The sequence below is a fragment of the Saccostrea cucullata genome, unplaced genomic scaffold (genome assembly GCF_032062105.1).
Source record: "Saccostrea cucullata isolate Sc308-1 unplaced genomic scaffold, CSIRO_AGI_Scuc_v1 ctg7613, whole genome shotgun sequence".
Classification (NCBI taxonomy): Eukaryota; Metazoa; Mollusca; class Bivalvia; order Ostreida; family Ostreidae; genus Saccostrea; species Saccostrea cuccullata.
The window spans coordinates 1-72,089 of NW_026941222.1; the positions used below are offsets into that span (position 1 = coordinate 1).

At 31.7% G+C, this 72,089-nt stretch overlaps 3 protein-coding genes and 1 long non-coding RNA gene across 5 annotated transcripts; all 4 read left to right on the forward strand.

Annotated features, from left to right (window-relative positions):
• The first annotated feature begins 543 nt into the window (after positions 1–543).
• Positions 544–6,542, forward strand: LOC134257456 (uncharacterized). The gene is made up of 3 exons (XM_062740073.1): positions 544–786; positions 4,033–4,135; positions 4,936–6,542. The coding sequence occupies exons 1-3, from the start codon at positions 776–778 to the stop codon at positions 5,251–5,253; spliced, it is 432 nt and encodes a 143-aa protein (XP_062596057.1). The 5' UTR covers positions 544–775; the 3' UTR covers positions 5,254–6,542.
• A 14,985-nt stretch (positions 6,543–21,527) lies between these two features.
• On the forward strand, positions 21,528–29,004 carry LOC134257458 (uncharacterized). The gene is made up of 3 exons (XR_009989919.1): positions 21,528–21,714; positions 23,082–23,210; positions 28,878–29,004. It is a non-coding gene; the product is annotated as an uncharacterized LOC134257458 (long non-coding RNA).
• Positions 29,005–30,089: 1,085 nt separating this feature from the next.
• Positions 30,090–33,804, forward strand: LOC134257460 (uncharacterized). Its single transcript, XM_062740075.1, has 4 exons — positions 30,090–30,229; positions 30,341–30,472; positions 30,658–30,708; positions 33,644–33,804. The coding sequence occupies exons 1-4, from the start codon at positions 30,103–30,105 to the stop codon at positions 33,802–33,804; spliced, it is 471 nt and encodes a 156-aa protein (XP_062596059.1). The 5' UTR covers positions 30,090–30,102.
• Positions 33,805–57,287: 23,483 nt separating this feature from the next.
• LOC134257457 (prion-like-(Q/N-rich) domain-bearing protein 25) lies at positions 57,288–63,939 on the forward strand. Of its 2 annotated transcripts, XR_009989918.1 has the most exons (6): positions 57,288–57,433; positions 57,720–57,848; positions 60,558–60,689; positions 63,274–63,417; positions 63,530–63,661; positions 63,827–63,939. XR_009989918.1 is itself a non-coding variant. In XM_062740074.1 (5 exons), exons 1-5 carry the CDS (start codon positions 57,403–57,405, stop codon positions 63,904–63,906), a joined length of 504 nt encoding a protein of 167 aa, XP_062596058.1. In that variant the 5' UTR covers positions 57,288–57,402; the 3' UTR covers positions 63,907–63,939. The 2 variants fall into 2 exon arrangements, 1 of the variants encoding a protein (XP_062596058.1); XM_062740074.1 differs by lacking the exon at positions 63,274–63,417.
• The last annotated feature ends 8,150 nt before the right edge of the window (positions 63,940–72,089 follow it).

Consider the following 72,089-nt stretch of genomic DNA (forward strand, 5'->3'; position numbering starts at 1 on the left):
TATCTATATCTATATCTATATATATATATATATATATATATATATATATATATATATATATATATAAAAGATGATTTAGATCCTTTCTGCTTTCCAACTTTGATCAACAGCTTAATTTAAACGAACATTAATGGTTCAAGGTAATGAATGACTCAGATCAATTTTCAAACACTACATATTTACAGTGTTGCAACTAATAACGTTTTGCTGTTTAATTAGTTGTAGTGCTAAAATTTATTTTGCAGTTGTAATTTTAATTTCTTAAAGTCTTTCACTTGTGTGTATGTAGGTACGGGGATATGATCCGAAAAATCCAGAATTTGACAATTCCAACTTATCGTAATTTTAGTTAATTAATTATGGTGCTTATATAGATATCAATTGTTAACCTTATAGGAGAACCGACTAAGAGTACATTGACACATCAGACTTTTTTTCAAAGCGGTCCAGAATTCTCTCTTAAAACTGATTATAAACTTCAAACTGAACATTTAAAATTCTAAATACGTAGTGTTTGGAAATTTAACAGAAGTTCTTGTTGTTTTTGTTTTGTTTTGTTTGTTTTTCTGTTTCCTCTGTTTTTAAGACTTCTTCACATTCTTTTCTTTGTCTCGAGGAAGGGATAGTGCTTCTCGAAAATTTGACAGTTTATATTTTCAAATTCGTAGCAAATGGTTTAGGAGCTACAATAGGAGCTATTTTTGGAAGCTTCTTTCTAGGGGTAGTATTAAGTGCCCTCATTGCATACTTAATATCCAAAAGATATATCTCCAACATGCAAAAACGGTAAGTCTGCTCCTTTTTTACATTAAGTTATAATGATCATTTATATTGGCTATTTTAGATGACGCATACGCAGGCGATAAAATATATTTTGATAATTCACATCGACATCTAAAATTGTAGAGTTTTTATTTAATTTTAAATAACAAAGACAATGCATGCATGCTTATGGCCCCTGAGCATTTGTTGGATTATACCATAACAATTTTTACATTTAACTTATATTTTTTATTATCAAGGTATACAATGTGAGATAAATTTTTGAATAAAGAAATTTTATATAATGGAATAGTTTCCCTGAATATTAATAAACAATATAAGTTTGAATCATAAACGTTTTAATAATTCCAGTCCTAATTTCCTCTGCTAATTCTCCATTGTTTTGTGTTAACGGGGAAGAAGGAATGTTGGCGGGTCTAACAAAGTAGTGGCGCTAATGGGCTGTAATGAAACGTAAAGAGTAAAGATGCCGTATTCCTTATAGTCTTCCAAAATAAATTCAAAGAATTGGTAAATCAGGTTTCCTTATTTATTAAAGACGATGGAGAATAACAAACATGAATTTTAACAATATCTCACAAAACATAATCGAGTTGGATATGGCCGGTAGAGCGTCGGGTCTCCAAACTGACGAGATTATAATGGACATAGATATTTGTAAGATTAAGATAAAACAATAATTGACTTTTGACACTAGTTGCGTTAATTGATGGACTGGTGTGTTTCTTTAATTAAATGGTCATGAAAGAGGTTAATATAAAGAAATTGTACAAATAAAGTTATTGGTAAAGGATTAACGAATCCCGAGGCATTAACACCTAACGAGCAACAGTTATTTTGACAGAGTCACGGAGTGTCAACTGGAATGTCTTAATCCTATTCAAATGGAATGAGATAAATAAGACACAATTTACTACAAATAAGCACATATTAATAACAGATAAAGAATTTAACAGATAAACGTCCGAATTTGGTATAAAATATTAAAAAGTTATATTAATGCAATGTTAATTTTGCTCGGTGATAATTCTTCAATTCTTATCCATTTTAATCCTCGTTTTATAAAAATATGAATAATTATTTATAACCTCATTTTTCTTTTGTAACCCTGATTTTGCTGATATTTAAATCTTATTTGGTCAGTAATCAAATTTTATAGACAGGTTGTTCGCAATGGATTTTGTTCATATTTTCAAAATTCTTCATTGCGAATTCAACCAAATTATTTGAAGTAATACATCGGTTTTGGCCTTTATCTTAATAATATTTGCAATATGTTGTTAAAAGTCACATAAAATCATAACGTTACGAACAAAATTGCAATAAAACGATTTTGTAAAAGAAAAATGATTATAATTTTAGAATTTCCCGTCCTTAATTATAAATTTATTTCTGTTCTTCTTCCATATTGAGCTACTTCATAGAGCATGCTCTACGTATGAACAATTTCTTAAACGAGGTAAATTATTGACAAGCAAGTTAATGAAACAAGAATATCCCTAACAAAAAAATACTATAGTTAACTATAGTTTACTATAGTTATAACTTTGACACTTTGAAAACTTTGATTTACTATAGTGATAACTTTGACACTTTGAAAAACTTTATCGAAAACTTTGACACTTTGATAAACTTTGACGAAAACTTTGACACTTTGAAAAACTTTGGCGAAAACTTTGACACTTTAAAAAAACTTTGACAAAAACTTTGACAAAAACTTTGACACTTTAAAAAACTTTGGCGAAAACTTTGACACTCTGAAAAACATTGGCGTAAACTTTGACACTTTGAAAAAGTTTATCGAAAATTTTTGACACTTTGAAAAACTTTGGCGAAAACTTTGACACTTTGAAAAACTTTGGCGAAAACTTTGATACTTTGAAAAACTTTGGCAAAAACTTTGACACTTTGAAAAACTTTGGCGAAAACTTTGACACTTTGAAAAACTTTGGCAAAAACTTTGACACTTTGAAAAACTTTGGCGAAAACTTTGACACTTTGAAAAACTTTGACGAAAACTTTGACACTTTGATTTACTATAGTTAACTATAGTCAACTATTGTTAACTATAGTAAACTTTAGTTAACTATAGTAGTTTTTTGTTAGGGATCAATAGTCTCGTTTAAAGTCATCATTTCGTAAATTCTATGGTCGATACAATGACCTTGTCAGCAAATACAATATATCATTGAGTCAAATGCTGACTGACGTTTTTCATACCAATTGTTAGTCCATTATTTATACACTGAATTGACGACGGATTTTTTCCGTTATTTCCTGATCATGATAGCGAGGAAACGGCGGGTGTGACCAGTCGGCAGGGATGCTCACTCCTCCATGGCACCTGATCCCACTTCTGATGTTTTGGAGGTCCGTTTTTGCTCTGCTCTTATTTTGTATATTGTTTAATGGACGTTGAGTTTGGATACTGTTCGTTATTTCCATATCCTTCCTTCAATTAGGAAAACATTACATATGATCATTTCTGGCATTTCGACGAATATTTTATGCGAGGCTTTGTATTTACTTTGAACCAAACTTTACGATCAATACTAAAAAAGGGAGAAACTGCGTTGTGTATAAATAAAAATATGGAAAGTATAATCCAGTTAATGCAGAATAGAAATTTGAGACATCAATAACCTTCACAAGCAACACTGTTCCGTTCGATTTGTAAGGCAACATTTGTATTAAAAGTGGTCCTCAAATGCACACTAAGTATTTAAATATCTTTAAGGCCATTCAAAGTGTTTTCTATGTTTAGCGTCCACCCATCTTTCAAAAACCTACCTACCTATTTGCAAAAAACAAACAGACCATAAAAGAAAACACATACTTTATATTCATAAAAGAAAGTCTTTCAAAGGCTTTGATTTCAAAAGATATTTTTTCTCTTTTCTAGATCTATACTTTAGCAAAATCCATGTACTACAAAAAAAAGTACTCAAAATATACCAAATATGTTAAATTGTAGAAAAATAATAACAGGACATAATATAATTCAAAGATTTCGACCAGAATAATCAATAACAGGTCTTCTTTTTTGGTTTTTTTTTCTGATATTGGGTGTCAAAAACCAAGGCGCACGTGGACGCTAAACACAGAAAAAAAACTTGGAATGGCCTAAATCATACAGTTGAAAACAGTGTTAAATAAATTTTTTATTCTATTATTAAAATAATTTTTTTTATTTATTATTAAAATAATAATTTTTACTTATTAATTTTTTTTAATTGTTATACCAAACAGTGACGAGATAAGTATAAAATTTGACAGACGAAGTACCCACATTGCACCAATATCTGAAAACAACCAGAGTCAATCAGCAAATATTACGGAACAGAATTATCAGGTATGTATTTATATTGAATTTCATAGGGAATTGTAATTTACATGAACAATTCTGTTATTTTAGGATTACTTGCAAGGGGAAAACATGAGCACATGAAAATCGTATAACTTATTTAAAATGTGAAATTTATCGTATTATATGAAACACATTTTGATGATTCTACATGTGATGTTATAGTTTGTGATCAATAAAAATAAAGTTTTTGACGATCCATTTAATCAAAATATTAAAATAAACTGTTAATGTCTCTTAGGACTGGAAAGTCCAAAAACCTTGGTCATTTTGTTTTTCTTATTCGTGTTCTTAACATGACGAGAGTTTTATTTTAGTATTTATCCCTTTCATTTGCATGCTTCTATTCATAAACTATCAAAGCTTGTGTTAACAAATTTAAGGTCAGCTTTTGAAAAATAAAGAAACATATATTTTGAAAGTCCTGACTTGCAAAATTGTGCTTTAGACGATATCGTGGTTTGCTGAACTTTTTCCTGCTGTTGGAGTTGTTAAAAAAATATTGTACACTTTAATTGAAATAACGTTTGAAAATTTGATTCGTTTGCTTTTCTTCTTTACAATTCATCATAAGTCGTCTAGTGGCTTCATAGAAGTATTTTTTATTGAACGTCACAAGATTAGGCATTCACATTTGAATTTTCCTTGAAGTGACTACATGATGTCAATTTGACAAAAGAAATTTGAAACAGTGATAATCATTTTAAATGCAAGTTTATTGCCAGTTTCTAAACATATAAATACATGTCCTCATAATGATGCATGCCAAGAAAACATTTATTTTGTAGCGAAAAGTCGTTAATGTTCCACCCTACTCTCCGTCAATGGAATCTCCAACGTACAGTAACGTTAAAGAGGCTAAAACGGCACAGATGGAAAAAGATGATGTCTACAACCATCTCCACGAAAAAGAGGACGAGGAAACGGAGAACGTATACAACCATGCTTCTTGTTCCTCTGGTCAGACTACGGAGGACGATTACAGCCATTTAAACGCAGGACGAAGTAATGAAGGAGTTGTCTTACCTGAGGACGATGTGTATGCTCAGACGGAAGAGGCGAATAATGACAACTACTTCATTCTTGAAAGTCAAAGTGAAATCTGAAGCAAAGATATGTATTTTTCTAATTTTCTTTGAGAATTAAAATGTTTCTTTTGACTTTGTAATGATTTAAAGCAGATTTCATGGATGTTTTGTACTACCTTAAAGAAATGTTTATTACACTTAAACATTTCTCAAGAAAATATAAGATCATATTATGAAGACTATTTCTATAAATTTAAATATAAATTTCATTTTGTTCAATTTATTTTTAAGAGAAATATATAGTTTTAGTGACTTAATATTTGTATTGCTTTAAGACCTATTTTTTAATTTATTAATTTTATTGAATAGTGTTATTATTTTCAGTAGTTTTCCTTAAATATTTATACTTTATTCAAATTTCTGTTCATATTGTACATCAATTTTGTCAGTTGTATCTGTTTGTATATAAAAGCCGTTTCAATTTATTCGAAATAAGCTATTTAAAGACATGTTTAGGTTTTTGAATCACTGCTTTCCATCTTTTCCGTTATAACAATAAAAAAAACACTCAAATCAGAGGTACTTAAACGAAAATAGAAACGAAAATTTTGACAATTGAAGTTTTGCAAAAGGAACACAAAGTAAAAAAAAATTACTAAATTTCTGAAAGTATACACATGTATGTTGATACAAAAATTAAAAAAAAAAACCCTTGCATCTATTATCTTTAACACGTCAATGTCTTCAAAATTTGTATACATCCGGCTTTTAAAGTGGGAGGGTACATAGTGATCGGGGTGTCTGTCCGTCCTTCTCTCTGTCTCTATGTTCATCTGTTTGTTACGCTCTTATCCGCAACTCCTGTACCACTGAATGAAAATTACTGAAACTTTCAAAATATGTTCGTTACAAAGTGCAACTGTGCACCTCCTTTTTGGATGGGACACATATTTTGGGTTTCAAAAAGCGAAACATTGACCTGCCATTTTTTCTATAATAATGAAGGGTACCAATCTCTTATCTGGAAGTCCTGAATAACTCTGGAATATCTCTGAATAAAATTCAATGGTACTTTCGCAATTTTTTTGTCACATAATGCCAATTTGTACCTCTTTTTACAGTTTGATATGAACCTTATTTCAGATTTTTCAGAGCAAAACATAGACTTTGCCATTATAAAGGTATGGGAGGCAGGGTATCATTTAGTGAGCTCAGTGCTTACAGTAGCTCAATTTTTATTTTGATACTAATTGTCAATAATATTCATTAGCACAATTTGAATTTAAAAATAAGTCATAATTACATGCATGTAAGTAAATGTATTTTGTTAGTTTATATTTTTTTATTAAAGACCATTGACATTAAAATTGCTTGTTTTGTTTTTATGTGTTTTATAAGAAATGTATAAAAATAGATTACGTATGTGTTTCGTACTGCAAAGTATCAAATGAATATGTCATTTAATTTTTTTTTCATTAAATTGCAAGGTTTCTAACAATAATAAATACTTTTGTTTTGATTTTATAAAGTATGTGGAGATAACGAACAGTATTCGAGCTGTAACGTCCATAAACATAACATAATAGGGATGTACTGTAGAAAACAAGGACCACGAAAACATCAGATGTGGGATCAGGTGCCAATGAGAAGCAAGGATCCCTATCAGTCACAATAAGAACTCATTAGTGTTTAAGTACGGGTTGATATTCTTTATGCAATCCCATCGACGTAATTTATTATGCCTCGTCTTTACAAATGCATCTTTATTCTTTTACTTGTTTGCTAAATTTTACCCACAGCTTCCTTTACAAAGAAAAAATACTTAAGGGGAGACAGGGAACATGTCACATGACTATAAAGACATATTACGTCATAATCGGTGATGATATACATATTAACGTCGTTAAAATCAACAGTTCTTGTGTAATTTTATTCTAAATTATTAAATTGTTTTTAAACATTTAATTTTAGAAATTATACTTAATAATTTTTTTAAAGATCTTGCCATCATTTGGATAAAGTGAAGTTGCCCAATCCACGTATTTGTTTCTCTTTACCTGCAGTCTGACGTCAGTGACGTCATAGACGTAGTGTTTGAATTCTTAGTGCAGCGAGATCAAGTACACACACCAGTCATGATCAGTTTTATTTCATAATAAACAGGTCACAGTAAATGTATTGTGATAAATTTCTAAAGCAGATTTTTTTTAATGAATACTTTTTCGTGTTTAGTAGCAGAGATTCTCTCTATTTAGATAATTTTGAATGTTTATGTTTTTGTGTGACGTCACAATTGATTTCTCGCACTCGGAAAATACAAACGTGAAGCGTTTTTATCATGCTTACGTCTAATTCAATGATGTCCCGTGCTATATTGAGGTAAGCTTCACCCTATGATATTTATGCAGTAAATAATTATTATGAAGGACTGACATTTAATTATAAATTTAGAAATATTTATTGACAGAATTTTTTTCCAAATGAGATTTTTGTCGTTGAAGCTGCCTTGAAAAATGCAGAAATTATCCCACCCAAATACTATATAGAATTGAAACAATTGCTTTCAGATAATTTAAACACTATGAATATACTGAAATATTTGAGTATATAGTGTTATCTATTATATTTATCGTTTGTGCGTAAAAATTCGCATTATCGACTCTCTCATGGGCCCGTAAACATGAAGTATCTAAACGCCATACAAACTCTAAACAGGGCGGTATTTGTGGGTCGATATCTTTTAAATAAGTCAAGAAATCCCACGACAGGACCGTTTTAAAATGTTTAGTACATATCAAATTAGTAAATATAAAAAATACGAAAAAAAAAATCATTGACAGGAATTTTTTCAGCGAAAGGTCCTGTCCCTCCTTAAAAATCATGTTACAGTTTCAAATACTTACATGTAACATTCACTACACTAAAATTTCTTTTTGAATTACATACCTCTTCTGGATTTCTAAACAACTACTTAAAAAAGAAAAAAAAATTGTAAATTTACTTTTCTTTTAATTGTGGTCAATTGCAACATTGAAAAAAAACAAAAACAAAACGAAAATTCTGATTGTAATTCCAAGTATGCTGAAGGTGTTATTAAAAAGATGCAAATGCTAGAGAACAGTCCATGTACTTTTCGGAGACAAGGCCCTGGTATTATGAAACGGATTTAAACTTAAGTCGGATTTTCAATCAGTTGTCAAATGCTTATTTATTATTTATTATTGATCAGTCTCAAATTTTAAGTTAAGCACTTGCTTGCAATATTGAAAAATGTTTTAATTTGTGTTTACCTGACTTCGACAACATTTTAATACAATATAAATATTTTGACTTAACCTTAAGATGTAGCATCATCCCTGCACACCTAACTTCAGTCGCAAAGTCTACGTTAACGTCTACGTCAAAATTTACGTCCTTCATTAAAACTTAAAACTGGTCTTGAAACAATCTGTCGGAATACTCAGGGATAATGAATTCTTCCGTAATTATTATTAACATATAAATTAAATGAGCAGATCTATTTTGTACGAAGGGTTTTTAAGGACTTCTGTCCTGTTACATTTAAAATTATTGCCTAACCTACTAAATAAATTATTATGAGACTTTTTGAACTGTTTCACGATTCATTTTATGTTTTTGCTTAATTATGAAATATCGAACTTTTGACCGGGCCACATAATGAACTGTGGCCTGTTTAAAGCGTGGTCGTGATATTGAAGCGACATTTTTACTTTCGGTATGGCAACTCAGGCAAGGTTTAGTGATGTAAGTGAAGACAATTTGCTTGAAGTTGTAGAAAAAAAAAGACTCTGTATGTACAAAGAATGTAATAAAAGGAGCGCTGAAGGTATTGAAAGACTGTTTTACTGAACAATTTAGATCTGGCGGTTACATGTGCAACAAACAACGATTTGAATGATTTGCTACGAATATTTTATGTAGCAGTCAGAACCCAGAAAGGGGAGCTCTATTCCAAAAAGTCCTACCTGTCCATTTGTAATGGTCTGCAAAACATTTTGAGAAAAAACTTGGAGTCGATATTGCTAATTCTCCGGATTTGAAAGCAGCAAACAATTTTTTTTCAGCAATGTTAGCCAAACTAAAGCGAGAGGGAAAGTCGGCGGTGATGCATAAAGACCCATTGTTAAAAGAGAACTTAGAAAAACTCTACACATCTTTCGATTCGGATACACCTACCGGGCTTCGAAATAAAGTGTTTTTAGACTTCGTGATGTACCCGAGATATTTACAGAAATCAGACTTTTCTATAAATTAAAATGGTAAAAACATTGAAATGCGTGACATGGCAACAAAGAATCATAAAGGTGATGAACAAATTATATACAAACTGTACCTGAAGTTGATTCATTAAGCTGTACAGTCATCTCCTGGAGGTAAATTCCACTCCAAGAAATGCTTGGCCCTGCATATTTGTCATTTCCTGGATTTGATATGAAATGAGTGTAGGTTTGAACTTGACTTATAATTTTTTTAACAAAATAACAAGTGAAGTAAATTTTCAGATAAATCTAGTAGCTTTATTTCATATTTATACTATACATTAATTTCAGTTTTAATTAATTCAAATTTTATTTAAATTTACCTTACAATGCTCCAGCAATTGTTCCATTCAGTCTCATAGACTGCATTTTCTTCTCCTTATAATTGTGATTAATGCCATCCATTTGATTATCACCTGTTTATAGTACAATCACTAAAAATAAGTGTAGATTTTCAACTCTTCTTCCACTTTACATGTACAAAATTACACATATTAATCTATGAGTTCTCAGATTTTAGTAGTAATATTTCAGACTTTTATTTTTTAAACAAGAAATGTCAATAATTAAAACAAAATATTAACTTGATAATGCTCCAGCAATTGTCCGAGCCATCTTTTCTCTCTGTTCATTTCATTGAATGATATACAAAATCTTCTGCCCATCATCACAATTAATCTCACTACAAATTCTGATCTTAGAGAAAATCTGAACAGTTAAAATAAAATTAGTTCATTTAGTATTCATTTAAATTATTTAATATTAATTAAATCTTTATACTCTGTTTTCAACCAATTAATAGACTAGTTTATGAATAAACAGTCGTTTACTGTTACATGTGCTTTAATGAATTTTGTATATAAACAAAGCACAGTCTATTCATTTTCATTTTATTTTTTTTTAATGTTCAAGCCCCAGGATCATAAAACAAACTTAAACTTAAGTCAAATTTTAATTGTGCAAGATATTTATTATTTATTGAATTGATCTCTAATTTTGCAGATAGCACCACTTTTGTAGAGTAGTATTGAAAAATAATTTGATTTTGGCCTGTTTGACTTCTACAACATATTTGCACAACAGAAGGATTTTGACCTAAGCTTAAGATGCTTCATGATCCCGGGTTGAGCAACCTCTTATGAAGCAGATTCTTCCTATCTAAGTGTAACAGAGAAAAATCCTGTTAATTTAGGAATGTGATTAACACAAATAGATCCCTTCTCAATATGATATGCATTAAAGCAGCTGTTAATGCCATTGAAGGTCGTATGAACTGGCTGAATTAGGTCCTTACCTAACTCCAACGAATCTCATTAAAATACATGTATGAGACACATGTAGATGGGGATGACGTTAAAAAACAACGACAATGTCGAACGACATAAAACTATTCAATGTCAGCACCGGTCTATCATATAATTTTTTTTTTATTTTAAAATTATCTTGCAAACCACCAACGTATCAAAATAATACTTAAATTCAGCATTTCTGAAAATTTGTTGTTTTGTGATCTTCATCAATTTTGTTTTAAAAAATACGACACATTATTAATGACATCTCATCAGTCAACGAATTTTCGGTAACCCCTCGCATTCGTCTAACAACAAAGTTTTTTGATAAACTTACTCTTTCTTCGTCAATTTTCCTTACTTATGTAGCAATATACCCTTATTACCTGCATTTTGTGGTTTCAAGTCTCTATTTTGACTGAATACAATGTACATAAGATAAATTATTCCACGTACGAAACATTTTGAAAAAAGAGACAAGATATGACAAACAATTAATGAAACAAAAATACTAAAAAATGTCTCGTCAGAAGTCTTTGGTCTATACATATACAATGATTGATTGATTGTATATTGTTTAACGTCCCTCTCGAGATTTTTCCACTCATATGGAGACGTCACCGTATGCCGGTGAAGGGCTTCAAATTTTGACCTTTACTCGGCACTCAGGGCCATTGAGCAGTGAGGGATCTTTATCGTGCCAACGCCTGTCGCTGACACGGGGCCTCGGTTTTTAAGGTCTTATCCGAAGGACCCGCAACTTTCACTTCAATGTGCCGAGCGCATGGCGAAGGAACAGTTGCTACCCATTTTATCGACTGGGTCAGTCGCGGCCGAGATACGAACTCACGACCTCCCGATCACGGAGTGAGGGCTCTTCCGACTGAGCTACCGTAAACGGTACATGTACAATGACATTGTAAGTAAATGATCATAGGAATTGTTGGGCCATATTGTCATCGGATTTCTCTGAGTTATTGGAAAGGCGCATATGGCGGTTTAGTCAGGTCGGCACGGAATTCTCCATGGAACAAGAGTGCGAGTGCATTAAATTCAATTTAGTTCATTCGAGTAAAATATGTAGATTTATGGTAATAACCAGTTTTCAATGTTTGTAAACTGGTTAACATTTAAGCACAATCTACAAGGTATAACCAGTAGTAAACGAGAGAGGTGAACTCTTTTACAAGTCATTACAGAGAAAGGCTCTTAATTAATGCTAACCATATTTTTGTTCAACTATTGCAAGTTTTGAATGCTTCTTACTGATTACATTAAAAAATCTAGTACAAAACTATTTTCATATAACTATAACAGGTACATGCCAGATCAGGAGGACCATCATCCACACTGAAAAAGAAAACTTAGGTTTAAAAGTCACCAAGAAGAGTAAATTTACTGTCCATACAATTACTATCTTCAATGTAGATTTTACTAGGTATTGAGTACATTTACTAGACAACATTAAAGTAAATCTAGAAGTTTTAAGGAATTTTCACTTGGTGCACTATATCTAATTATACGACCCACGCTTCATGCGGTGAACACCTACTTTTCACTATCTAAGTCGATAAACAGAATGATTACCAATGGCATATAATCACGACAAAAGCTTTACGAGGCAAACTAGTTGTCTTAACTAGTAATTTTTTAGTGCAAGTTTATTTGAAAAATTATAATATGTTACTCTTGCAAAGACTCACTGTAAGGCCCGTTGCCAAAACCCCCTTTCCTCTTTCTCTCACCATGTTTTGCATTATAGTCATATCCTTCCAAAAATTAAATATGTTTTTAAAAACAAAATTCAGTTCATCCTTCCAATCCACAAATAGTTTGGACTCTGGTCAAAGATTATTCACTAGACAAGTAATTTTTTCTAACTACCCATCATGTAGCTTAAAAAAGAGTTCTGCATGCTTGTTATAGGGTAAATTCACAATTTAGTATCCGCTTGCATTTGTTTAGCTGTTGCCATATACATTCTAATATAGTGCTGTAAGCTTCCTTGGCACCCTATCAAATGCCAGTCAGCTTACAGTGTTTCCATCCTGTGTTAATTCAGTGACCTAATTTATATCAGGACTACACCACTGTACTCATAGCAACCTTCCAGTACAAATAAAAAAGGGGGGAGGACGCGGAGTCGCGAAAGAGAACCGAACCCGGGCCTCGATCTCGATCACGAAGCGAACGCTCTACTACTAGCTATATAGGTAACCGTCGTCAATATATCTAAATTTCGAGTTGAAGGACACATCAAGTGTTTCTTTTTTATTTTCACGTGTAAGATTTTGAACATATTCTGTTTCATATGAATTCGAAAAATACTGTACATGTACATTATTTAGCTTCTTCAAAATTTAGCTCAATCAATAGTTATGGAGTTGTTTGCGTAATCATGAATTAGAGCTACACATGTTTGTGTCGTATATACTACTTATAAATTATTTCTTCGCGGTATTCATGAATCTGCGCATCATTAATTATTGCTGCGCCAAAGCTGCTAAAATATGAAGCCCGCTATTTTAAGCACACATACAGTACGTATGCTAATAATAGGGCGCAACTTGTACGAGACACTGGAATAAAGATGAGCAAATTTTGGAAGGCGCACATAATCAAGTCAAGCGAGATTTGATGGATAATCATATAGTTTATTGTAAATACATGACCATGGTAGACAATTTTCCTAGGTTTTTTTATATATAATTTGCAGTTACAAAACTCAACAGAAAATAAAGTTTATCATTTATAGTCCAATGCTGACAGAGATTTTTCATATAAATTCTTAAGCCAACATTTACACACTGAATTGTCGACTAATTTTCCCAATTATTTCCCATTCATGACAAGGAGCACGCGATGGGTGTAACCGTTTGGCGGGGGACACTCACTCCTTATGGCACCTGATCCAAGCTTTGATGTTTAAAAGCTCCATCTTTGCTCTTTTGTAATGTATAATGAACTCTTGAGCTTAAATGCAGTTCATTATGCAATGTATATATGCCGAATACTGTTCTATATGTAAATTATCAGACTGTTTGAGGCCCGTTAGGGCTGAAAACTGTCTGATAATTTCACATATAGAATGATGTGAGACATATGTCTTACTTAAAACAGTACCAATTAAATGTCAAAAAGTTACCTGGAAGACCAATAATAACACAATGGGAGTTCAGGCATAGATTGTTTTTTTACCCGTCTAATAAGGAGACAAAAGAAATGAGACAGTAAAATCAATGAGTGAACTCTTGTTTCATTTCCTTCATTCAATGGCAGTCGTTTAACTAAGCAGGACAGTAGTCCAGTGGTGAAGGATTTTCTTTTTATTTTGGAACATTTTTGTCTATTTTGTGCATAAATTGAAATTGATACAGATTTCATTTTTTTATGATATTACCATCAACATGGAAAGTGAAAATGGGGATTTCATCCTGGAGTTTTACATTGTAATTTACATAATGGAAATGCTCAGGTTTTAAAAGTGCATCCACCTGGAAACAATCCTTTTAAAATTAATAGATTTGCCGATTATTTTTCAGAAATGGATTAAATTCGCTTACTCAAAGTGTTGTATCAAAAACACTTTTAAAAGGTGGGAAGTATTAATATTGAGGAAGGTTTAAACTCGATTTGTTCATGGATTTGTTATTTTGTAGAAACTTGATTTCTTTGTTTTTTCATATCATTTTTTATGTTGGTTTTGGAGATATTGAACCTTTATTCCACTCTTCTTTTTTTCCAATACCGTCTGATTTTGTTATCATTGCCGTTCGAAATATATATTATCAGAATGGTAATTATTATTATCGGACGGCTACAGGTAAATTTTTAGATTGCAAGAACAAAGGCGCATGACGTCACAGCAATGTTTTAATTCAACATATTTCATTGATATCTATCATTTAGAATAGTTAAGTTTGAATAAAACATATCATCAATCTCATAGGTAGTTTTTGGACATTTTCAACTGTAAATTCAAAAACAAATATAAATGTCAAAGCAATAGGTAATAGATATCTACATTTCAAATATCTTTGTTAGAGATAAAATTAGAAATTGTAAATGTTCTTTATTTCCCCCATCAATGTAGTGGCGCAGTTCCAAAAAAAATCCCGTGCAGGGCGGAACAATCAGCTAGATAGAAGCAGGGCTTTGAGCACTTGGATTGGCGGAATCAAAGCATCTAAATATAAGAAATAAGTGTCAGATTTTTCAATTTGATGACGATGATCAATCGATTGGCTTGCATGATAAGTTTATGCATAAACGCCTTCGGCGTTTATGCAAATTATCACGAAACCCAATCGATTGATCACATTATGAAATCGAAAAATGAGACAGTTATTCCTTAAATAAATTCTTCACTCCAATTTTCCTTCCTTCATTCCTGATATTCATAAATGGATGCATGTTGACATCCATAAAATTTTAAACGGTACAAATAGCTTAATACACATCAACACTAGCTGTTTAAAAATGTATAAATATTCTAAAATAAATGCTGTAGATAAACGCACAGGAACAGGGAAGAAAATAATGATAAACGAGATAAGGTAACAGGAAGTAAAAGTAGGTGTCAAAATATTAAAATAACACCGTCCCTTTTGTTTGCTTGTTTTCCTGCATAGTATACGAACTATAGCTGGAGAGGTTTACCCATTTATGATATATTGCTGCTATATATACATACATGAGGAAACATATAAAACATGGAAGTACTTAATAGAAAAAATTAGGTAAAACAAACTAGATAAAAACATGGATATTTTCAAATGGCGTGAGTCTCTCTCTCTCTCTCTCTCTCTCTCTCTCTCTCTCTCTCTCTCTCTCTCTCTCTCTCTCCTGTAATCATACCAAACATTATTTTTTTTATCCCATCACATGTCTTAGTAAAGTGCCTTAGTGCCAGGATTGGGGCCCTGGGTTCACTAAGCTTACAATATTACAAAACAAATATACTGCTTATCATATGAAAGAGCATATTTTAAAACACATTCACTAAACATAACACGCATTTGTTTATATCAGAAGCTAATAAAAGATATGTTAATATGAACATCATTGAAAAATACACATCTAAAACTGCAATTCTTTTGTAAATAGCATTTATATAACTTAATATACATACATATTTTTCGTATTAAAACTTTTTTTGTTTATACATATAGATTAGTTATACCATAAAAGACATAAAACAAACATTTCATTTTCAATACTTAACCTCAAATCTAACAATTTTGAAAAAAAACGTCTTCCCAAAAATAATTTTTTGCATCTTTTTTGAGTTTATCCACATATTCGTTTTTAAAAAATGTATTCAACTGCTACTCGATGTTTCATATTCTTTTTATATTTCAAGTGTGCTTTGTCCATTTCACCCTACATTACGTACGATCAGATAGCATACAAAGTTTTGTAAATATTCTAACTGTATTTTAACGTCTTTAATGATGCATGTTCTATATATGAAATTTATTAACAAATTGTGGATCACTTTGAACGTTATACATGTATTTTAAAATGATTTATCTTTTAAAGGGAACATAGGGCGGTATATTTCTGCTCCCTAAATTCGAGATAAATAATATTAATATGCAATAAAAGAATGTCAATATGCAAGACAATTATATGTATAGTGGTGCCCCGCTAGTCCGGATGCCAACGAAATCGTCTGGATTAATGTAATGAATCGTCCAGAAAATAGAATATCCCTCTCAAATAATGCTTACATGCAGAAATTGGTTATCAAATGAGACGGAAATGAAAAAATCCTGTGTTTAAGTTACCTTGATTTATCTATTTCATATCATCTTTATTGTTTTAAAAGAAATAATTTTAAACATTCAAAGTAGGAAAATTAATTGAAATGTAATTATTATGATGTAAAAATTGACAGGGAATTTTATGCTGAGATTTCATTTTTAACACAGGAACTTTGCCTTATATTTGACTTGTTGTAATATGGGCTGACAAAATTTTAACCAGGAACACCATCATGATCAAAATCAGATTCTCTGTAAAGATTGGGTACTTACATGTAGGCATAATTATCTTGAATGTAGGCATAATTGGGTCGATATAAAAAAAAACAACAGCTAAACGTGTCACTTCTTTGTAAAATCCTATTTCTCATTTTTTTCTCAATTTTGGACTGTTGCATTTCAATCTATGAATCTTTACTTTCTATTTACCAATAGAAATTATTAATTTCATTAAAGTCAATGGATGATTTTTATCACACCAATTAGCCAAATTCATGCTGTCAATGGAATTATTCTCTTCAAATAAGGATAAATACGCCAAAAATTATATGTAATTTTGTCTGAAAAATCATGTATGCATAAAATAACAATTAAAAAGAATATATCTTTTTGAAAAAAAATATGAGCCCCATCTTCCATTTAACTGATACAGCGTTTAATATGACTATACAAGAAAGTTTTGTCATTGGTGTTACTATTTTTGTTTTTGCTACAAAAAAGTTATCATTCCTGATAAGAGAATATAAACAGTCCTAAGTCATATTACATCACTTCTCACCAAAAACATCAGAAACTGATCCTTGATGTTCATGATCAGAACATATTGATGGACTTCAGAAGTAAAGAAAGTACACTACTACAAACTTTTTTGTCAGTGGTGTTTCAATCGTAATTTCATAACGATTTTAGATTTTCATTGAACTCTTTTACGAAAGATGTTCTTTAGGTGAACTAATAGCAATGTGGACAAAACTTTTACTTTATCCAGGGTAAATTAGAGATACCAGATCATTTTATGACTTATACGTCATTGGTGTTACTGTCATTGGCATTACTTCCTTCACTTTAACACCAATGACAGGAATGGTTACACCATTGACAAAACAAGTACTTTTGGAGGCCAAATCTATTCTTTTTATATAGAAAAATTATTTATTTGTATTCTACCTTGAAAACCTTATTTATGGTTTATGAAATTAATTTGATTTATTTTCCAAGAAATGTATTTTTTTCCACTTACAGACGTTTTAAATATATGGTAATGCCAATGACAACTTCAGATCATATACATGTAACACCAATGACAAAATATTTTATGCTCATAAAATATATATTCCCTTCTGAAAAATTCACAGGCCATGCATGAATGTCAGAGTTTATCACCTAAGTAAAGTAAAATTAGTCAAGTTTAACTTAATTTGTTTAAATCTCTCTACGAAAAGTTACCTTTTATGGTAACACCAATGACTAGTGAAGTAACACCAGTGACAAGAAAATTTGATTAATACATTTTATCTTCTAGTTCTTTGATGAAGAATGTGGAATTCAAAACATTATATCCTTCACAATTGAGACCCTTTTACCCTACCTACATAATTCGTTTTTAAACCACTGTATTTCTTTCAGCTTTTACCATGCATTTGTATACAGTATACGTGTAGGGCTTAATTGGAGAAAAGTATCAGAAAAAAATAATGTTTGCAATAGGGGGTTTTCTCCTTTATATTCTTTAAAGTTATCTACCTATCTACATAAATCATTTATTCTTTAAATGATTAAATGACAATACATCTCATGTAGCTCTGCATTATTCTATGGTCATAATGGGATAAGTCTCTGTCACTGGTGTTACCAGATTTCTTTTTGTTATAAGATCATTTTAAGTATGAAATCCCAGAAACTTATTTCATTTTTGTATGTTAGCCATGCAGTGTATTCTGTCTTTCACATGAATTTTAAAGTTATTTTATGTTTAATTGCTAATTTTTAAGTGCTAAGTCATTGGTATCACTAATTTCGATCATTGGTGTTACAGTTGAGTCAGTGGAGTAACCAACCAAAAACTTGTAATTTTTTGCTTCTAATAAGTTTAAATGTAAGAAATAACTTTATATTACCTAATTTCACTCCTTGAAAAAAATCATAAACTACGTTATTTTGATTTATACACACATGGTACCATATTTACAGCATAGATTAGCGTTTGTCTATTAAATTTTTGTCTCATGTCAATGTCCAAATGTGATTGAAAACTTAATTTTCATCACTGGACAATGATACTTTTGGACTTATCAGTAAACTTAAATAATCCTAGTAAATGTTTATCATAGATTGCATTCATAAGTTTTTCACTTGGTTCTATCCAACAAAATTTTATAAGGTAACACCAATGACAAAAAAAAAAAACAACACAGTTTGATAAATTTACGAGAACATTCTGAAAAATAGCTTCCCTACTGTTTGCTAAATGTTGTTTTCCCAAAATATTGTGCAGCTTTATCAATTTAGATACAAAAAAAAAGAAACGGAAATATTGAATTCTATCTCCAATTTTCATAAGTATCATTTAGCTGCTTTTTTCATATCGACCCAATTATGTTCCATATTGAATTTTATTGAATATCAGGTGTCAGAAATAAATATGCAACCGAAGGGATAAAAAAAAAATACGTGAGGTAAAGTTTTTGAACCAGATAACAGTCATCAGTATTTTTGTAACGCCTGCAGAGCAGAGCGACACATTGATCACTTTCCCGGCGTCTATCTGTCCGTCCGTCTGTCACTCCTAGACTGTCTAGAACTGTAAGGGTTATGTATTTTATATTTTCACAAATATCACCTGACACCATGACATTTGTAAATAAGTATAGTTACTGAAAGCGTGACCCTTGAACTTGACCTTTTACCTACTTTTCAAAATAGTTCATAGTGCCTATATACAGGATATTTTTCAGATATTTTCTGAAACGTACTTGCATTATAAATCAATTGACTTTGACCTTTGACCTACTTTGCAAAATATATTTCCGGGAAGTTAAAATTAACTAATTGACTGCAGAAGTTTAAGAGGTAAGATTTTGATAATTAGCATAATATTTATATACATGTTTATGAGATCTTGCTTCTGCACTTTGAAACTGTAAAATATACAGTTACCACACAAACTTATATTTATGTTCTTTGAAAGTACATCATAACTATTGTTATACAATGCATTGTATAAAATTTCAATTGCAGTAAAAAAGGCTGACTTTTAGCTCTTCAGAAGGATTATTGCTAGAAACACATTTAGCTTTATATATAATAATACAGTACTTAAAATGTATCATATTCGATTACTATAAAAAGTTATATTTTAATACTTTGAAAATACAACGGGAACGACATTCAAGAATAGATGAAAGTTGACTGACAACTCGGGGCTTCTCCCACACTGTTTGAATATGGAGCGTTGCGGATTCAGCCGAGGATTGCGCATTGTTGAGTGAAAGAAAAACTGACTGTAGAGGTCTCTTTGAAGGATTGTCGGAAACACGTTTGAATAAATAATAGTAGATATTTCTAATGATTTAATTTTAATTGATATGTTTTACGGTATGATCATTTAGGTGTACCATCAAAAACACAATTGAAACATTGATCAGCCACCTCAAGTTATACGAGACATCTAGACTAGTTGTGACGTCACACGACGTAAGGGGACTGTTCAGGGTTTACGGAGACAGCTGAGCGTCTGGTTGAAACTAAAGACAGTGCAATTTTTAACAAAAGATATTGTTGAGTATTTTCTGGTTGCTTTTAAGATTTCTGCAAACCAAAACCATTTTATGTTGTTTGTTTATCCACCATTATCGCATGGAATCCTTGTACATTAATTGTAGCAAACGAAATCTGGGAAGGTTTCAAGCAAAAATTTGTATGACGTATGTACATATTTCAATCTGAATATCCTCTGTTCTTATAAACGTTAGTCTATTGAGCTCGCTGTGTTCGCTATTATTATTTGAGACCCATACATTCTTTGTTAAAAAGATTCTATCGTAGTGTCGTACTATGTATGGGTGCTAGATTTCTTTGCAGGCTAAACTGGTCCATAATCCCAATCTGATGTACTAGACTGGTCCGATTTTTCTCTACTCCTGATTTGAATTGTTTAAATAGACTTGTGAGAATGTAATACTGTTTGTCATCTCTATAAATTTTAGTCCACAAATTTTTTGAATTTCAATCTAGATCACAATCTGTGCATAAAGAGTTTGAATTTTAAGTTATAAATAGACAATGAATGCATGTTAATTATTAACAATTAAGTGACACATTTCAAATAATATCCTTACATCTTTTTATTTCTCTATCTTATTAAATATGAATTTAAGATATATTTAGGTAAGATAAGGGGGTTGTTCATTTTTCTTCACAATTTCATGTATTTTATAAATTGTTGGAATAATTGATTACATTGTAATTAATAAAATTAAATCTATTCCTTTTTAAAGAAACTATTATAGTACTTTTGTATCTTACATGTAGTTACTTAAACTGAACATGTTTGTGTATGTACGTGTGTGCATTTGTGAGAGGGTGTGGTTCTTTAAGTACTAGTGTGTGTGCAAGTGGGTAGGTAGGTAGGTAGGTGTAAAGAAATTTGTGTATTAAACAGTGTATTTCGCATTTTTATATTCGTGAACTCAATGACTTGTCATACTAGGCGTGTCATTTATTTTAGGAGACTCTGCATGGACATTCCGATGAAGTTTATAGCGTCGAAAAGTAGCTGCAGTTTTTCTTTAGACGAAGCAAATATTACCCTTCAAGACGGCAGGTATTCGACCATATGTTGATAAAAAAAAAACTAGAAATCTACTTTATTTTATAACTTTCATGACTTTTTATCCATAATCTTTATCTTTTCATTATCATATATTGTTTTATCTTGATTAATCATTGGAAATGCACATGTATGAAAACAATGTATTGTTTTGTATCTAAATGTATGATCATATGTTTAAAGGTACTGCCTTAATCCATGTAATGTATCCATTCCTAACATATGGAAAGGGCTTCGGTATGGATTAGCTGGTCTAGTATTGAACTACGGGACCCAAAAGACATATTTACCTTTGACAGATTTCTGTTCAGATACATATGATGTCGACAATATACATTCTAGGGATACGTATGTAGAATGTAAAGATTGGAAATATGGTAAGTAGATACAGATCTAAAACACAGCGTTTAAAGATTATCAAATTTTATGTCAATTCAATACAAAGTCATCGTTGTGTGAAGGTTTTCGTATTTCCTTACTGACTATTTCAACTAACAAAATGCACATATACGAGGGGTGTTAGAAAAGTTCGCGGACAAGTTCTATTGTGAGCGCGCTATTTTCAAGAAACCAGTCAAACTTTTCAGATAAAATCTTAACTTATTTTCCAATAAATATACAAAACTTTGGTGCTTTCCGGTGCTCATTGAAAAATATACAACTGTTTTATTTTGATAAATCTTGCTTCACGGAGCATGCTACATTTTGGCACGTTTACATCACATAGATTCTTTATCAAAATTAAAAATTGCACAATTGTAGTGCAAAGAGATTTGTTATATTTTACCTGTCGCACAGGTATCCATGAAACATCACTGGGAGAAATTATGGATCAAATTGGAGGGTATATGACTGTTTTATAGCCATTTATAAATGATCAACACATAAAAACACAGCAAAAAATCGGAACGTTATTGAGCGTCATGGAGCACTGCGCTACGTAAAATTTATGTATGCAGACAGGAAAATGTCTAAAAAGAGATTAAAATGTGCAAGATGCTGCCGGATATTTCCTACACATACAAAGGACAAAAGTTTTCAAATGGTTGTAGCTTTATAAGAATGTAAGGATTAACATTTTGAATGATTAACCCCATCGATATTTCAATACCCCTTTATTGCATGGACATTATGCCTTTATGGTTTTGCATAGCTTCCATACCTAATCGATTTACTGCATAGACTTTTTTCCCAAACATCTCAATAATATCCGAGTCAGTACAAAAGACATTATAGTAGAAAAGTAACATGTCTTGATATAGATATTCAAATTTACAGTAGAAAAAAGATAAGAAAATATTTAAAAAATGAAAGATTTAATGAACTGCGACAAAGCTTAACGGGTTGATATCTGGCTGTCTCGTCGCCTTACGTCAAGTGATTGCTCCGTGAATCCCATGACCTCATAGTAAAAATCGTTGTAAATTTTCAAGATTGTAGTAAATGGACCTGATTTCTTACATACAAATAAACAAAATGTAGGAATTTATTCAGACATAGGTCATGCTTCACAGTACACAATAGATTTTCCGTAATTCAATGTGTCCGCGAACTTTTCTAACAACCCTCGTATGTTCATCATATCTTAATTCTTTAATAACATGAATGTCAAGATTTATTTAAGCTAATCATATAAGACGTCATATATATTTAACCCATCTTTCTTTTGAAATATGATTCAGATTGGAGTAATTTTACGCTACAAATTAAAAGCAACCAATTATACAATTTCCACATTTTGTAGCTTATTCTAGAGTTCTCTGCAAATATGAAGGTGACTGTGGGGAGAATGCTGAATGTATCTCACAAGGGGCAATAGGTATCTGTTACTGCAAGTCATCCCATATCAGAATCAATGGTTATTGCTACAGGGGTATGTAATTTTTTTCTGAGTAAGGAACAATATACATGCATATTATTTGTCTTGTTTTAAATCTTTTTCAGTGGCTAAATTTCTTAAGGGCATTGGTAAGGTTTCTGGCATTAGTGTAGAAATTTTCAAGAACTTTTGAACAGGTTTTGTGGTACCAAATATGTTTAATTCTGGTTTTTTTAACCCACCAAGCCCGCCTTCCTTTTGTCGAATCAATGTTTTTACAATTCTCAATGCATTTCCTATGTAAAATGTTGATAAAAAGGACCTACACTATTTTTAACCATACGAATTCTCTCAAATCTATTTATTTCCTAAACGTTTTAAGTTAAATAAATTACTGTATCCGTATTTTCGATGACAGGAATATATTTTGGCTGAAATGCAAATATAGAAACAAGACACAGAAATTCCAGCACTGTTCTTTTATTTTGAGTTACATGTACTTACCTTATTCATTATGATCAAGAGTTTTATTATGTAATTTACAGCGTTATTGGAAACAAATTCTCATAAATATATGTGCATGGATTTATTATAACTTATATTCATTTTACTAAACAGTACATCTTTCACATGACCCAAACTATAGAACAATTCTTCTCATCCGGTTTCCTAGCTTCACCACGTTCAGCATGTCACATCTTTGCCTTTCCCAGCATCACTATGGTAAATTACAACCTGTTGACTGTCTGCCGCTTTAGATTACACAATGTACAACAAAACCATCACTGCTTTTCTTTCTTGCTGTATAGTTTATTCTGTCAGTTTAAAAAACATATGGTTTTCTTCACTACTGTAATATACGTTTTATTTATTTCCACCGCTGAATTCCAAACGGGGGATCACTCTCAATGACTGTCTTTTTTAAGTAGAAAAAAAACATATGTATTAATTTTTTTATCTCCGGAAACCTTGCCTTGCCAATGACCTTAAGAGAGACTTTTAAAGTTTTAGACAATGTTATATTAATCAGCGGATAATGTTATTAGAATAGGATATTGAACTGAAGATTTATAATACCTCTAAGATAACATGGTCAAAAGTATACTGTATGTATAGTTTAATGCTAATTGGAAAGTGAACACAGAGAAAGAAGGTTATTCTGTGTATTTTCATCGCTTGTAGAGGTATTATAGTAATAATTTATCAGGTCATGACCTTGATCACATGTTTTTTGGCCAGTGATTCCACCTCAGAATATTTTTTTGATATTACCAAAATGTGAACGCAAATCGTCTCCTACTATAGCTGAGAAGCTTTTCTTAAACTAGAATTCCAAATATATTTAACAAATGAATTGTTTCTAATTGTGAGCATATAGAAAATACAATAAAAAAATAAAGATTGCCGATTATTATGCAATGATTGGAAAAAATTCTTTGTGCCTAATAAGTTGTGGAATTTTTTTCCAATAGAAAATTTGTGTAGAATCCGTAGTAATGCAAAATGCAATTCTCATATTCATTCAGTTGATCTGTCAGTTGAAGCCATGTTGTTACCTCATTTGATAATCCGACCAAGTAAATATGGGTCCTATGCAAGTATTTAAAAAGATATTTGTTAATACATACCTGCAGAAAATAATGTCAGAAAGGATACTTTTTAAAATGTGAATGAGTTCAAATGAGATTGAGGTGCATTTCTTAGATATTATAGGGTGGTGAAAAATGAAACGCAACGGAACTTTTTTGTTTAACGTGTCTCCAAGTGCTAGTCGCTTCCTAGCCACATTTCCTTGAATAATTTATCCTTTCTCACTGTAGTCTCACCAAATCTCGCCAGAACTACTGCTAGAGAAATCATTTTAAGTTCACCGTAATGATGACTTAAAAAAGGTGCTTGGTACATTACTTAGATGTAACATTACAGCACATAAAACTATATTGCCTCCACCAACCTTCGATGACGCTACCTTTTATCATAGAATGTATTGGACCGACTTTGCTTTTTGTTCATAATTTGTTTCAGAGCTTAACAACAACTAAAATACAAGGTCATTTAAATAATTTCTTGGCCTTAAGTTTGCTAGAGAAATTCATTAAAATATATACACGTCGAAACAGAGGGTTCTATCTTTTGTTTCAAGAAGAAGAAAATAGAGATAATGTAAACCAAACTTTATTCGCGTGCGAGAAATATTCGCTAAGTTCGCGATATCCTCGTCATCGCGAATATTTCTCGCCGCGAACCGGTGCTTAAAGTGTATGTGTTTATTAATAACAGATTTAAAAATACAAAATAAGAGCAGAGCAAACACTGACCTCCGAACCATCAGAGTTGGGATCAGGTGCCATGGAGGATGAGCATCCCCTGCTGACCGGTCACACCCGCCGTGTGCTTATTGTCGTGATTGTGAAATAACGGAAAAATCCGTCGTCAATTCAGTTTATGAATAATGGAATAACAATTGGTATGAATAACGTCAGTCAGCATTTGACCCAATGATAAATTTTATTTGCTGACAAGGTCATTGTATCGATCATTGAACTTACGAAATGATGACTTTAAACTATACGTAGAACATGCTCTTGCGTAAAACATTACCATTTACTATTAAAAATGCTCGACTAGTCGTTAAAGGGCCAGCTGAACATCTTAATCTATCCCCTCTGTAGCAAATTCGTCCAAAAATGCTTGTTATTAGTGTATGTCAAATTGCTACAAGAATATTGTAACATTTTAAGTTACTAACAAAAGATTTATGAATGAATTTTTAAGCACCATCAACTTGTATCTTACAGAAACGCTTGGCAGGGTACCTCAATTTCCGTGGGTAAACATGTTAGTGTAACAATAATTATTAATTCAATTATATAAACTAAGAAAAAAATATATCGTGTTTATTAGCAAGGTATCTTCTATTCCTAAACTGAAGAAAATTAGGTTTATGCCAATGAATGTATAATGTAATTTTTTTCTAAAGCAGTGTTGAATTTAATTTTACATCTTTAGCTTATGTTCCTATTGGTGGTGTATGTGTATCAGATATTCAGTGTAGAGACACAAACTACTCTGGTGTTTGCTTGGATTCGAAATGTACCTGTAGAGTGGGATATACTGCAAGACAAAACCGTTGTTACATGTATGCAGGTAACTGATTGTAAAAGAATTTTTGCGATTAATTTTTTTTTTGCTTTAAAATATTTTCGAAACGCTTAATTTTGCAATTTTTTCTAAGAATATATGGATGATATTGAAAACAACTTGTGATTTATTTCCTATTTATTATTTTATACCCAGAACAAGTTTGAGAACATACTGTTTTCACTTTTGATTTCTTTTCAACTGGACAAATAAAATGAAATCTAAACTAAAGATAGATGTAATGAGAGATGAGCTCTTGCTTTCTAATAATATGAAAAATTATTGCTAGCTAGAGCGTGTTTTTATGTTGAAATCGATTTAGTTTATTATTTTTATGCTTAATTATATACTCATTTATCATTCAATAAAATGCTGCGAAAATATAGAATGAATTTTTTAAAAGAAACGTATAACGGTTCCCTTTACAATTAAAACTAGTTAAAACACGAAGTGCTTTCAGTTTTGTTTTTATTTATTATTATTATTATTATTATTATTTTTTTTTTTTTTGCAAAGACTTGCAGTATTGAAGCAACATTTTTCAAAAAATAAGAATGACGTGCTAAAAATGATCTTGAAAATTATAGGAAAAATACAGAACAAAGTAAGTCTTTTGAAGAACAAACCAAAATATTCGTACTACTGTGCAGTTGTATAGAATCAAAGAAAGTTCTATATATATTTTTCATTGATTTGTGGAAATTTAACGAAAAATCCCGACACCTGTTTAACGTTTTTAATTCAAACTTCTTTTGCTTAAAGCAATACGAGCTGTATTTTTGATTTTTTCCTATTAAACGGTGTTTTATAATATATTTGTATGTAACGTATCCTTTGTGACCAACTAGACTTAAATAAAACAGAGAAAAGGGTTACTTCCATGTTCTACTTCACAACATTGATTTTTCTTTCTTTCTTTTTATATACATCTTCTTTGATTTCTCTTTGCCTCTGACTTTTCTTAACACAGTGCAACAGGCAGTGATGTTTTAGTTACATGTAAGCGATTGAAACATCATCTCTTTGCATATTTTGAGATTATTTATATCATTTGATTTGACATTATTATATACATTTTAAGAATTTATAGCTGATTTTGGAAGAATAAACCGTTAAAAGATTTAGTTACTGTCTCTGCCCTATTGCAGACCAGAAACTTTTTAATTGCTTATTATAATATCCTTTCAAACTGTAACAGAATATCGAATTGATCCAATAAATTAACCACAATTTTTCAATGCTATAAATGTTTTAAATGCATACTATGCCTAGTAATTATATTGTTGTAGACCAAACTTTTTCATAAGGTAATAATACCTTTTATGCAAGAATTTGATTTGCCTGATTTCTTTCAATCACAGACTTTAAACACATTTCGGTTTCCAAATGAGAACTGAAAAAAAAATATGCCAAATTGTGTTCAATATTTTGTTGATTGATTGTATGGTAATTTACGTCCTGTTGAAGAGTTTTTCTCTTATATAGAGACTTCACCTTACATAACTAAAGGACTTCAAATTTAGACCTTTACTTGGCACGCAAGGCCATTGAGTATTCAGAGGTTTTTTGTCATGCCAACGCCTACAGTACTAGTACCTCAGGGCCTAGTTTTTATGAAAATCTGACCCAAAAGACAAGCAACTTTCACTTCAAAATGTTAAGTGCTCTGGCGACTTGGCAATGAAACAGTTGTTACATTTTTATTGACTTTGGTCAGTCGCGGCTGTGAGTCGAACAAATGACCTTCCGATCATGGAGTGAGGGTTTTGCCAACTGACTTGTGTAATATGTATAATTTATAGGGATGGCAATCGAATACAGAATTGCTAATCGGTTAACCGCAAGACGTTCCGACCGATTAACCGGTTAACCGTATCAAAATACGCATTTTCTTTTTCCTAAGTTAATCTATTCATATATACAAGAAGACTGATAAAGTCTACATGTTAAATCATTGTATTTGTCTTGATTCTTGCTCTAAAAAAGCAAGCTTACATATATTCTATTTTAGTTTCTATATAGACTGGGACAAGTTAAGAAAACCACGAATCATGTCTGAGAAATTTTTCCAATGCAGATTAAACTTAAGTTCATTCTATTAAAACTAAGTCTGAAATACATTACTTAATTAACAAAGTTTGTGTAGTACAATTTATCGATAGATAACTGTAAAAAATAAAGATACTAATTCGCAGTTCTCAATGGTGATTTAATTGTCATTAAAGAAATACAGGACTGTCAGGGTGACGACGTGGTGTTTTAAAAGTAATTAACACTTCAAACACAAAATGACAAATTACCCTATAATCTCAATCCGGAGAACCAAAATTACACACAAGTCAGCTTGGATATGTGAAAACGCTGAATAATCAATGTTTATGCAAAGGTGTTTTTTTAAATCTATTTATAACAAAAAATTGGTTCAATTTATATAAATTTTATTTTTCCGGCTAACCGATTACAGATTTTATAACCGATTGGCATCGTTCCGACCGAGTAATCGATTAACAGGTTAACAACTGCCATCCCTAATAATTTATAAATGCAATGTTCATATAATGTTTTTTGCTATACATTTAGCTGCTGTTCTTGTTGGCGGTAAATGTGTATTAGATATTCAGTGTAGAGACATAACCTACTCCGGCGTTTGCCTGAATATTATTTGTATATGTAGAGTGGGATACGTTGCTCTACGAAACAGTTGTTATGCAGATAATACATTGTAAAAAGGATTTTAAAAAAATAAAATAAAAAGAATTAAATCTACGTTTCAAAGTACAATTGTTTAAAGCCTGGTATGGATAATACTATTTTTACTCGTGAGTTTCTTTTGTTAACTATACGAACGATATGAAATTTAGTAAAGTTTAAAAATAACAATGACCTTTTTCTGCTTCTGAAAAATATGATTGCTAAGCTGTGTGTGCTCTTGTGCTGAATTCCGATTCGCTACCATTATTTGTAACTCTTTTTGTCAATAAAATACTACGGAAATTAAAATATGGGTATAAAAAATATATGAAGATATATAATTACTTTTCCGATCGATTACATCATAAGTCCGCCTTTAAAAAAATTTGTTTTGTTGCCCTCTCCCGATTGACTGTCTAAGAATGGCAGGAATCAAAACTTCTTTTTTGCATTCCAGGACATGATTTTTTCTGTTTATTCTTCTCATTGCGTAGACAAATGTATTGAAACTTTCCGAAAAAAAATTACACCTACCTATCGACCCAATTATTATACCTGAGTCGGGAGAGGGCAAGCAAACATATTTTTGAATTTGATTGAACATAAATGGAATTTCTTTTAACATCCTTGCTGGATGTCAAATTTTGAAAAAAAGAAAATTACAATTTTTCTGTAAGAAAATAACAGTAATTCAAACTGGGTCACGTATTCCAGGGCAATTATCAAGTTTTTTCCGGTACTCGTTGATAATTCTAAATGCATATTGTTTATACCTTGGATATGACTCATTGGATTTTTTTTATATCTCACAGTTGAAACGTTGCAAGAGATTGTGTATGAAAATGATGAAATAAGGAAAAGTTGGTTCCTATAAATGAAGTGTTAAACCTAAATAATGATGTTTGAAACCTGGGATGAGAGGAAACTTTCAGGATTTGTAGTTGGAGATGATTTTTTTTATCCGACGAATTATTTGTTTTTATCCCTAGCTTTTGCGAGGCATGGATAATCCTATATATACAGCTTTTTATACAACTTAATTGGTGAATATTGTTTGTTTTATTAAATAGTTTTATTTCACTAATTTATTCTTGTAGAAGCTTTAGTAGATACTATGTGTTTTTCCTGGAAGAAAAAGTGCAAAGACTTAACAAGAGAGTGTAGTATTTTTAGCAATCACGACGTTGGAATGTGTGTTTGCAAATCAGAATATCTAGGATTTGGAGAAAACTGTTTAGAAGGTTGTGTAACTCTTCCAATTTTCTTTCATTCAAATCTGATATGTTATTTCAATAAAGTTTTGCGATTAAGGTAGACATGAATTGAAGAGTTTTTTTTTTAAATACATTCAGGAAACCTTAAAATCAATCAGACCTGTGAGCGAAATGAACAGTGTAATGCTGCACAAAACTTAGAATGTCAAAATGGAAAATGTACGTGTCGAGATATGAACGTACTTGTTAATGAGACTGATTGTAAACCAGGTAAATATAGCATATTCATATACAATAAATATTAATATTGGATCGCTCTTTGATAATTCTTTTGTAAAGTTTTTTTTCTCTAATTTACAATTAATAATAATAAACTAAATGAATTCACATTAACTAATCAATGTAAAATTATATTTTTAATATTATTTTATAATAATATTTTATCATTATTTCAGTGGAAATAAATGGAAAGGCGATAGGAAAAATGTTTTTAAATCAAGAACAAGGTAAGGACTTTCACTAAACATCATAATTTGACTATTTTATGGTGTATACAACACTTTATTATATACCTAATGTGTATCACCCTGTTTTACTGTTGAATTTACGCTATCACGTGACGTCGTGATCCGATTTTTCGGATAACCAACATGTTGTTTTCTGAATCCATATCACCACTCTCTGAAACTGATGACGTAGTACGCAGATATATGACGTTATTTTTCTTGCGCGTTAAAAAGTCCCTTGTTGTTATGCTTTGTTTTATGGATAAATGTTATGGAATTGATCTGTAATATTTTCTTTCGCTATAATTTGCTAGTTATGAGGGGGTATATAATAAATTTATCATTATAACAGTAACTTGATCCGAAGAGCCGTATCACGTCTCGTTGACAGGCGCGGATCATCAGATCAAACTCGACGCTTCGCGTCTCGTTTGATCCAATGATCCGCGCCTGTCAACTCGACGTGATACGACCCTTCGGATCAAGTTACTGTTATAATAATATATATTTATCGCTTTATCCTTACACCGGTAAGTTTTGTGTATGATATTATCATAAGATTGCTTTATGGTTAAATATTATTTGAACGGTAATTAGATTTTCTCTTATGTTCCTTTTTTGCTATTTTATCCCTGAAAATGCATACACATGTATGCATATTTAAAAAAAAAAAACCACACAAATTGAACATTGGATTATTAATGAATTACATAAAATTTCTGGAGCAATGATTTAATATTCATGTAGCTGATTTGAAAATGAATGATTTGATAAATGGAGCTGTAAGCCAACTGTTAATCAGTTGCAAAAATTATCCACGAGTTTGTAACCAACCTTGTTTGCTATATATATATATATATATATATATATATATATATATATATATATATATATATATATATATATATATATATATATATATATATATAGTATCTATATAACATATAGTATAAATCCAAACACGTAATGTTATAACGTAATGTTATAATAAAAAACATCACAACATGGAAGGCGTTTCTGCACAAAATTGTCACGCAAGCCAATCGATCGATCATCGTCTCGAAATTTAAAAATCTGACAGTTATTCCTTATACACTAGACAAAATTGCTAACGCACCACTTACTATTTCTTTGTTTGTTTTAAATTTGAACGCACTAAAATCTTATTAGTATGTTATTTTAATAGTTTATTTTAATACAGAAAATAAAACATGATTTGTTGCAAAGTTATTGAACAGTTGCGCTGAGCACAGTTTATGAAACATTGGTACCCCCAATTATGAGATTCACACTTCAATATCTTGTATGGCCTCCATTTGCTCTGATAACAGCTAGGCATCTTTGCCTCATTGAATTAATGTAATTATGTAAAAATCTTTGTGGCACATTGTTCCACTCATTCAAAATGTCCCTTTGTAGTTCTGCAAGATTTCGTTGAGCAGGAAGTCGTCGAATTCGCCTATCCACCTCGTCCCACAAATTCTCCATTGGGTTAAGGTCTGGACTACACGGCGACCATTCTAAAACCCTGATGTTGTTCCTCTGCAGCATTTCTCTTGTCGTCTTTGCAGTATGACACGGAGCATTGTCCTGCATAAAGATCATCCCGCGATTTGCTCGCAAATGTGGTATTAGGCAAGGACGAATGATGAGATCCTGATATCTCTGAACATTCAAATTTTGATTCACGATTATGGCCTGCGTCTTTATATGTAAAGAAATCCCCGTCCAGATCATTACAGACCCTCCTCCTAACTGTCCCTTCTCTTTCACACAAGGTGCACTGTACCTTTCGCCTCTCCTGCGATAGACTCTCAATCTTCCATCTGAACGCCGTAAATTGAACCTTGTCTCGTCGGTAAATAAGACATTTGCCCAATCAGCACGAGTAAATCTCAAATGTCGTCTTGCCCACTGCAGTCGGATCTGTCGATGTCTTTGAGTCAACACAACACCAACAAATGGCCGTCTTGCCCGCAAACCAACCTCTTTAAGTCGATTTCGCACTGTTTGCGCACTGATGTTGCGTTGATGGTTACCAATGATTATCGTTGATGTTGCAACAGCTGTGGTGCCTTTGTCTCTCAGGTGAGATAATGCGATGTGTCTGTCTTGTCCCCTAGTAGTTACCCGGCGCTTTGGAATTCTTTCTCGGTCCCTCACACTTCCGGTTTGCACGAATTTCCGGTACAATCTTGCAATTGATGTGTGGTGCCTATTTAACACTGTGGCTACCTAGAAAGATATTTTTTTCATTAAATAAGCTTGCTACATCATGTTTTAGCGAATATCATTGACAATCGTTATTTAGGTTTTAACTTGCCTCTCTAAAGGAACACCCTGCAGAGACCAAACCAACTGCCCTGCCACGCTCTTCTGTGGTCAAACGCCGCATACCCCGTAGGTTTTTTTTTTTGGTGAGTTTTTATGATTGCATGCAACAATAATAAGAACACAAAAAAGAAAGTAACGATTTATTCTTCCAAAAAGCGTGAGCACGATTTTTAAGCATTTCTAAAGATCAGCTACGCTTCAGTTAACATTGCATCCATTTATCCGTTTGGGCATTTAAATGTCTATTTTATAACTAAGGCCACCTATTTAAACATGAAATACATCTAAAACAAGTTTTTTGAGTATAAATTGTATTTTTTTGGGTGGTGCGTTGGCAATTTTGTCCAGTGTATTTACATGCTTTGATTCCGCCAATCCACGTGCTCCAAGTCCTGCTTCTGTCTAGCTATTTATTCCGCCCTGCACGTGATTTTTTTTAAACCGCTCCTTTTGATGAAGCAATACATTGATGGGGAAATAAAGTACATTTACTATTTTTAACTTTATCTCGTACAAAGACATTGGAAATGTAAATATATAACTATTAATGCAAATACCATACAATAAATAAATTTAATGATTGTACATTCCCACTTTTCAGCATCATTCCATAATCAGGGACTTTTGATTGGATTGATTATATTTGGATTATTGGTTATTACATTAACCGTGATCGTCATTGTGCAAGCTATACACAACATGAAGACTAATAAAAGGTACAAGATGATAATGCATATTTGTTGTTTACAAATAGAATCATAAAATTCATCAATATTATTCTTTTAAGATTAAGATCGATAAGAATATTAATCTATTCAAAGTACGAATTATTTGTTTTAAGACTTTTAATTAATAATCTTTAAGTTAAGTTATTATTATTTTTTTTTTTTGCAGAATGCAATGTCTTGCCGATACTATTCACAACTTGACAGGAAATTCAGATCCAGTTGCAACAACCAGTCGTTCAAATTCAGCATATTCTACTTTAAATCCAGAGCAAGCTTATGATTTACCTGAACGACAATACGATAAAATTTCTAATGCTTTTAAGTACTTAAAATTTCATTATCAAATAGATAAAAAAAATTAATGAGACTATTTAAAACAAATCAATTTTTATATCTAAAATTTTAACAATCGTTTTCCATATATTTTAGATCTAATCTCTTTCTGACAGAATGCAGAGTTCTGAGACAAACAGTGACAGTTTGACAAGAAATTCAGAGACTGTTGCAACAACCAATCCTTCAAATTCAGCCTATACCACTTTAAATCAAGAGCAAACTAATGACCAACACGAGCATTATTACAAAGAACTTGCGAAAATATCAACGTTTCCAAGTACTTAGATATGGTGTTATCAATGCAGTAAAACATCTCCAAATGCAAGTGAAAAAATTTAAATTCATGCTAGCATACATTATAATAATTTACCTCGTTATAATTAATCAATACAATGCCTTATTGGTTCTAGATAATCATATGACAGAGCCGTAAAACTTTATATTTCCCTGTCGACGACATGCTATTCAACCTCTTCGGATGCTTAGTGCATTTCTCCACAATGATTACGCTGAACGAAAACTGCCGAGAGTAGTAAAGGTTCATCTCACAAAAATCAAAGTGTAATGAGAAATGAATCTGACAGCGATGTCGAATTTTAAAGTTAACATTTATTTATTTATTTATTTTAAAAGTCTTTACTTGTTTCGGTATATTAAACAATTTATTGCACGAAGAAAGTTCGGAAAGCATGCAAATGTTTTAGTTAAGATATATTATATTCCCTCACGATCATGCAATAAATGGGAAATATACAATCATATTTAATGAAATTTTTCGAATATCGAATAGGCTTTGATAAGACGGTCGTTATTATTCTATTACTTATGATACCTGAGCAGTCCGCAAACCATATTGCAATTACATATGTATATATAAAAGCGAAATGTCAGCACATATTATTTTCTACACATTAAACACAAGATAATTTCATTTTTGCATTAATAACTTTCAAAACCAAACTTCTAAATCATTTTGCGTCACAACGTAGCAAAACGGCGACCCGTTCTTGTAATAAATGAAATTTTACTCGGAATTAATTCGTCTCAAATGAAGTTCACTGGGAAATGAACTTAGTTAGTACACGATCAAATCTACTGAGAAGCCCTTCAGATTTCACAGGATTTGACCCTGTGACCAACTAAGTCCATTTCCAAGAGAACTTTTTAACGTTTTTGTTAATTATTAAGGAAACCCAGCATTTAAAGACTGATATTCTCGCAACATATGTTTTTGGGTCTGACGTGGCCTCAGGAAAGTTCCGAAAGTTCAACAAATCAATGTTATCCTTATATTCAGTTAACACCTATTCATTACGATAAGAACTGCAGACGATAGTATTGTTCTACCCCCTATACCTCCAAGTCAATTTTCAAAAAGTTAACACATTTGAATAATTTTAATGTTTTAATAGATAATTACATAGATTTTCAAAAAAGGTTACTTTTTTTGGTAAAACAAAGATAGATAACTCAATAATTTTGGTAAAACTTGTGTTTGTCACTAAAGAAATTAACGGAAAAGGGAAAATATTTTTAAAATTTGCACCCCCCCCCCCCCGTGAAACAAAAAATCCTTTTTACAGGTAATTTGGACTGTCATTTTACAAATTTATGCCAAAGCTTTTTGTGTTTCACGGGAGGAGGGACCAAGCAACGATCCGAAGTCCGCATATATAGCTCTCTCCTACCCGTGGCTGCTTGATCACAAAGTGTGTCGTAATTGACGTAATCTTAAATATTAACGCCTCTCTAATGTGACGTCATATCTAGTCAGTGGCAAGTTTTTTTTTCCATCGCAATTGAATACAAGAACTGACGTCAACAGTATACAAGAGTATTTCATTTACTGCGATTGGACATTGAAAAGTCGTGATAACGTTCATCATCCGACTATGCTTTACTCGCATTGGTCAATTTTTTAATGAGCTACGAAGAATTCTCTCCTCGTTTAACCAAGGGCCGAATGGTAGAGGATCGTACATTTTGGCTGTGGTTTGCGACGATGGGAGGTACATATGTTTACAGACAAAAAACGGAAAAAATGTTTATTTTTCTCCAATTTCAAAGTGATTTACAACTAAATATCAGTATTCAATTAATTCATATGTATTTTATTTATTTCCTTAAAACAAAATAAAATATATAAGAAACATTTTATCATATTTAAGGCTATTACAAACAAGAAGTCTGTGAGTCAATGGTCACTAGTAATAACCCGACTCTAATGTGAATATACTTTGTCAGGTTATTATACACTCTAAGTTTAGTTATGGGTAAATGCACGTATAAATAGGAAGTTGTCATCAGATTCATAGAAAAATCAATCCAACCATGTGGCATGCCTAAACAAAGTATACATGTATGCTTAAACTTCAAGCATCTGTGATGAGTAGTTGCTGAGAAAACTGTGACAAAATCATTGTTATGCTTGAAAGTGACAGACACACGGATAAACAAGAAGTTGACATCACATGTGAATAAAAAATGAATTCCACCATATGGCATGCCTCAACATAGTGTGTACTAAAATTAAAGGCATCTGTAATGAGTAGTTCCGGAGAAAACTGAAACAAAATTATTATTATGCTGGACATTGACAGACACACGGATTAACAGGAAGTTGACATTGGATTTGAACAAATATGAATCAAACCATATGGCATGCCTAGGAGAAGATTGTGTTAAAATTTCAATCACCTACGATTAGTAGTTGCTTAGAAAACTGAGACTAAATTTTGTTACGAAAACACACACACACATTGGCCCACAAGGGTAAAAAAAGTATAACCCCTTTCATTTGGAGCGGGGATATAAATATGGTGATGATTTAACGTTCGATTTCAATAGAAAATATCGTCTCCCCCTTTTTTTTCCAAGAGCTTGAATTAATGATCATTTTCTACCTGGCGCTGGAACCATGATGATTAATCAAATACGGTACCAGTGAACTGTTCTTTGTATTTAACAACGAATTTATGGCCATATTGCCTTAAATATAATTTAATGGATGCAAAATGTAGGCGGGAATTAAGAATTAGAGTTCGTAGTTCTTTATGTGATCAAGTAGTCAAGGATAAGAGTAAGCTATATTCAGATTCCTTACCGTGGCATAAGATAATGGGAAGATGTTTTTTTAAAAAGGCCCATAATGGATATTTTAGGAATAAAGAAAAATTATGAAAATTGTATACTTTAGAAGATTCCAAAACAATGGCTAGAATTATCATGACATTTCAGCATTGGACCATAATTTTTGAAAGGTATAGTCTCATACCTGAATCGGTTTATAAGGTTTAGTAGGAGTTATGTTATAACGACTAATAAAGTATATATTGTATTATGTAGGTCGTGGTCACAATCGCCAAATCAAAAATAAATGATTTTAAGAAATTATATTTGTCTTCATCGTCTTTGATAATTACATTTTTTACTCATTGCCTTTACTTCAAATGCGATTTATATTTTAAAAATCATGTACATTGTATTATCATTGGGGTATGTTGCAATTAATGGGAGAATCATTTTAAAAGCCTTTGCCCAATGTGAGCTTGTTTTTTTTTTATTTTCACTTATGACGTTGAACTTTCAAGGCGTTGAACATTTGTGACGATTTCAAACAAATCTATAATTTAACCTTTTGACCCCCTTTCAGTGTTGTTGTGTTTTGTATAACATTATTTACAATTTAGAATTTATAAGCAAAGTACAAGTGGAATATAAATATTGTTAATGAATGAATGAGATCTCATAAATGGGGAACAAGATGAAATCAACATTGATTTTTGTTATCAATTAGTGTCATTTTACTTTTTTTTTTTAACTAATTGTAATATTTACATTGTATAAATTATGATGTAACACAAGTAAACAAAAATTAACTATATATCATATATGTCATATAAATAGTTTTTTTTTATTCATATTCAATGCTTATATATTTACATTCTCATATTTCTCTTCACATTTGCTTATTTCGTAAATCTTTAATATGAATTAAGAGCCCTTCAAAACTGGCGTGGTTAATAAAATAAGAGCCGTTTGTGACGTCAAATGACGTTTCAAAGTTAAATAACTCAAACAGACATTGCAAAGAAAGAAAGTGACAAATTAATTTTAAACGCATATCTGTCGTATCTATACGTTTATTGAACAGGATTATAGTTGTTAATAAAATTGCTTCAAAACATTGTTCATTTTGGTGTTCCTATATTATAGAAAATGCATAATATTTCCCACTGTGTATTCTACCACGCGGTGACAAAGTTTCGTGTGTGTTATAGAGATTTGAAAGCCGTGGATTTCTAATGGATATCATACAGAAAATTACACTGAATCAGATTGTAACTATAATGAAATGAAACTTAACCGCCTACTGAGAAACGATACCACAGCAATATCAAGATGCACATACTTTATTCAGCTTTTTATCTAATATTTAGACAACCACATGCAAAACAAGATCTGTTTGTGAAACACTGATGCCCCCATATGGCAACATAGCGAAGGTTAAACTTCCTCAAATATGTTGGTACCTAAAGTAAGGCCTTTTCACAGGAAATACAAATGATAAAAAAACCCAACACAATCTGTTTAAAGGAAAGGACCAAGTTTAACGTTTTAAAGGTAAGAACAACCTCGGGGTCAAGGTCAAAGGGTCAATGATGTTGGTTTCTAAAGAAAGGCCTTGTCTCAAAGATTTACATATGGGAAGTATGACAGCTCTAGTTCTTACTGTTCAAAGGTTATAGCTATGGTTAAAGTTTGGTAAAAGTAAGTCAAACTCCAAGGTCAAGATCAAAGGGTCAAAGTTGTTGATATCCAATGAAAAGGTCTTCTCACATGTATTAAATATATGAAATATGAAAGCCGTAGCCCTTATTATTCAAATGTTTTGGCCAAGATTAAAGTTTTCTAGTAACTACAAGGTCAAAAGATCAAAATTGTTGGTTAAATATGAAACGTATTGCCTCAAGAATTTGATATTTGAAATATGAAAGTCCCAGTATCTACCGTTTAAAAATTAGGGCCAAAGTAAAATTTGGATATTTTGTGTAAAAATGGGTCAAACTCCAAGGTCAAAGTCAAAGGGTCAAGGTTCTTGATTTCAAATAAAGGTTTTTAAAAATAGATTTTAAAATATATTAATTTTTTTGTTCAACTTTTAAAATAATTTTTAAAAATGTCCTTATGATATTGTTAAAAAAAAGTTTTTTGACCGATTTATAGAAAAGTTATTCGTAAAAATGATGTTCAAGAAAAGAGATAAAATTCCAAAACCTTCTACAGTGTAGCAGATAAGCATTTATAAAAGACAAAAAGTCGCGTTTTATTGAAAGCCTTTTTTACTATTTATTCTTGAAATGAGATTTTTCTTTCAAAAAGAGAGATATCTCTCTAGAATAGAGAGATATATCTTAAGCTTACAGGGATATCTCTTTGACTAAAACAGATGTCTTTATACCTTAGAGAGATATCTCTTTAAACGAAAGAGATATCTCTTTTTGTAAGAAAGATATCTCTATTACTTAGAGAGATATCTTTATAAGCTAGAGAGATATCTCTTTTTGCGAGAGAGAGAGATATTTCTTAAAGTTAGAGAGATATCTCTTTAACAAAGTTAAAAGAGATATCTTTCTTAGTTGGAGATATATCTCAATGTAATAGGTATCTCTTTTCCAGTGATCCTTAGAATAGAATAATTAAAATTCTCCACTTTAAAACGAAAACGAAACAGGAAGTAAAGTCTCTGGAATAGTTTCGATGTTTTAAGAAAAAAGACTAAGCAAACAATTACCCAGAATAATATACATGTATGTACTGTATAGACAAATATGCTATAAATCCCTTACTTGAAACAACAAAAATAATGACAACTTCGTTGATAAAAGTGCTAAAAGTTTAATATTCAGGAAAACGAAAGTAAGCACATATTAATAATCTCAAATGCCCAATGGATCAAATTTTCTCAGCTTATGATATAATTACCAGTAAGTATTTCTAGATGATCAGCAGAACTTTGAAAACCTAGTCCAAAAAAAAAAAAAACAGGAAAAATAAAAAACAAACAGAAATGTTTATGCATTCTAAATGTGTTTGTTATATCAATGAGATAAAATTAGACTTTTGTAATATTCCATGGCTTGACAATACATGAATGATGATTAACATGTGCAGCCTAGAACAAAGGAAATGTCTACCTGTGAAAGAAAACAATGTATACATCATGATAATAAGAGGACTTTAGAATAAATATCATTGGTGATTCTTACCCTAGATATGTTATTGATTCATTTTACATTACCATCGAAACCGGATGTTTATGATTTCAAATTGAAATTAAAATCTAAATCTCACAATGGTTCGAAGGTTTCCAGGAAGAGGCCAAAAATATAGGAAAGTTAATCGTTCTTTAGGCATAAGCACATTCGTAACGGTAAAATATTAAAACAGAAAAATAGCAATTACTATTAAAAAAAGATATTTTCCAATGAAAATATTTTCCCGTAACGTGTGTGCCCTTATTTTAAAAAGAAAACAAGAGGACCATAGGGCACATCGCTCACCTGAGTATCTTTGGTGATGCAGCTCTCTACCAGATTTACCCTCTTCTTCCATGTAGCCCCCACCCCCCTAACACCCCGGTCTTGATATTTTATTAAGAATATACACTACCCCAGGATGCTTCCACCTAAGTTTCAGCTATCCTGGCCCAGTGGTTCTTGAGAAGATTTTTCCTATATATTTCTATATAAAACTTTGATTCACTATTGTGGCCCCGTCCTACCCCTGGGGTCATGACTTTAACAATTTAGAATCTACACTACCCCAGGACTCTTCCATATATGGGTCAGCGTTTATGACACACTTGTTCTTGAGAAGAAGATTTTTAAAGATGTTTCCTTTATATTTCTTTATAAAAAACTTGGATTCCCTTTTGTGACCCCTCCTTAACCCCGGGGGTCATGATTTTGACAATTTAGAATCAACATTACCACAGGATGCTTCCACATAAGTTTCAGCTTTCCTGGCCCACTGGTTCTTGAGAAGAAGCTTTTTAATGACCACCTTGTTTTTGTCGTTTCTTTATTAGCTACCCTTTGAAGGTAAGTTGGCCCTTTATTTTAAGAATTTATTGTAAACTTCCCATTAATCAAAGATGCTTTTTACCAAGTTTGGATAAAACTGGGGCAGTGGTTCTTGAGAAGATGATGAAAATGTGAAAAGTTTACAGACGGACTGACGGACGGACAACGCACAACGGATGATCAGAAAAGCTCACTTTATCATTTTAAAAGTTTGAGGACTACAAACTTCTACCTAACATGTTTCAGACGATAATTATGGAAAAATTTTGAAATCGAAATCTGGAAAAAGAAAACTTTTATGGACTTAGCCTGCTGTCGTTAATAAAATGTATTTTTTAAATACGAAATAACTTAACTTCGTGAAAATAAATCATAATTAAATTCATACGACGCACATGTCTTTAACGAATCCCCATGTCGAAAATATCTAGTATTAGTATAAAAATACGGTAGCAATAAATCATTTCATTTCACTTAATAAAATATTCAAGGTATATTTTCTAGAATATTTTTTTTTACGTCGAGAGGATTTATCTTGATACACGTGTTGTCGTTTATTTGACATACTTCAAATGTGTTTCCAGAATCATAATGAATAATTTTTATTATATTTTCCTAAACATGCTTAATGTCACTTAAGAAATTGCTAGAAATTTTCAGCTACGGGTCATCGTTTTCTATTTCTATGTAGGTGAGGGTGAGTGTCATTTAAAAAATGGATGACAAAACAAGCAAAAATGTTATACACTTTGACAAGAAAGACAAAAAAAAATTGATGCATTGATTATACATGTTTGAAATATTCATGATTATTCAATAGAGAGTTCATTAAAATCAACTACGAATAAAATCTGTAGATTTATTGTAATTACCGCAGTCTACAATGTTTGTAAAATGGTTATCATTTAGGCACAATATACAAGGATGACCTGTAGTATACGAAAGAGAGGGCTAATTTACAAGCCAATACAGAGAAAGGCTCTCAATGCTAGCCCATATTCTTGTTTAACAATTAAAAGTAACGAAAGCTGCATAGTGATAACATTAAATAAAGATGATGGTTCAAAAAATATTTTCACTTTTCACACAGGTACGTGCCATCGGGAGGAACACCATCCACACTGAAAAAAAACAACTTAGGTTAAAAAAGTTACAGAGAAGACGAGTTATTTTACTGTCCACACAATTACTTCCTGAAAGGTAATTTTTACTGGTTATTGAATACATTTACTAGACAACACTACAGTAAATCTAGAAGTTTTAAGGAACTTTCACTAGGTCACTGTATCTTAATATACGACCCCCGCTCCGTGTGGTGAACACTTACAACTCACTATCTTAGCCAGTAAACCCAATGATTACAATTCTGTTTACAATACAAACAATCACGACAAACAATTTACGAGGCAAACTAGTTATTTCTTTCACTGCAAATTTATTTAAATATTATATTATATTTTACCGTTGCAAAGGCACATTGAAAGGCCCCTTACCCAAACCCCATTTTCTCTTTCTCTTACCTTTTTGCATTACAGTCATATCCTCCCCAAAATTGATTATTTTTCTTTTAAAAAGAGTTAATTTCACTCTTTCAAATTCACAAATAGTTCGGACACTCGTCAAAGATTATTTAGGTAATTTTTTTCCTAACTACCAAACTCTCACCTTTAAAACAAGATGTGTTTGTGAAACACAGATGCCCCCGTATGGCAACATAGTAAAGATTAAACTTTTCTTAAATGCAAATTTAATTAATTGGTAACAAAAGTAAGGTTTTCTCACTGGAAAACAATTTTGAAATTTGAAAATAAGCCAATGTTTAATTTTTTTTTTAATAAGTACAAAAATCTCCAAGGTCAAGGTCAAAAGGTCAATGTAATTGGTATCAAATGAAAGCTCTGTCAACATAGAATACTTATGGAGAGTATTGAAGCCCTAGCCCTTACCGTTCAGAAGTTATGGCCAAGGCTATTTTTTTTTAAAAGTAGGTCAAACTCCAAGGTCAAGGTCATAGGGTCAAAGTTCTAACTTGTTATCAAATGAAAGGTCTTGTCACAAGAGTTCAATATGTAAAGTATGAAAGCAATAGCCCTAACTATTTAAAAGTTACGGTCAATGTTTGCATTTTTTTAAGTAGGCCAGTATCAAAGGCAAGGTCAAAGGGTCAAAATTGTTGGTATCAAATAAAGGGTCTTCTCACAAGGATTACGCATATGAAGTGTGAAAGCCCTATCCCTTACTGTTCAAAAGTTATAGCCAAGGTTAAAGTTTTTTTCACAAGTAAGGAAATCTACAAGGTCAAGGTCAAAGGGTCAAGGTTGTTGGTATCCAGTGAAAGGTCTTTCAACAAACATTACATATGTGAAGTATAAATGTCCTGGTGTCTACTGTTCAAAAGTTATGGTCAACTTTCAATTTCTTAAAAAGTAGGTCAAACTCCAAGGTCAAGGTCAAAGGATCAAAGTTATTGTTATTAAATGAAAGGTCTTGTCATAAAGATCAAATATTTAAAATATGAAAGCACTAGCCCTAATCTTTAAAAGTAAGGGTCAAGGTTTGTTTTTTTAAAGTAGGTCAATCTCAAAGGTCAAGGTCAAAGGGTCAAAGTTCTTGGTATTAAATGAAGGGTCTTCTCATATATGATATGTGAAGTATGAAATCCCTATCCCTTACCGTTCAAAAGTTATGGCCAAGGTTAAACTTTTTTCACAAGTACGGAAATCTACAAGGTCAAGGTCAAAGGGTCACGGTTGTTGGTATCCAGTGAAAGGTCTTTCAACAAACATTACATATGTGAAGTATAAATGTCCTGGTGTCTACTGTTCAAAAGATATAGCCAAAGTAAAATTTTAAAATTTTCATGTAAAAGTGGGTCAAACTCCAAGGTCAAGGTCAAGAGGTCAAATTTGGTGGTACCCAAAGAAAGGTCTTGTCACAAGGAATACACATGTGAAATATGAAAGTCATAGCTTCTCTAAATCAAAAGTTATGGACAAGGTTAAAGTTCTTGCGGAAAAAACAGACAGAGAGACAGAGACACAGACAGAGAGACAGAGAGACAGACAGAGAGACAGACAGACAGACAGACGGACACGACAAAAACTATATACCCCCGAAACTTCGTTTACGGGGGCATAAAAAGAGTTATTCTGCTTGTAATAGCATGAATTTACAATTTAGTATCCGTCCGCATCTGTATAGCTGTTGTCATTCTAACATAGCACATATCGATGCCTAATTACTAACCACATGTAGCTTCTAGACATAAATAGAACACTACAAATGTTGGATGGAAGCTTTATGAAGCCTGAAACGTCCTTTTTATTTTATTTTGTTGATATAATTCTCTGACTCGGAATTTTGGAAAGAAACATTATTTCATATGATACATGTGATATATACACTCCTCTTAATGACAGGATGTGACGCATAACAATAACATATTCCCTGAAGGTATAGAGAAGCGATATGAACCGATACAGGGCTGATATAATAGGTAAACACAATGAATGATATGGAGATAATAATAAAAGTAATCAAGCTCAAAATCCATTAAACAATCATAGAAATAAAGAGCCGAGCAAACACAGACATCCGATACATCAGAAGTGGGATTCGGTGCTATGGAGGAGCATCCCGTTCTGAGCGGTCAGATCCGCCCTGTGCTCGTTATCATGATCGTAAAATAATGGAAAACCCGTCGTCAATTAGATTGTAAATAATGGACTGTAACACGGGAACTACGTTTTTAAGGTCATATCCGAAAGGCCCATGACTTTTAATTCTAATGCCGAGCGTTTAGCGAAGGAACAGTCACTACCTATGTTTACGTCTTGGGTTTGACGCTGAGTCGCGAAAGAGATCTGCACCCGGGCCTCCCGATCACGAAGCGAACGCTCTACCACTAGCTATAGGTTACCGTGACCGGTCAATATTACAATGAAAATAACCAGTGTTAATTGACAATACGTTGTATATATATATTAAAATTTCAAATGAAGGACAGATCAAGTTGGTTTTTTTTTTCTTTCCTTTTGGAAAAATTTTGCTTCATATGAGTTCGAAAAATACTGTATCTGTTCAGCTGTACATAATTCAGTTTATTCAAAATTAAGGTTCATAAACCATCTGCTAGCTCATATAAAATTTTACTTTAACTTTAATGATTTTCAAAAGGAAATGTATATGCTGAATAAAATACAAACAATTATAAAGCATGGCTTGAGGGGCAAAATTTGACAAGAAAGACACTTCACCTTGACAAATTTATAAGGGATCGACATTTGTGTCATTAAGAGTTATCTCTCTTACTAGAGTATCAATGTACCTTAAGCTTAATCAATTGATATGGAGTTGTTGTCGTAATCACGAATTTGATCTACACATGTTTGGGCCTTATTTTCTACATATAAATTATTTCTTCGCGGTATTCATGAATCAGCGCATCATTATTTATTGTGTGCACCAAAGCTGCTCAAATTCTTATTCTTGGCAAATTTTTTTTCCAAGGCAAATTTCCTTTTACTTCCGATTTGTGGGCAAACAATACTACACTTCCTTTATGTCATTATGCAGTGGTAAGAAGCGGGGGTGGGGTGGGGGGGGGGGCCAACCAACCCTTCAGTTAACATTTTCAATAGTAAAGGTATTGTTGGGATAAAAAGTTGGGGGCCAGCCCCCCTCCCCACCCATCCCCCACCCAATGTTGCTACGTCCCTGAAACGAGATTTGATGGATTTTCATATGGTTAACTGTCAATACATGTCAATGTAGAGAATTTTCCAAAAAAATTTTTTATAATCTGCAATTACAGAACTAAACAGAAAAAAAATTATCATTTAGTCCAATGCTTACAAAAAATTTTCATATAGATTGCTAGCCCAATATTAACACACTGAAAAATCGACGAAATTTCCCATTTTTTTCATTCTAGACAATGAGCAGGCGATGGGTGTGACCGTTTGGCAGGGGATACTCACTCCTTTTAGCACCTGATCCAACCTTTTATGTTTAAAAGGTCCATGTGTGCTCTTTTGTAATGTGTAATGAACTCTAGGGTTGAATGCATTTCATTTTCTCGACATATTTCATCGATGTCTATCATTTACAATAGTAGTCTAGAAAAAAAGCATATTATCAATCTGGTCGGTAGTTTTTGGACATTTTCAACTGTAAAATCCAAAACAAATATAAATGTAGATACATGAGATAATAAAAATAAATAAAGAAGAGTATAAAAGCAAAAAAGTATATATTTCAAGTGTGGTTTGTCCATGTTTTCCTACATTACATTTAATCTGAGAGCATACAAAGGTTTGTAAATATTCTAACTGTATTTTTACGTCTTTTAGCATACATGTTCTATAAAATTAATAAACAAACTGGGGATCACTTAAAACCTTATACCTGTATTCATGATTTATAAAAAGGAAAATAGGGTGGTATAATTCAAGATAAATATTATCAACGTGCAAGCAAAGAATGCCAATATGCAAGATAGATATATGTACAATGGCGCCTCGTTAATACAAACGGATGCCTCCGTCCCCAACGAAATCGTCCGAATAAAGAAACCTTCCAGAAACTATACGTAAATTACCCCCTTAGAGACTCTCTCGAAGCATGTTTATATTGTATGCACAAAGTGTTTATCAAATATGATGGCAAAGAAAAAAAACTAGCTTTAATTTACCTTGATTTATTGATTTCATATAGAAGAGTCGAATTAAATGTTGAAATATTCATTCTCTTATTTGACAGATATCAAGAGATTAAAAGAAATGTTGAATCATTAATTTGACCTTTTTACACGCAAGTTTATAATCAGTGAACATAATAAAGGCCAGCAAATTTTTCTAGTTAAACATTTCTGATCAATTTGACAATATAAATATCATATGAACATCAATTAAACAGCTAATAAATTCTTTACCCCAACTTTTCCTACATTCAATCCTTATATTTAGACATGGATGCATGGTGACATCCATAAAAGTTTATACGGTACAAATAGCTTAATACATATCACACTTGCAATTTAAAAACGTATTACTATTCTAAAATAAACGCACAGGAACAGGGAAGAAAATAAGGATAAGCGAGATAAGGTAACAGGAAGTAAAAGTAGGTGTCAAAAGTATAAAGATAAAACCGTCCCTTTTGTTTGCTTGCACATAATAGACGAACTATAGCTGGATATGTTTATTCTTTTATGATACATTGTTGCCATGTACATGTATACATACATGAGGAAACATTTAAAACACGGAAGTACATTTAATTTAAAAATACTAGATAAAAATATGGATATTTTCAAATGGCGTGAGTCTCTCTCTCTTCTCTCTCTCTCTCCCTCTCTCTCTCTCTCTATTCTTCTTATATAAAGTACAAAAATCTTTTATTCATTTATAATCTTAATCTTTTTGTAATAATATGAATCATTAATTTTTCACCCATTCTCAATATAAGGGCTCAAATAATGTCGCCTCATTTTCATTTAGAAGAAATACCACTGATGTAATTTTTAAATCAACATTATAAATAGTCATATAACAATGAATAAGAATTCATATAATTATCGATCTGAAAGGGTATTTAAGAAGTTCCAAATTCAAATATAGTAGCCTATTTGAAATGTACGTTACTGTCGCTAAGGCAAATATTATGCTGAATTCCCTCTGTGTAATATATAGTTTTGATTCTCAAGTAAAAATTTTCTGATAAGTTCAACCTTGTATCATATATATTTCTTTTCATAACAATAAATACATTTTCTTTGTGATAATAAATAATTTTTATTGTGCAATGTCCCTGTCGCTTAATTCTATTTCAACCACATTACAAGCAAACACAAAGATTATACACCTGATAGTTTTGTTCTCCTTTATTTATTGATGGGTTAAATTTGAAATTTCAAAGGATTAATTACTCCTACTTAAATAAGGTAACATGAAATTGAACAATTTAAGCAACTTTTATAAATATGTTTACGGAATGAAAAACATTTTCAATCGTAGAGATAAGAAAGAAATGTACGTTACCTATATTCTTCCATTAAGAATATATATTAAGTAGAAAATATGAGACGACTCTGAATAAGCAACCCCTTGTATCCTGTAAACTGGCAAAGACTTTTGCTTAACACAATTCAAAATTATTTTTTACATGAAAAGTGATCATTTGAAATGTACGTGACTGAAATGTACGTTACCATGAAATTCGAATTAAGTGAATCTCGCACGAATTTTCATGTATTCTCATACTTTCACACACTCGAATGTGTACACACACAAAGGAAATTTTCAAAGGTTGGAGGTCGGCTTAATCCCAAAATTAATGATAAGAAACGTTTCTGCTGAGGAAAAAAATATATTAAGGTCAATTATATGTAATATAATTTTGATACCTGGTATATATTTCTGAATACGAAACCTGTATGATGCATTTCTTATGATATGCAAGTTCAAATAGTATCAATATATTGCGTGTCTAACGTACGCTTGTGGAAGAGAATTGATTTTTATATTTGAAATGTACGTTACGTATGGTAACGTACATTTTACGTATTTCTAACTGACATTTTTTTTATTTAGTCAATGAATTGCGTTTACACGAGCGAAACAAAATTATCGTTACAATCCATTTGACCTCTGGCCACATAAATCCATCTAAATGCACCCCCAATCCTCGTAAATGTTTTAGACTGTTACCACATGCTAGAAAATGTATTTCTAAGTGTCTTAAATTCATCTTTGGCAACCTTTTTGCAGTTTGTTTACTTTTAATATGCGACTTTTCGTCAATATTAATTTAATTGTTGTTGATAATTTAAAACAAGGTATGCAAAGGCTTATAATTGGTAAAAAAAAAAAACAAAACCAAAAAAAAAAAAAAAAGAAAAAGAAAAAAAAAACAAATAAACCCAGAACACAAGACGGTCACGTACATTTCAAATACTGAAAGGCACACAATACTCAGTTTTGTTTGAAACATTGCATTTGGGGTTATATTTTCCCAGATATGCCGTATGTTTGTGTTTTGACAAACGATGTTGCAACATACTAAATGAAATTGTGAACAAGACTGTCGATGGATATATTCGGAATAGATTTATGTTAAGTTTCAATGGCCAAACAAGAGCATTTGTTAGATCATAGCAAAATACGTCTGACTCTTATTTTTTTTTGTCTGTACCCTTGCACACAGGTAGAAGTTACTAGGCTACGACCGGTGCCAATTTCAGCGAAACAGCACAAAAGAATGGTCACGAACTGAGGTGGAGGGGACTCCCCAATAATATGTAAAATGAACGTTACCGAAGTGACGTGACATTCATGTAGTTGATGACAAATAACCTCGTTTGTTACATTATGATTTCTTATAATTATTACTGCGTTAAAACGCTTCATTGAAATGATTTTTATGTCAATAATTGTTTTTTTTCAATATTTTCTTATTACTAATTTATATATTATTACAAGCTTGAAATGTACGTTACCTACTTATATTCTGAGGCAATCGTGTCTTTATAGTGGTGATTGTGACATATAACACAATGTGATTACATAGAGAATTTCTTTTGGAATAAACTGAAAGAAAACGATGAATTTTTAGATGAATTTTTAGCCTTTTATTAAACAGAAATATATCTTGAAATGTACGTTATATTTACGTAGTTTTCTAAATCGGCATGGATATATGTTAAAAAAGACATTAACTACAAAATAGAATTTTACTACATGTACATGTTAGGTACCAGTATCTATAGAAAATGACAAGATTCCAAACTGATCGCTCTAAACAAAACAGAGAGAATAATTTAAAGCATATATTTAAAAAAAATGTTTTTATACATCTGGATCAAAAAGTAACCTTTGTTTTTTGAAAGGAAAAATCAAACGCACGTTCGCATGCCGAGAAAATATGTTGCTGACAGAGTTGGTAGGATGTGCTGGTGTTAAGATGACATATTCCAATTATGATTTTAATGACCACATTTTTTTTACATATCTTTTTGGACATTGAAGAAAGAGTAACGTACATTTCAAGCTACATTTATGAATAAAATCACCCTCTACTTTACCGTCTTGTCATTATTCCATGTATTATAATTTGATGAAAAAAATCTGGAAACAAAATCTTCAGATACTTTCTTTCAAAGGTAATTGATAGAAAAATTGTTATCTTGAACTTCATTTTTTAAAAAATCAGAGAGGCATTTGTGCCCTTATATTGAGAATGGGTGTTTATCCAATCACATGTCTAAGTACGGTGCCTTAGTGCCAGGGTTGGGGCCCTAGGTTCACTAATTTTCAGTTACAATATTACAAAACAAATTATACCGATTATCATATGAAATATAAATACAATACATAATATTTCGTACTAATTAAAATATTTTCACATTCCGTCGTTTTTAAAAAATGTCCATATCTCCATTTTCCTTATATATATATATTTCTCACAATTGTAGTATTTCTTGTTTATCCCTCTCAAAAGATAATACAGTTTTCTTTAGTTTGCTTCTATAGATATACTTTTTTGTTATACATACTACTTAATTTAATATATTATTATATTTGTAATACTTTCCCAACAGAAAATCAACTTTATTTAGAGCTATGTCAAGTCCAAACTGTTCTAACATCCAATTCAATAAAATTTTCCAAATTTCTGCAACAAACTCACATTCCCAAAACAAGAGGCCCAGGGGCCACAGCGCTCACCTGAGCACATCGGGCTTGAATCCCCCCCCCCCCCCCCCCAGGCGTTCATCATTTGAACAAACTAGAATCTACACTACCTGAGGATGATTCCATATAAATATCACTAATCATAGCTTTGAAGTACTTGAAAAGAAGATTTTAAAAGGTTTCTCTACGTATCCCTATGTAAAACTTGGGTCGGCCATTTTGGCCCCACCCTTGCCCCGGGGGTCATGATTTGAACAAACTTGAATCTACACTACCTGAGGATGATTCCATATGAGTTTCATCTTTCTTGGCCCAGTGGTTCTGGAGAAGGATTTTTAAAGATATTCTCTATATATTCCTATGTAAAATCGGGTCGGCCATTTTGGCCCCACCCTTGCCCCAGGGGTCATGATTTGAACAAACTTGAATCTACACTACCTGAGGATGATTCCACATGAGTTTCATCTTTCCTGGCTCAGTGGGTCTGGAGAAGAAGATTTGTAAAGATTTTTCTATTATATTCCTATGTAAAATCGGGTCGGCCATTTTGGACCCACCCTTGCCCCAGGGGTCATGATTTGAACAAACTTGAATCTACACTACCTGAGGATGATTCCACATGAGTTTCATTTTTCCTGGGCCAGTGGTTCTTGAGAGGAAGATTTTTAAAGATTTTTCTTATATATTCCTATGTAAAACTTGGGTCGGCCATTTTGGCCCCACCCTTGCCCCGGGGGTCATGATTTGAACAAACTTGAATCTACACTACCTGAGGATGATTCCACGTGAGTTTCATCTTTCTTGGCCCGGTGGTTCTGGAGAAGGATTTTTAAAGATATTCTCTATATATTCCTATGTAAAATCGGGTCGGCCATTTTGGCCCCACCCTTGCCCCAGGGGTCATGATTTGAACAAACTTGAATCTACACTACCTGAGGATGATTCCACATGAGTTTCATCTTTCCCGGCTCAGTGGGTCTGGAGAAGTGATTTTTAAAGATTTTTCTTATATATTCCTATGTAAAACTTGGGTCGGCCATTTTGGCCCCACCCTTGCCCCGGGGGTCATGATTTGAACAAACTTGAATCTACACTACCTGAGGATAATTCCACATGAGTTTCATTTTTCCTGGGCCAGTGGTTCTTGAGAAGAAGATTTTTAAAGATTTTTCTTGTATATTCCTATGTAAAACTAGGGTCGGCCATTTTGGCGCCACCCTTGCCCCAGGGGTCATGATTTGAACAAACTTGAATCTACACTACATGTGGATGATTCCACATGAGTTTCATCTTTCCTGGCTCAGTGGTTCTTGAGAAGAAGATTTTTAAAGATTTTTCCTATATATTCCTATGTAAAACTTCGGTCGGCCATTTTGGCCCCACCCTTGCCCCGGGGATCATGATTTGAACAAACTTGAATCTACACTACCTGAGGATGCTTCCACATGAGTTTGATCTTTCCTGGCCCAGCGGTTCTGGAGAAGGAGATTTTTTAAAAATGCCATTAATTTTTAATAAATTCATAATTATCTCCCCTTGGAAAAGGGCGTGGCCCTTCATTTGAACAAACTTGAATCCCCTTCACCCAAGGATACTTTGTGCCAAGTCTTGAGAAGAAGATGAAAATGTGAAAAGTTTACGACGACGACGACAACGACAACAACAACGACAACGACAGACAACGGACAAATTTTGATCAGAAAAGCTCACTTGAGCCTTCGGCTCAGGTGAGCTAAAAAGTGGCTACGTGTAAGTGTCTCTTGATGGGTTTTACAAAAACTACAAAGTCAGTAGCACCAATTTTGTGTAGAAATGTATTTTTTGCTAAAACTCTATGTACAATTCTATAGTAGAACCATCTTATCTGTATATTATTTACAAAATGTTTTGTTTTTTCAAGCAAAAATCATCAACATTTAAATCCAAAATGTTCTTCATTTCATTTTACTTTTTTGTTTTTTATCTTTCTGACTTATAAGAAAATCGTAGAAATCTCTTGCACCTTGTTTGCTTTTTATAATTACTTGAAAGAATTTTGGGGAAAAGGGCTGGTTTCTTTGAATTGCCTTATGATCATAATTCAACTGTAATTTTTTTCTTATACAACTCAATATTTTTCTAAGAACAAAGTGAAGGGTATTAATAAAATATAATTTTAAAAATTCTTGGTAACCCAACAAAATTACATTTGTATCATAGAAATCAAAAATAAATTGTGTGCCTTTTTTCCACCATGACTTATAACAAATACTTTTCTTGTTAATACATATAGATTAGTTATACTATAAAAGACATAAAACAAACATTTGATTTTCAATACCTAACCTCAGATCTAACAATTTTGAAAAAAAAACATATTCCCAAAAATCATTTTTTGCATCTTTTTGATTTTATCAACATATTTGTTTTTTTTAAAATGTATTCAACTGCTATATGATGTTTCATATTCTTTTTATATTTCAAGTATGCTTTGTCCATGTCACCCTACATTACGTACGATCAGATAGAATAAAAAGGTTTGTAAATATTCTAACTGTATTTTTACGTCTTTCATGATGCATGTTCTATGAAATTCATAAACAAATTGTGGATCACTTTGAACCTTAAACATGTATTTTAAAATGATTTATCTTTTAAAGGGAACATAGGACGGTATATTTCTGCTCCCTAAATTCGGGATAATTAATATCAACATGCAAGAAAAGAATGTCAATTTGCAAGATATTTTAATGTACAGTGTTGCCTCTTTAATCCGGATGCCAACGTAATCGTCTGGATAAATGAATCGTCCGGATAAGTGAATCCCTCTCAAACCATATGAATATGTACAAAGTAGTTTTCAAATATGAAGGCAATGAAAAAATCCTTTGTTTAAGTTACCTTGATTTATCTATTTCATATCATCTATTCTTCATCGTTTTAAAAGAAATAATTAACATTGAAAAAAGGAAAATTAACTTAAATGTAATATATACGATAAAATTTTGATAGGGAATTTTATGCTGAGACTTTCTTTTTTAACACAGGAACTTTGCCTTATATTTGACTTGTGGTAATATGGGCAGACTAAATTTTAACCATGAACACGATCAAAATCAGATTCTCTGTAAAGATTGGGTACTTGCATGCAGGCATAATTATCTTGAATGTAGGCATAATTATGTTCCATATTGAATTTTATGGAATATCAGAGAAGAGTAATAAATATGCAAGCAAAGAGATGAAACAAAGTACATGAAGTAAGGTTTTTCAACCAAATAACCGAAGTCATCAATGTTTTTGTTACGCCTGTAGAGCAGAGTGACACATTGATCACTTTACCCGGCGCCTGTCTATCCGTCCGTCAGTCTGTCACTCCCGATATCTCTAAAATAGTTAGGGTTATGCATTTAATATTTTGCACAAATATCACCTGATACTATGACTTTTGTAAATTAGTATAGTTACTGAAAGCATGACCCTTGAACTTGACCTTTTACCTACTTTTCAAAATAGTTCATAGTGCCTATATACAGCATATTTATAAGATATTTTATGAAAAGTACTTGTAATAAAAACCACTTCACTTTGACAATTGACCTACTTTGCAAAATATACCTCCTCCGGGCAGTTAAATTTAATTCATTGACTGAATTTTAAGAGGTACATGTACGATTTTGATATTTACCGGTAGCATATATACATGTTTATGAGATCTTGTTTCTGTACTTTGAAACTGTAGAATATACAGTTACCACACAAACTTATATTTATGTACTTTGAAAGTACATCATAATTATTGTTACACAATGGATCGTATAAAATTTCAATTGCAGTAAAGAAAGACTGACTTTTAGCTCTTCAAGAGGATTGTTTGAAACACATTTAGCTATATATATAATAATACAGTACTTGAAATTGTATATTATTCGATAACTATAATAAGTTATATTTCAATACTGTGAAAATACAAGGAGATCGACATTCAAGAATAGATGAAAGTTGACGGAAAACTCGGGGCTTCTCCCACACTGTTTGAATATGGAGCGTTGTGGATTCAGCCGAAGATTGCGCATTGTGAAGTGAAAGAAGAACCGACTGTAGAAGTCTCTTTGAAGGATTGTCGGAAACACGTTTAAATAAATAATAATAGATATTTCTAATGATTTAAATTTAATTGATATGTTTTACGGTGTGACCGTTTGGGTGTACCATCAAACACACAATTGAAACATTAATCAGCCACCTCAAAAATCAAGGTACACGAGACATCTTGAATAGTTGTGACGTCACACGACGTAAGGAGGCTGTTCAGGGTTTACGGAGACAGCTTAGCGTCTGGTTGAAACTAAAGACTTTGTGCAATTTTTAACAAAAGATATTGTAGAGTATTTTCTTGTTGCTTTTAAAATTTCTACAAACCGAAAACAATGTTTATGTTGTTTGTTTATTCACCATTTTTATTGTTGTTTGTTTATTCACCATTCTCGCATGGAATCGTGGTAGCAATGGAATTCTTGGAATGTTTCAAACAAAAATCTTATGACGTATGTACAGATTTCATTCCGAATATCCTCTTTTCTTATATTTCTTATGTTCACGTTAGTCTATTGAGCTCGCTCCGTTCGTTATTATTTGAGACCCATACTTTCTTTGTTAAGCAGATTCTATCGTAGTGTCGTACTATGTATGAGTGCTAGTTTTCTTTGCAGGCAGGAGCATGAATTTTCATGTTAAAGTACACTCTTAAAGTGTACATTATTTATATATTTACAAATGTAATGAAGCTGCAAAGCAGGTGACACATACGTCCCTTGGTTATTTATATCATCATTGGAAGTTTTCAAATTAATAATGCAAAACAGATTTGATTTCAGAAGGTTAATTAGCCCACTAGGTCATTTCAGATTTCATTACAGAAACACTTATTACTAATTTTATGACGATTTCAAATATTGAAATAGAAATTAAAGATTAAATGGAAATTATTAGACTATAAATATTTCTATTGATTTTAAGACCTTTTTATTGACTTTAGTATTATATTTCTTTCTAAGATGATTATTAATAAAATTGCGGAAGTTTTACTGTCAGGTGATAGATTATGTGAACAAAATGAATAAATTTGATTTTTTTCGGGAGGATAATGTTCTTGGATTCTCACTCATCCAAATAATCCCAATCTGATGTACTAGACTGGTCCAATTTTGCTCTTCTTCTGATTTGAATTGTTTAAATAGACTTGTGAGATTGTATACTGTTTGTCATCTCTACACATTTTACTCCCAAAATTAATTTTGTTTCCATTTAGATCTCAATCTGTGCATAAAAATTTTGAAATTTTAGTTATAGATAGACAAGGAATGCATGTTAATGAATAACAATTAAGTGATACATTTCAAATGATATCCTTACAACTTTTAATTTCTCATTTTAAGTGTATGATTTGTTCCAATTCTATCTTATAAAAAAATGAATTTAAGATATCTTTAGGTAAGATAGGGGGATTGTTCATTTATTCTGTACAATTTCATGTATTCTATAAATTGTCGGATTAAATGCTTACATTGTAATAAATAAAATGAATTTATTCCTTTTTTAAAGGAAACTATTATAGTACTTTTGTATCTTAGTTACTTAAAATGAACGTGTGTGTATGTACGTGTGTGCATTTGTTAGAAGGTGTGGTTCTTTAAGTACTAGTGTGTGTCCATGTGGGTAGGTAGGTAGGTGTAAAGAAAGTGTATTAAACATGTAGAGTATTTCACATGTTTATTTTGTTAAATCAATGACTTGTTATACTATGCATGTCATTAATTTTAGGAGACTCTGCATGGACATTCCAATAAAGTTTATAGCGACAAAAAGTAGCTGCAGTTTTTCTTTAGACGAAGCAAAAATTAACCTTCGAGACGGCAAGTATTCGACCATATGTTGATAAAAAGGACCAGTTATTTTATAACATTCATGACTTTTTTCTTTATAATCTAGCTGCGTGGGGATCCGGGTTAGAATAGATTCTCAGTACCCTTTGCTTGTCGTAAAAGGCGACTGAATAGGGCGGTCCTTCGGATGAGACCGTATAAACCGAGGCTCCGTGTCACAGCAGGTGTGGCACGATAAAGATCCCTCCCTGCTCAAAGGCCGTAAGTGCCGAGCATAGGCCTAAATTTGCAGCCCTTCACCGGCAATGGTGACGTCTCCACATCAGTGAAATATTCTGGAGAGGGACGTTAAACAGTATACAATCAATCAATCTTTATAATCTTTATCTTTTCATTATCATATATCTTTATATCTAGATAAATGATTGGAAATGTACATGCATGAAAACAACGTATTGTTTTGTATCTAAAAGTATGATAATATTTTTAAGGACACTGCCTTAATCCATGTAATGTATCCATTACTAACATCTGGAAAGGGAATCAGTATAGATTATCTGGTCTAGTATTGAACTACGGGGCCCAAAGGACGCATTTACCTTTGACAGATTTCTGTTCAGATACATATGGTGACGACAATATACACTATAGGGATATGTCTGTAGAATGTAAAGATTGGAAATATGGTAAGTAGATACAGATCTAAAAACACAGCGTTTAAAGATTATTAAATTCTATGTCAACTTAATACAAAATCATCATTGCGTGAAGGTTTTCGTATTTCCTTATTGACTAAATGTTCATATTTTTATCATATGTTGATTGTTTAATAACAAGAATGTCAACATTTATTCAAGTTAATCATATAAAACGTCATATTTAACTCATATTTCTTTTAAATATGATTCAGATTGGAGTAATCTTAGGCTACAAATTAAAAGCAAACAATTATACAATTTCCACATTTTGTAGTTTATTCTAGAGTTTTCTGCAAATATGAAGGTGATTGTGGGGAGAATGCTGAATGTATCTCACAAGGGCCAATAGGTATCTGTTACTGCAAGCCATACCATATCAGGATCAATGGTTATTGCTACAGGGGTATGTATTTTTTTCCTTAGTACGGAACAATGTACATGCATATTATTTGTTTTGTTTTAATACTCTTTCAGTAGCTAGTTTTCTAAAGGACATTGGCAAGGTTCCTGGCATTAGTATAGAAATTTTCAAGAACTTTTGAACAGGGTTAGTGGTACCAAATATGTTTAATTCTGGTTAAGCCAGCCTTCCTTTTGTCGAATCAATGTTTACACAATTCTCAATGCCTTTCCCATGTAAAATGTTGATAAAAAGACCTACTTTATTTTTAACCATACAATCTCTCTAAAATTCATTTATTTCATAGACGTATGAAGTAAAATTCATTACTGTATCCGTATTTCCGATGACATGTATATATTTTGGGTGAAATACAAATAAAGAAACAAGACCCAGAAATTCAAGCACTGTTCTTTTATTTTGAGTTACTTCCCCTATCATGTATTTATTATTCATAATGATCAAGAATTTCTATCATATAATTTACAACGTTATTGTAAACAAATTCTCGCTCTGAAACGAATTATGAACAATAAGCAAAATCAGCCCAACGCGGAAAGGATTAATACACCGCGGAGGGGACGCGGTCTAATACGGGATCCGCGTTGCCTGTACAGTACATTCTATGATTAAATGTAACGTCATCGAAGGTCTATAGAGGCAATTTGATTTTATGTACTGTAATGTTACGGCTAGGTAATGTTACAAGCACCTTCATTTAATCATTATTACGGAAAACATAAAACAATTTTACTAGCAGTAGTACTGGCGAGATTTGGTGAGATTACAGCTAGAAGGGATAGATTATTCACGGATATGTATTCGCGGAAATGTGGCTAGAAAGTGATTAGCACGTGGAGACACGTTAAACAAAAAAATTCCCTTGTATTTCATATTTCATTACCATATGCTATCTAAGAAATGCACCTCAATGTCTGTTGAACTCATTTACATTTCAAAAAGTATCCTTTTTGATATTATTTTCTGCAGGTATGTTTAAGAAATATTTTTTTTCAATATGTACTTGCATAGGACCCATATTTACCTAGTCAGATTATCAAATGAGGTACCAAAATGGCTTCAACTGACAGATCAGCTGAATGAAAATGAGAATTGCATTGTGCGTAACTACGGATTCTACACAAATTTTCGCTTGGAAAAAAATTCCCTAGGTTATTAGGCACAACGAATATTTTTCTATTCATTGCTTAATAAACGACAATCTTTATTCTTTTTTAAATTTTATTTTCTTTATGTTTACGATTACAAACAATTCATTTGTTAAATACATTTGGAATTTTAGGTTACTCAAAGCTTCTAAGCTATAGTTAGCTAGTTAACACACGAAGTTAATGCTTTCAGTTTTTTTTTTTTTTTTTTTTTTTTTTTTGCAAAGACTTGCAGTATTGAGACAACATTTTTCAAAAACTAAGAATGACGTGCTAAAGATGATCTTGAAAATTAAAGGAAAAATACAGAACAAAGTAAGTCTTTTGATGAACAAACCAAAATCTTCGTACTGCTGTGCAGTTGTATAGAATCAAAGAAAGTTCTATATATAGTTTTCATTGATTTGTGGAAGTTTAACGAAAAATCCCGACACTCGTTTAACGTTTTTAATTCAGACTTCTTTTGCTAAAAGCAATACGAGCTGGATTTTTGATTTTTTTTCTATCAAAAGTGTTTAAAATAAACTCTTTGTATATAACTTATCCTTTATAACAAACTAGACTAAAATAAAACAGAGGAAAAAATTACTTCCATATTATACTTCACAACATTGATTTTTCTTTCTTTCTTTTTTTTAGAATACATTTTCTTTGATTTATCTTTGCCTCTGACTTTTCTTAATACAGTGCAACAGGCAGTACTGTTTTAGTTAAAAGATTAAAACATCATTTCTTTGCATATTTTGATATTATTTTTATCATCCGATTTGACATCATTATATTCATTTTATGAATTTATAACTGGTTTAGGAAGAAATAAGCAGTTTGGAGTTTTAGTTACTGTCTCTGCCCTATTGCAGACCAGAAACTTTTTAATTGCTCATTTTCATATCCTGTCAAACTGTAACAGAATATCAAATTTATTCAATAAATTAACCACAATTTTTCAATGTTATAAATGTTTTAAATGCATACTATGCCTAGTAATTATATTGTTTTAGACCAAATCTTTTTAAATTATAAGCTAATAAAACCTTTTATGCAAGAATTTTATTTGCCTGATTTCTTTCAATGACAGACTTTTTAACACATTTCGGACATTTTAAAATGAGAACTGAAAAAATATGCCAAATTGCGTTAAATATTTGATTGATTGATTGATTGTATGATAATTTACCTCTTGTTGTAGAGTTTTCTCTCATATAGAGACTTCACTTATATAACTAAAGGACTTCAAATTTAGACCTTAACTTGGCACTCAAGGCCATTGAGTATTCAGAGGTTTTTTGTCATGCCAACGCCTACAGTACCTGAGGGCCTAGTTTTTATGAAGATCTGACCCGAAAGACAAGCAATTTTCACTTCAAAATGCTAAGTTGGCAATGAAACAGTTGTTACATGTTTATTGACTTTGGTCAGTCGCGGTTGTGAGCCGAACAAATGACATTCTGATCATGGAATGAGGGTTTTGTCAACAGAGTTGTGTTATATGTATAATTTAGAAATGCAATGTTTATATGATGTTTTTTTGTTATACTTTTAGCTGATGTTCCTGTTGGCGGTAAATGTATAGTTAATATTCAGTGTAGAGACACAACCTACTCCGGCGTTTGCAAGAATCATATTTGTAGATGTAGAGTGGGATACGTTGCTCTAGGAAACAGTTGTTATGCAGGTAACACATTGTAAGAAGGATTTTAAAAAACTAAAACAAAAAGAATTAAATCCACGTTTCAATTTCAAAGTACATTTTTTAAAGCCTGGTGTGGATAATACTATTTTTACTTGTGAGTTTCTTTTATTAACTAGACGAATGATATGAAATTAAGTAAAGTTTAGATATAACATTGAGCTTTTTTTTTGCTTCTGAGAAAAATGATTGCTAAGCTGTGTATGCTCATGTGCTGAATTCTGATTCGCTACCATTTTATGTAACTCTTTTTGTCAATAAAATACTGTGAAAATTTAAACATGGGTATAAAAAACACGATATGAATATAAATAATTACTTTTCCTATCGATTACATCGTAAGGCCGCCTTTAAAAATTTTTGTTTGGTTGCCCTCTCCCGACCCACTGGCTAAGAATGGCATAGATTAAAACTTCTTTTTGCATTCCAGGACATGGTTTTTTTCTGTTTATTCTTTTCATCGCGTATACAAATGTATTGAAATTGTTCGAAAAAAATTTACACCTACCTTTAGCTGCAGACCTGTGTGCAATAAATGTACAGTTTTTTCAATGGGTGGCACTGTACCTCTCCAGTCTATCAATATATTTTTTTTCGGAGAGCTACAGATCTGCAGCTAACCAACCTATCGACCCAATTATTTTACCCTGAGTCGGGAGAGGACAAGCAAACATATTTTTAAAGTTGATTGAACTTAAATGGAATTTTTTTTAATATCCTTGCTGGATGCCAAATTTTGAAAAAAGAAAATTACAATTTTCCTGTAATAAAATAACAGTTATTAAAACTGGGTCATGTGTTCCAGATCAAGTATCAAGTTTATTCCGGTACTTGTTGACAATACTACTGCATATTGTTTATATCTTGGAAATGACTCATTGGATTTTTTTTTATAATTCACAATGGAAACTTCACAAGAGATTATGTATGAGAATGATGAATTAAAAAAAGGAGTCGGTTCCTATGAATGAAGTGTTAAACCTAAATAGTGATGTTTAAAACCTGGAATGAGAGGAAACTCTCAGGATTTGTAGTTGGATATGATTTTTTATCCAACGAATCATTTGCAAGGCATGGGATAATCCTATATACGAGGGACGTTAAAAAAATAATGTCATTAGCTCGATGACATACAACAAAGAAGTCATGTGACATAAAGCTTGACATTCTTTCATTATTGAATCTTTAATGAATTGATAACAGTTTATGTGAACACTTTTCATATCATTATTTCATTGTGGGAAGCTGGAAATGAAGGGCTATTCGAGACACTTAATTTAAAAATGAATTTTCAAGATTCAGTAAACTAGAGCAAAACTAAATGCTTCATTAAAGCAGCTGTAAAACTTGTAAATATCTCAAAAATATATTAACTGAAATATTGGAATTGTAAAGCGACCAATTGCTGTTTTATAGACACGTGAACAAGTAAATTTTTATATACAAAAAATAAATAATGTGCATAAAATGGGTACCGTCCTTGGCAACAATGACTTACAACAACCAATGTAGATTTGCAAAAATTCAACAAATAATCATTGATTATATGTTTTATTGACTTTAAGACACATAGAAAAGTTGATAAAATCATTTTGGGGGTAGTTTAGACTGTTTTAAAGATACATTTCATAGTAAAAAAGTTTAATGCTCAAAGGTCACCCAATATCTTGAGAAATGAATGAAAACGACAGCGCGTAAGAATATCTACACAATTAATTTTAAAAAATCAAAAAATTGTACTTATCCATGTTTTTTTTTAAATTTCAAACAGATAACGAAACATGAATCCATTTTGCTTTAAACTCACATAGCAAATTTACAATAAGATTCACTTGACAAAACTGCAAAGGCCTAAGATTGATTGATTGATTGTATATTGTTTAACGCCCCTCTCAAAAAGGCCTAAGAAGAACAAAGAATTGCAAGAGCACAAAAACAGTCTTATATGTTATTTTCTTAAATATCAGCGGTCTTGTTGTTCAAATTCATATTCGGGGAGGAAGTTCAGTTTCTGAAGGAGTCTGGAAAACAAATCTTTTGCAAAAAATTGAAAGGTTCACGAAAGAAAAGAAACAGAATGAGGAATTCATCACATTAAATATCTTCATGATAGCGTCGAAACCTACAGGCCATGAAGAGTAAAGGAGTTCTAGGGATAAACAGAAAATTAATATTTTGTCACACCAACATAATTTGCCAGATTTTTCAACCTTTGACTTGTTTCATTTCCCAAACTTAGAAGAAAACATTTATCAGGGAAAAAAACAAGTACAGCAAATCATAGGATTTGCCATATTCCAGTATCCGAAGGGTCATACTCAAAAATTTGTTCTGAAAACAATTAGAAATTAGAAATTAAATGAAAATGTTAAGGACATGTGTTTTAATTAAAAGAGAATATTTTATTTAAACCATAAGGTTTACATCATAGATTAGCGTTTTTTGTTTCTTTCTGAGTCCCAATGACATTATTTATTGAACGCCCCTCGTATAAAGCTTTTTTACAAATTAATTGGTGAATATTTTTCGTTTCATAAAATAGTTTTATTTCACTAAATTATCCTTGTAGAAGCAATAGTGGATAATATGTGTTTTTCGTGGCATAATACGTGCAAAGACTTAACAAGAGAGTGTAGTATTTTAAGCAATCAAGACGTTGGGATTTGTGTCTGCAAATCAGAATATCTAGGATTTTGAGAATACTGTTTAGAAGGTTCTCTAACTCTTCCTATTTTCTTTCATTGAAATCTGATGTGTTATTTCAATAAAGTTTTGCGATTAACATTGACATGAATTGAAGAGATTTTTTTTATAAATACATTAAGGAAACCTTAAAATCAATCAGACCTGTGAGCGAAATGAACAGTGTACTGCTGCACAAAACTTAGAATGTCAATATGGAACATGTATGTGTCGAGATGGGCACATACTTGTTAATGAGACTGATTGTAAACCAGGTAAGTAAAGCATATTCATACAATAAATATTAATATTGGATCGCTATTTGATAATTCTCGTGTGAAAAGTTTTTTCTCTAGTTTACTGTTTAAGGAAGTAATGATACGTGTAAACTAATTCACATTAACTATGTAAAATTGTATTTTTAATTATCATCATTTCAGTGGAAATAAATAAAAAGGCGGTTGAAAAAAAGTTTTTAAATCAAGAACAAGGTAAGTACTTTCACTTCATTAATAGTTAAGCATCATAATTTGAATATTTTTATGGTTTATACAACACTTTATCGTTTTATCCTTTCACCGGTAAATTTTGTCTATGAAGTAATTATGAGATTGCTTCATTGTGAAATATTGTAAAATATTATTTGAACGGTAATTAGATTTTCTCTTATGATCCCTTTGTTTTTTTGTTTTTGTTTTTGTTTTTTTTTTTTTGTTTGCTATTTTATCCCTGAAAATGCATATGCATATTTAAAAGATAACTGACACAAATTGAACATTGGCATATAGTACATGTAAAAATCCACACACGTAATATAATAATGAAAAAAATCACAACATCGAAGGTGTTTATGCATAAAATTATCAGACAAGCTAATCGATTGATCATCGTCATGAAATTGAAAAGTGTGACAATTATTCCTTATATTTACATGCTTTTGATTCCGCCAATCCACGTGCTACAAGCCCTGCTTCTGTCTAGCTGCTTGTCCCGCCCTGCACGTGATTTTTTTTAAACCGATCCTTTTGATGAAGCATGGGGAAATAAAGTACATTTACTATTTGTAATTTTATTTCGGAAAAAGACATTGGAAATGCAAATATATAACATAAAATGCACCATTCAATTATTAAATTAAATGATTGTACATTGCCAATTTTCAGCATCATTCCATAATCATGGACTTTTGATTGGATTGATTATATGTGGCTTATTGGTTATAACATTAACAGTGATCGTCATTGTACAAGCTGTACACAACATGAAGACTAATGAAAGGTACAAATGGATAATGCATATTGGTTGTTCACAAATATAATCATAAAATTCATCAATATTATTCTTTTTAAATTAAGATCGATAAAAATATTAGTCTATTCAAAGTACGAAATATTTGTTTCAAGACTTTTATTTAATAATTTTGAAGTTAAATTACATTTTTGCAGAATGCAATGTCTTGTCGATACTATTCACATCTTGACAGGAAATTCACATCCAGTTGCAACATTAATTCGTTCAAATTCAGCCTATTATACTTTAAATCCAGAGCAAGCTCATAGTTTACCTGAACAGCATTACGAGAAAATATCTAATACTTCAAAGTACTTTAAATTCCATAATCAAATAAGTAAAAAAAAAATAATGAGAATATGTAAAACAAATCAATTTCTATATCTAATATTTTAACAATCGTTTTCCAGTATGAATATTTTAGATTTAATTTCTTTTTGACAGAATGCAGAGTTCTGAGACAAACAGTGACAGTTTGACAAGAAATTCAGAGACTGTTGCAACAACCAACCCTTCAAATTCAGCCTATACCTCTTTAAATATAGAGCAAACAAATGATCAACATGAGCATTATTACAAAGAACTTACGAACATATCAACGTTTCCAAGTACTTAGATATGGTGAAATCAATGCAGTTAAACATCTCCTAATGCAAGTGAAAAAAGATTAATTTCATGTTAACATATATGTATAATACTTTACCTTGTTATAATTAATCTATATACCATACCTCATCTGACTGGTTCCTAGATTATCACATGACAGAGCCATAAAACTTCATATTTCCTTGTCGATGACATGCTATTCAAACTCTTCGGATGCTTAGTGCATTTCCCCATAATGATTATCGTGCGCTGAACGAAAACTGCCGAGAGTAGTACAGGTTTATCTCACAAAAATCAAAGTGTAATGAGAAATGAATCTGACAGCAATGTCGAATTTTAAAGTTAACATTTATTTATTCATTTTTTAAAAAGTGTTTTCCTGTTTCGATATAATAAACAATTTATTGCATGAAGAAAGTTCGAAAAACATGCAAATTATTGGGTTAAGAAATATCATATTCCCTCATGCAATAAATGTGAAATATATACATGTATATGTCCAATAACAACCATATAAATTGAAATTATTCGAATATCGAATAGGCTTTGATAGGACGGTCGTTACCATACTTATTAATAATGATACCTGAGCAGTCCGCAAACCATCTTGCAATTACATATTATATGGAAAAGCGAAATGTCAGCACATATTTTTTTCCACACATTAAACACAAGATAATTTTAATTTTGCATTAATATCTTTCAAAACCAAACAACTTTTAAGTCATCGTGGGTCACAACGTAGCAAAACGCCGACCCGGTTTTGTAATAAATGAAGTTTTACTCGGAATTAATGTGTCTTAAATAAATATATAAAGCTAAACATTATTTTAAAAGTTCACTGGGAAATGAACTTAGTTGGTACACAATCAAATCTACTTAGAAGCCCTTCAGGTTTCACAGGATTTGTGACCAACTGAGTCCATTTTCAAGAGCACTTTTTAACGTTGTTGTTAATTCTTAAGGAAACCAAGCAGTTAAAGACTGATATTCTCGTAACATATTTTGTTTGGTCTGACGTGGCCTCAGGAAAGTTCCAAAAGTTCAACAAATCGATGTTACCCTCATATCCAGTCAATAACTATACATTACGACTATACCCCAAGTCAAATTTCAGAAGTTAACACATTTGAACGGTTTTTAATATTTTTATAGATAATTACATAGATTTTCAAAAAAACGTTACTTATTTTGGAAAACAAAGATAGATAACTATAATTTTGGTAAAACTTGTTTTTCACAATAGAAATTAATGCTTATTTTTCACCAATATCAAAAAGATTTACAACTTAATATTAGTATTTAATTAATTTATATGTGTTTTATTTATTTATTTCCTTAAAACAGAAGAAAAGATATAAGAAAGATTTTATCATATTCAAAGCTATTACAAACAAGAAGTCTGTGAGTCAATGGTCACTAGTTATATCCCAACTCTGATGTGAATATACTTTGTCATGTTAAAATACACGCCAAGTTTAGTTATGGGAAATGCACGTATAAATAGGAAGTTGTCATCAGATCAGAGAAAAATAAATCCAACCATGTGGCATGCCTTAACAATTAAAGTATGTGCTTAAACTTCAAGCATCTGTAATAAGTAGTTGCTGAGAAAACCGTGACAAAATTATTGTTATGCTTGAAATTGACAGACGCACAGATAAACAAGAAATTGACATCACATGAGATTGAAAAATAAATTCCACCATATGGCATGCCTCAACAAAGAGTGTACTAAAATTACAGGCATCTGTAATGAGTGGTTGCTGAGAAAACTGCGACAAACTTATTGTTATGCTTGAAATTGACAGACGCACGGATAAGCAGGAAGTTGACATTGGATTTGAACAAATATGAATCCAACCATATGGCATGTCTATGAGAAGATTGTGTTAAAATTTCAAGCATCTACGATTAGTAGTTGCTTAGTAAACTGCGACCAAAATTTGTTACGAAAAGACAGACACACATTGGCCCACAAGGGTAAAAAAGTATAACCCCTCTCATTTGGAGCAAGGGTATAAATATGGTGATGCTTGAACGTTCGATTTCAATAGAAAATATCGTCTACCCCCCCTTTTTTTCCAAAGAGCTGGATTTAATGATAATTTACTACCTAGCGCTGGAATCATGATGATTAATCAATTACAGTACCAGTGAACTGCTCTTTGTATTTAACAACGAAGTTATGGCCAAATTGCCTGAAATGTAATTTATTGCAGTTCTATATGTGATCATGTAGCCAGGGATAGGAGTAAGCTATATACGTTATCCTGACCGTGGTATGAGACGATGGGAAGAATTTTTTTTTTTTAAAAAGGCCAATAATGTATATTTTAGGAATAAAGAATAATAATGAAAATTGTATACTTGAGAAACTCCCAAAACAATGGATAAAAATATCATGAAATTTCAGCATTCAACCATTATTTTTGAAAGATATAGTCTCATAACTGAATCGGTGTGTGCAAACAAATTGGTTACGCGGGTAAGCCCGTTTTGAAAACTTGTTTGCACACACCATTGCAATTATGAGACTATCCTACATACATGAATAATTCAATGCTAAAAATTTACATTTTTACTCCTTCCCTTTACTTCAAATGCGATTTATATTTTAAAAATCATGTACATTGTTTTATCCTTGGGGTATGTTGCAATTAATTGAAGAATCATTTTATAAGCCTTTGCCCAATGTGAGCTTGTTTTTTGTTATTATTATTTTCACTTATGTGACGATTTTAAACAAATGTATAATTTAACATTTTGACCCTTTCAGTCTTTTGTGTATTGTATACTTAAACATTATTTACTATATACAATTGTAAACAATGTTGTTTTACTGTATGCTCTAGATTTTAAGATTTTTGTATCTTGTTTAACGTCCCTCATGAAAATGTTTCCCTGGTATGGCGACATCGCCGTTACCTGCTTCGAGGGGGTGCTATACTTAGCGGTGTTCTTAATTTTTTAAAATCATATTTTATGAATATATATTCATATATTTTTGTAAAACACAATCAATTGTTTGCTGTCAGTTTCATTTAAAATTGCCAAAATTATGATCCATAAACCACAGCCGACCTTGCATTATTGTTTGGCTACTGGTATTTCAGGGCTCAGCTTTTTTTCTAAATGAAAGTACAAATGTACTGAGTATATATGCAAATGCAATGAAAATGTAGTTTACGGATATCGCCTTGTGACTATTGCATTCTTTGAGGAGTATGTGCATGTAAGAGCTCCGGTGCATTTCGCAAAATGTATTAATTTAAAAGTATAGGTATAAAAAATGTGTTGCATGTAATACCTATTATATTTTTGAGATATTCATGTCAAACTTTACTGCCTAATGCACACTAAGTAAACACGTGAAAAAAAAATCTGACAAATATTTGTGAAAGATCACGTTAGTTTCCAAGATTAAGAATATAAATAGTCTTGATAATGTTCTTTCAAAATAGGAAAAAGTATAAGAATTGTTCTCTAAAACTGCCTTTGCGTGTGCGTCTGTGTGTTTTTTTTTATAACCAATCATTTTATGCTTCACCATATGTTGTATTACATGTAAATGCATGACTATATGTCAAACTGATTTGTTTATTATTTTTAATTTTTTCGCTTGGCCTTTGAAGTGTTATTTGATAATATCACACAAGTAAACAAAAAGTAACTACAATGTTTATCATATAAATGTTATTTCTGATTCATATTCATCGCTTATATTTACAATTTCTCATATTTTCCTTTTTCACAATTGCTTATTAGGTAAATCTTTAATGTGAATTTAGCGCCCTTCAAAACTGGCGTGGTTAATAGATGCAAGAGCCGTTTGTAACGTCAAATGACGTTTCAAAGTTAAATAACGCACACAAACATTGCAAAGAAAATAAGTGACAAATTAATTTTAAACGCACATTTGTAGTATCTTTATGTTTATTGGACAGGATTATAGTTTTTTATGAAATTGCATTTAAACATTATACATTTTGCTGTTCCTATTTATAGAAAATGCTTATAGTTCCTACTGTGTATTCTACCACGCAGTGACAAGGTTTTGCGTGTGATATAGAGATTTGAACGTCGTGGATTCTTAATCGATTTCATACAGAAAATTACACTGAATCAGAATGTAAATAGGATGAAATGAAACTTAACCGCCTACTGAGAAACGATATCACAGCAATATTAAGATGGACATACTTTATGCAGCTGTTTATCTAATGGTTAAAGAGCCACATGCAGAACAAGATGTGTTTGTGAAACACTGATGCCCCCGTATGTAAACATAGCAAAGGTTAAGCTTTCTCAAATTTGTTGGTACATAAAGTAAGGCCTTTTCACAAGAAAAACAAATGTGAATTATAAAACCCTAGCACCATCTGTTCAGAGGTAAGTACCAAGCTTAACATTTTAAAGGTAAGAAAACCCCCGGAATCAAGGTCAAATGATCAAGGTTGTTGGTTTCTAAAGAAAGGCCTCGTCTCAAAGATTTACCTATGGGAAGTATGAAAGCTCTAGTTCTTACTGTTTAAAAGTTAAGGTTATGGTTAAAGTTTTTTTTTTTAGTAATTTAATTTTTTTAGAGTAATTTGGGTTGATTATATAGAGCCGAAAGCGAGGCTACTGTGTCGACCGATTTACTCCGATAATATTCAACAGAAAACATGCATAAAAACCCGCCACAAATAGTTCATGTCATTTTCTCCTGAATAGATCTAATTTTTTTCATAATTTGAAATTTAAGTAAACGTAATGATAAAGTAATCTTATTTTGAATATTAGATTTCGTTAAAAGTAAAACTAAATTATAAAGAACCTCAAAGGTTTTTCGACATGGAACTTATTTTTAGTGTAGCGGCATACACTAGAGATACGAACGACAACTCTACATACTGCAAGCGGTAAATCTAGTCTTTCCGACTCCCGTCTCGGATTTTTAGCAATTCCTTTTTTACCGGCGCACAGAATTTATACAAACTTTTCATGAACATTTTCTTGGTTCAAATGAATTCATTAATGCATAACAGGAAACATGCGTATTTATAACTAAATCAGCAGTATCACCTGCCAAAAGCGGTAAACTACATGTAGTACTCTGTTATAAATGTTAAAACCAAAAACGGACACGGATGTTTTCGTAATATCGCCATTAGAAACAACAAAACGAAGTATATCTTTTTTGATAAAAGGAAAACTTCATTTACATACCATATAATGTGTACACACAAAAACTCTCACATATACCACTGCTTTTTTTTTTTTTTTTTTTTGTTTGGTCATTAAATATTTGTTCTAACTTGGTATTGCTTTTTTCTTCACATTTTTGAAAAAGATAAAGTTCTTACGTACTCCATGTATAATGTTCGTGTAATTGAAATACATATGTATTCACAGAGAAGTTTTATATAACAAACCTGTTAGCTCTTAAAAGGATGCTGTTTTAAAATCCACATTTTATCAACATTGATATTATTCTTGCACAACTGAAATTTTCATAACACATGGGTAACGATGCCAAGGAAAAATATATTACGAATTTGAAGACTGGGCAGTAAATTACCGGTATATAAATGATCAACCGCCTCTAATATGAATATAATGGCAGTCTCCATGTTTTGCAATGTATATATATATAAATTATATATATATACATATGCAATATATGTAGGATAAAAAGTAAAAGAAGGTACACAACGGCAATATGTAATAAAGATTCTATGAAAATTTCGTTCAGTGGTGTAAGAGGAGTTGCGGATAAGAGATGGGTATACCTAAAGCGTAACAAACAGGTGGACGGAAATCCCGATTAATAAATACCCCCCTCCCCGCTTTTCAAGCAGGAGGAATAAAAATACTACTGTAGGCAGGCAAGCATTATGGCCCATGCATTTTTTTGCTATTCAATGTCTCTGAATGTCTTTCTCAAGATTGTTGCAACTCAAAAAATCTGAAACAGTTGTCTGTATTTGAAATAATAAAATGTTCACTCACTAAACCTCTCGATCAAAGATTTTGTTTTACACCATGTTCAACTCCCATGAGTGCTTTCAGTACTTTGACTGTTCAAAAAGTGATGGCCAAGGTTAAAGTTTTCTAGTAACTACAAAGTCAAGGTCAAAAGATCAAAATTGTTAGTTAAACATGAAACGCCTTGCCTCAAGAAATTGATATTTGAAATATGAAAATCCCAGTATTACGAAAAATTAGAGCCAAAGTAAAAGTTTGTATATTTTGTGTAAAAATGGGTCTAACTCCAAGTTCTAGGTCAAAGGATCAAGGTTCTTGATATCAAATAAAGGTCTTGTCACATGGATTAAAAATGTGAAGTATGAAAGCCCTAGTCCTAACTTTTGAAACAAAATGATCAAGGTTGTATTTTAAAAGTAGGTCAAACTCCAAGATCAAAGGATCAAACATCTTGGTATCAAATGAAACGTCTTTTTATAACGTATATGAAGTATAAAAGCCCTAGCCCTTGCAGTTTAAAAGTTATAGACAAGGTTAAAGTTTTTTCATAAGTACAAAAATCTCTGAGGTCAAGATCAAAAGGTCAAAGTTGTTGGTACTCAATAAAAGGTCTTGCCAAGAAAAAAAAACCATATATGAAGTATAAAAGTCCTGGTATCTACTATTCAAAAGATTCAGCCAAATTATAAGTTTGGATTATTTGTGTAGAAGTGGGTCAACTCCAAGGTCAAAAAGTCACATTTGGCGGTACCCAAAGAAAGGACTTGTCACAAGGAATACACAGGTGAAGTATGAAAGTCATAGCTCCACTAAATCAAAAGTTATGGGCAAGGATTG

Excerpts from the sequence above, each read along its gene's own strand:
- LOC134257456 (XM_062740073.1), top strand. Across the intron at positions 4,136-4,935 it reads TTACGGAACAGAATTATCAG|CGAAAAGTCGTTAATGTTCC; the intron begins GTATGTATTTAT and ends TTTATTTTGTAG.
- LOC134257460 (XM_062740075.1), top strand. The coding sequence starts at position 30,103 with ATGTGTTTTTCCTGGAAGAAAAAGTGCAAAGACTTAACAAGAGAGTGT. Across the intron at positions 30,230-30,340 it reads TGGAGAAAACTGTTTAGAAG|GAAACCTTAAAATCAATCAG; the intron begins GTTGTGTAACTC and ends AAATACATTCAG. Across the intron at positions 30,709-33,643 it reads GTTTTTAAATCAAGAACAAG|CATCATTCCATAATCAGGGA; the intron begins GTAAGGACTTTC and ends CCCACTTTTCAG.
- LOC134257457 (XM_062740074.1), top strand. The coding sequence starts at position 57,403 with ATGTCTGTAGAATGTAAAGATTGGAAATATG. Across the intron at positions 60,690-63,529 it reads AGGAAACAGTTGTTATGCAG|GAAACCTTAAAATCAATCAG; the intron begins GTAACACATTGT and ends AAATACATTAAG. Across the intron at positions 63,662-63,826 it reads TGAGACTGATTGTAAACCAG|TGGAAATAAATAAAAAGGCG; the intron begins GTAAGTAAAGCA and ends TCATCATTTCAG.